A 72,089-nucleotide genomic window follows, 5' to 3' on the forward strand; every position below is an offset into this window, starting at 1 on the left:
TATTTCTGCCAGATACCTCACCAGGATCTTTTTTAATGAGTATCCTCCTACCAAAATTATTTTTAAGATGACCGAGGTTTTTGTAACATGCAACTCAAAACTCCTCAAGTCACATTACACAGTTTCAAAGTCACCTCCACACTTTTAAGTGTTTGTTAGAGTAACATTTCACTTCTCAGTGAGGATTCTGCATTAGATTTTTGAGTCTTCCATAATAAAATAAAACAGGCTTAGTAGCTTAAGCAATACAGTTTATTTTGTTACAATTTTTGTGGCTAGAATTATAAGTCCAAAGTGTTGACAAGTTTGCTTTTCCCTGAGACCTCTCATCTTCTGCCTTGTAGATAGGCATCTTCACCTTCTCTGTATCATCACATGGAATTTACTCTGTGCACATCTTTGGTATCTCATTCTTCTTAAGGACAGGAGTGATATTGGATTAGGGTCTCCACCTACTGGCCTCATTTTAACTCAATCAAATCTGAAAGCCCCATTTCCAAATACATTCACATTTAAAAAGGGCCACCCATATGGCTTCTTTTAAACAAATTACCCTTTTAAAGGTCTTTTCACCAAATATAATTACATTCTTAGGTACTATTGATTGGAAATTCCACATTAATTTTGAGAGGACACAATTCAGTAGATAACTACCACTTGCTTCAATAGAGTTAGAGAATGTTCTGACTCTACCATGTTTCATTTCTCCCCGCAAAACTACACAAGAGTCAAGTATTGGATGAATTGGAACAAATAAGAGGATTAGACGTTGCACAGGGAACCTGGAACAAAAGGCTCCCACTGCTTTAATGATGTTGAGGAGAGCAACAAAAGAGGGTTAGGTGCTGCTACCCATGTAGCACAAAATAGTTATCCAAAATGCTGTCAATGAGCAGATTGAAAATATAGTGAGAATAAAAATAAAGACAAAACACGAAAAGAGTGAAAGTGGGACTCAGTGGGCGAGCCAGCCCTGGTGGGGTCTGATCTCTAACAACTAGTGAGACTCTGCATGTTTTATTATGCAGGAAAAATCATCCAAAGGATTTATTATGAGAAAGCTTCTTCAAGGTAAACAGAAGCGAGGTTGAGTAGGAACAACCTAATTCTGTCTCATCTGCATGTGCCATATCTTCTCTAGCTCTGGGCAGCTAGAACATCAAGGATATTAAGCATGCCCATATTTCTTCTACCTCCCAGTAGCAGGCTTTTGAACTCAGAGTTATCAAACCCATAAATTCCATGCAAGGCATGGGATCTCCCATTAACAGTGGCCACTTGCAAACAGGTGTTTCTCTCAGGACCATCACACCGGAAGATTCCCAGAACTGGCATCTCTCTGTCCAGTGCTAGGGGTTAAAAGCAATTATTTATTTACCTCTTCTGACAGTTAAGAATGAAAAATACTAAGTACTGACTCAGAGAGAGCTAGTGTGTTCAAGGTTTTCCCCTTTTTCCTCAAATAAGAAAGTCGTTAAAGAAGTTCCTGAGGGATGTCTCCAACAGAGGAATTAGTGAAGAAATTTCACAAAGAAGGTGTCCAGCATAAGAAGTCAGACATGTATAAGAATATGGGTAGCCAAAGATGCTGAGTACCTGACTGCAACTCTTGCAGAAAATGCAATGCAGTAGCTATAAACCAAACCTGATATGGAGAAGATTTTCCCTGAGTCCTGTCAGCTAAAGTCATTCTAATTGCTCATGGTTAGGTGTCAAAATATACACAGAGGATTCTTGGACAGGAACTGCACTCCTTACTTGATGCATCATGTCTGACAGTCAACATATAAGGCAGAAAAAATATAATCTGAAGAGACAAAGCAAACTAGAATTAGGGATAACAAATATTTGGAGTTATGAAACAGGGAGTTTAAGATAACTAAAACCATATGCTAAGGATGCTAAAGGACTTGATAGAAAAAGCAAAAACAGAACCATAATTGAAGCAAAGAGAAAAAATTCTAAAATACAAAGTACAAGGCTAGAAATAAAAACACTGAAATAAAGAATGCCGTTTTTAGACTGATTAGTAGTCAGGATATTGTCAGGGAAAGAATCAGTGAACTTCAAAATATGTAATAAAAAATTCTCAAACTAAAATACTAAAATGGGAAATAAAAAAAGCAGAGATATGAAAAACAGTGGAGAATAACCATAAATTATGAGATAATTAGGAAAGCTATGAAGTACATAAAAAAATACACAAGAAAGACAAGAAAGAGAGAAGGAAAATTTGAAGCAATAGTGATAATTTTTTAAAATTGAAGATGGGCTTCAAACCAAAGACAAGAAAGAGAGAAGGAAAATTTGAAGCAATAGTGATATTTTTTTAAAATTAAAGATGGACTTCAAACCAAAACAGGAAGATTTGAGATTATTAAGTTGAAAAAATACTCGCCTCAAAATTACAAGAGGATGGAGTGCAATATTTTAAATGCTGAAAGAAATAAAAAGAATCTAGAAGTTGTTGTCTAGCAAAAATTATCCTTTAAAGTAAAGAAGATGCCAGGTGCCATGGCACACACTTGTAATCCCAGTGGCTTGACAGACTGAAGCAGGGGGATCACAAGTTCAAAGCCAGGCTCAGCAATGTTGTGAGGCCCTAAGCAACTCAGAGAGTGAGACACTGTCTCTAAAATAAAATATTAAAAATTGGGGTGGGGATGTTTCTCAGTGGTTAAGAGCCCCTGGGTTCAATCCCTGGTACAAAAAAAAAAAAAAATTAAATAATTTATAATAAAAACCAAAGCTGAGTGAACTTGTCATCAGTAGATCTACATTGCACCAAATAGCTAAAATCATTTTTTCAGAGAAATGAAAAATTATATAGTTCAGATATTTTGACATAAAGGAAGATAAGTAGAGAAGAACAAAATGAAATCAAATAAAAATTTTATTTTTTTATTCTTAATTGATGTAAGAGATAATAGTTTGAAATAAGTGCATTTGGTGGTTACATCATACATGTAAATTAATTCAATATTATAAGAAAAGGGGGGAAATTCAGACAGTGCTAGAAAAGGTCTATACTATTTGTGAAGCAGTAAAATGTCATCTCAGAATGGTCTTCATTTACTTGTACATATAACAATCTAGGCAAGAACTAAAAATGAACATAAAATGCATAATTGACCCACAATTAGAAATGTGGAATGGTATAAATGCTCAATGAAAAACACTGAAGGCAGAAAAAAAGGAGTGAATAAAATCATGAACAAGACTAATTTATAGAAAATTTATAAATAAGGCAGATTAGTAATCTAAATAATTGGTAATTATTTGATGAATTTTGCAAACAAATTAAATAAATAATAGGGTCTAAAGTGCTGGATAATGAAACAACATAAAAATATATATTGCTGAAAAGAAATCCATTTCAAATACAATATGACAAATGTATTAAATTTAAAGGAATTAAGTGTGGGGGTTTCCGGGACCCCCAGCCTTAGGCATGGTCAAGATGGGGCCTGACGCTGAGCCAAAAGCGGCCAGCTATACAGTAAACAACCAGCAAATTCCAATGATTGGCTAGTTAACGATGTGACTAGAGCATGCCCCCCTCGTGTACCCATCCTATGCCTGCAGCTGTCCGCGTTTATCTCGTGTACTCTCCCCTGATTGGTTGAAGTGTATATAAGCCTGGTGGGTGGGAGAGTAGAGGGAAAAGCTGAGGAAGAGGCAGAAGCGGCGGGGGCTGAAGAAGAGGGAGAAGCGGAAGAAGCGGCGAAGGCTGAGGTTGAAGCCAAGCTGGAAGCTGGGAGTACGCGGGAGCTGGAAGAAGCTGGGAGAAGGGAAGCTGGGAGTGCGCAGAAGCTAGGAGTAAGAGAAGTGTAGGAGAGGAACTGTGCACAATAAACTTCCAAAGCTTCAGACATTTATCGTGTCTCTCTCTGCGGCCAGAGGGGACGCGATAACTGGTGCCGAAACCCGGGAAGATGAAGGCCTTATAAAAGAAAACAAGGTAAGATATTTGAAAAAAAATTTTTTTTGTATACAAGTTAAACCAGTTATAAAAAAGTTAAAGGGTGTCAGGATGCGCCATCGGCGGTCCTGGGGACACGCGGAGTGCGGTCCGGTTGAAAGGTATCGGGATACTGACGCGTAGAACGCGGGTATCGGGACGCGCCATCAGCGGTCCTGATGCGTAGAACGCGGGTTGAAGTGTATCGGGGTCCTGACGCGTAGAACGCGGGTATCGGGACGCGCCATCAGCGGTCCTGACGCGTAGAACGCGGGTTGAAGGGTATCGGGATCCTGACGCGTAGAACGCGGGTCGGGGGGTATTGGGACACGCCATCAGCGGTCCTGACGCGTGGAACGCGGTCTAATTAAAGTGAAAGTAGAAACACGTTTGAAGCGGTCCAATTAGGTAGTACGTGAAAAGCCGCTATAAAAATTCTAATGCGCACTTGATAGTTTTCCCTTCAGTAATCTCATTGCTCCTGGCAGCTAGGCCACTGTTTGTTATTGTAATTGCCATAACTAAAGCTATTCAAATTAGTAACAATAGGGTCTGAATGCAGCAACCCCTCAGGGAGCTATTAAAAAACAATGGGACGCCATTAAAGGGAAAAAAACAGCTAAGAAAAGCTGCTCAGTGTGCCACAAGGGGGATCTTCATGAACAGGGTTTAATAGTAACAGAAAAGAACGCTTAAAAAGAATAAAGTGAGGAAAAATTGAGTGGTGGTGACCTAGAAAATAATTGCTCAAAAAATCTAAGAACAAGGGAAAAAGGGGAACTAAGTCTAACATAAAGAACCCCCAAAAGGAATAACCAAGTGGTAGTGAAAACTTAAGAACAAGGGAAAAAGGTAGGAGAAACCTAAGCCTAATAGAAAGAGCTTCAAAATCTGTAGAACCTGCCCGTATTTGAGGAGTAAATGGAGATACCATCAACCATTAGAAAAACTTTAAAGAGGCAGTTAAGACAATTGGAGACAGCTATGCAGAGCAGTGTTATCTGGAGGACAATGTCTAATTGGAGAAGCTCAGTGGCAAGAAATAGCTGTTGAAACTGCTTGCAGAAACATAGTGGCAAGGTTTTCCGATAGAAATGTTAATAGGAGAAGGCCAATACGTTTCAATAGATGCACAAAATCAGCAGCAAGAAGATAATACCCTAACAAAAGATAAGAGATAACTATAGTAAAATCTGTTACACCTTATGCCCCAGGGCTATGTCCAAGATGCAGAAGAGGAAGTCATTGGAATAGTGCCTGTCAGCCTATTAGAGATAGGGAGGATAATTTCCTAGGGTTGAATCCTGAACTTCAAAAAAACGGGAGACAGGGCCCTCCCCGGGGTCCCGCAACAAATATACGGGGTAATTCAACAAGTTCCCCGACGGTGGTATCCTCCCACAGAGAAGGGGAGCGCAGAGCCACCTCAGGAAGTGCTGGATTGGACATCTGTGCCACCTCCAGACTCATACTAACCCCAGATATGGGGGTGCAGATGATTGATACTGATTGGCATGAAAAAATCCCACAGAACAGTGTAGGACTATTACTAGGTAGAGGTTCCTCAACACTAAAAGGACTTATAGTACACCCAGGGGTTATTGATCCTGATTTCACTGGACAAATAAAAGCCTTGGTCTCTTCACCAAAAGGAATTATGGTCATCTCTCCAGGGGATCGCATTGCACAAATGCTTATATTGCCCAGTCGACATTCTTTGTGGCCCAGTAAAAATACAAATAAAAGACAAGGAGGTTTTGGATCAACAGGAACCACTTTAATAAACCTTACTATGGATATGGAACAGAGGCCCCTCCTAAAATTAAAAGTGGGAAATATGGAATTTACAGGTTTATTAGATACGGGGGCAGACAAAAGCATTATTAGCGCAATGGTCTGGCCAAAGCACTGGCCATTGATCACAGCAGCTCAGAGCTTGAGAGGCTTAGGAGTAGCAGAGAGCCCCAATCAAAGTGCTTCCTCATTATCGTGGAAAGATACAGAGGGACACACAGGATATTTCAGCCATATGTCTGTAATGTTCCTATTAGCCTATGGGGACGAGATGTCCTGCAGTAAATGGATATGAAACTCACCACTGATCAGACTTACCAAGGGACTCCTGTAAGAAATATGTTACAAAATATGAACTATGATGATAAAAAAGGATTAGGAAGACATAGTCAAGGATCTACCCAACCACTGCCTTTACTTCCACCAAAAAATGATTCTCATGGATTGGGTTTTTCCTAGGGGCCACTGATAAACCATTAATCCCTATAATATGGAAAGATGATAAGCCTCGCTGGATTCCACAGTGGCCCCTAACAAAAGAAAAGCTAGAGGCAGCTCATAAGTTAGTACAAGAGCAGGTATAAGCAGGTCATTTACAACATTCTACCTCTCCTTGGAATACTCCAATATTCTTAACAAAGAAAAAATCAGGAAAATGGAGGTTATTACATGATTTAAGAGCTATAAACGAACAAATGTACCCTATGGGACCCATCCAATGTGGACTCCCTCTTGTCACTGCACTACCAAAAAATTGGCCTACTATTATTCTGGATTTAAAAGATTGCTTTTTCTCTATACCCTTACACAAAAATGATTGTTGGAGATTTGCTTTTACTTTGCCCTCTCTTAATCACACTCAGCCTGACCAGAGATTCGAATGGACCGTGTTGCCTCAAGGTATGGCTAACAGTCCTACTATATGTCAAATATACGTAGATAAAGCGTTAACAACTACTAGACAAAAGTTTAAGAGATTGTTGATTTATCATTATATGGATGACATACTTATTTGCCATCCAGAAAAAGAAGTTTTGTTAGAAGCATTACAATTTATAACTCAAGCATTAGAAAAGAGAGGACTAACGATAGCCCCTGAAAAATTACAATTAGAGGAGATCCAAGAATATCTGGGTACAAGGCTCACTGCTACTACAGTCAGACCAACAAGGTTGACCATCAGGACAGATCAATTGAATACCTTGAACGATTTTCAGAAACTCTTAGGTGACATTAACTGGATCAGATCCTATTTAAAATTATCCACAGGGGAATTAAAACCTTTATTCGATATATTAAAAGGTAATCCTGACTTGAATTCCCCTAGGAAACTTACTTCCCGAAGCACGGATATCCTTACAGCTAGTAGAGAATAGACTTCAGCAGTGTTACGTTGATCGTTGTGATCCTACTCAACCATTAAGTTTAATCATAATCTCAGAAAAGCATACCCCTTTTGGCATAGTTTGGCAAGGAGGACCTCTGCAAAGTATAAATCTCCCTAGCTCTCCAGCTAAAACATTGCAATCATATCCCCAAGCTATTGCTCAGGTAATATTCAAGGGAATAGAATCTTGCATTACTGTTTTTGGAATCCATCCGTCTATTATTATAACTCCTTATTCCACTCAGCAAATTAAATGGCTAATTAATAATGATGATGATTGGTCAGTATTATATTGTTCCACTTCAGCTCAGTTCGATAACCATTATCCCCAACATCCCTGGATTCAATTCTGTAAAAATACTCCCATAGTTTTTCCAAAAGTGACTAGTGTCCAGCCTCTTAAAGACTGTGTAACCGTTTTTACTGATGGCTCCAAAAATGGAGTAGGTGCAGTACTTATCGGTAAACAACTTCACACCATAATAGTTCCACCCAACTCCGCACAGGTTACTGAACTTGCAGCTGTAATATTAGCCTTTAAATTAGCAGATAATCAGCCATTCAATCTTCTATCTGATAGCTTATATATCGTTAACGCTTTACAGATTCTTGAAACGGTACCCCATATTTCTTCCATGTCCACGGTAGCTTCTTATTTTACTACGCTACAAAACCTTATCCTACAGCGTAAACATCTATTCTATTTAGGACATATTAGAGCTCATTCTAATTTACCAGGACCTTTGGCCAATGCTAATGACTTGGTAGATATGGCCACCAAATCAATTTTTGTTTTTTCCATGGAGGAACAAGCAAAACTCTTTCATGAAAAATTTCATGTAAATTCCACTACTTTGAGCAGAAAATTTCCTATATCTAAATGTATGGCTCGACAAATAGTAAAAAATTGTCAACATTGTGCTCCTTTAATCCCAGTACAATCCTTTGGAGTTAACCCCAGGGGACTGCTGCCTGGTCATATTTGGCAGATGGATGTAACCCATATTTCTGAATTTGGTACTGTTAAGTATGTACATGTGTCAGTAGACACTGCTTCAGGGGTCATTATGGCTTCCGCTCATTCTGGAGAAAAGGTAAAAGATGTCATTCAACACTGCCTACAAGCATTTGCTGGCTGGGGCATACCTAAAGTTATTAAAACAGATAATGGTCCTGCTTATACTTCCAAAAGCTTCCGGTTGTTTTTACAAACATTTAACATCCAATCAGTCACTGGCATCCCCTATAATCCTCAGGGACAGGGCATTGTGGAAAGAGCACATCTTACTTTAAAAAATTGTCTAAATAAACAAAAAGGGGGAATAGGAGCCTCCTACAAGTCTCCTAAAGATAAACTTAATTTAGTTCTTTTCATTCTAAATTTCTTAACTCTGGATAGGGACGGCCATTCTGCAGCTGATCGACATTATAATCCCCATAATACTCCTCAAGTATGGGCAAAATGGAAAGATATCCTGACAGGTTGTTGGAAAGGACTGGATTCAGTCCTTCGTTGGGTCCGAGGGTCTGTTTGTATTTTCCCACAGGATCAACAGACTCCAGTCTGGATTCCAGAAAGGCTAATCAGAGTTTTACAGCATGCAAGTGATGCTGCTCCTCCTCGCAATGGCGAGTCTGAGCCTTCCTCCAATAACAAAAACTCAGACGGAAAGGCAAACCCGGAACCTACGGGCCATTGTTAGCCTGGCCATATTTTTCATTTCTAACTAACATATTTCTTATCCTTCCTTTTCTTGCTTTTCACCAATTCCTCTACAAGCCTGTCAATTCTACTGATGATTTTTTAGGTCGTGCTATTTTTGGTGACAAGGATATCTCTAGCCTTTCTTTGCTTTAACAGGAGGAATTTCTGCACTTTGCCGTTGGAATCATACTACAAATCAGACCCAGAGTAGAGCAACTCGTTCTGCTGACCCTAGCTGTAATATTGCTTTTCCTCCTACGTCAGCTTGTGTATTTCCTCCCTTTCTATGTTTCTACCAACTAACATTTCTAATAACACCTCTTAACTGTTCACTAACCGTGTGCTATCTCTCACAATACTGGAATGGTTCTTTTGCCACCCGTGCAATTTGCACATTTCTATCTTCCTACCAGTCCTAGTTTCTGTTGCAGATATAGAATTGCCAGTGCTATTATCAAGAACAGAAGAGGCTTTGACATTGCAACAGCCGTGATCATTGTCATCACAGTCCTTGCAGTAGCAGCATTGACACAACCATAACAACGATCATTTGGCCGAGAATGCAGCTGCAGCCTTGCAGACCATAGAGACTCTATCAGAGAGTGGACTCATTATAAGAACAAGTGGATACCTTGCAAGAACTTTTGGGACTGGGATGCGTTTATTCCCTGAGAGCTGTTTTGTGTTGCCCGTATTGTAACTCCATTGGGGTGTATATTGTTTCTGTATTTAATATGGCTATATGGTTTTTCTTCTGCTTATAGATTTGTCAAACAGCGGGCAGGCTTAGGAGCTATGGTGGTACTCTTCTGCCTTGGCCTCCTTCTCTTCATTCGTTTTGGCATGCATCTACGAGCTAGCCAATAGAGAGATCAAATTATCTTTCATCAGGCCATGACCGCCCTAAAGGCCGACAGCCCCCCATTAGTATGGCTCTTGATGCTGGACCGGTAGTCAAAGACGGGTAATGAAGGAGGTGGCTGTGTACCAACCTAAGACAGGAGCTGCAGCATGCTCTGCAGGCTCTGATGACGGGTAAGGACATATGCTGACCACTCAGCCTAAGACAGGCACGGTCCCGAGCCTTAGTTTAATAGTAAAGAAGGGGGATATGTCGGGGTTTCCGGGACCCCCAGCCTTGGTCACGGTCAAGATGGCGCCTGACGCTGAGCCAAAAGCGGCCAGCTATACAGTAAACAACCAGCAAATTCCAATGATTGGCTAGTTAACGATGTGACTAGAGCATGCCCCTCTCGTGTACCCATCCTATGCCTGCAGCTGTCCGCGTTTATCTCGTGTACTCTCCCCTGATTGGTTGAAGTGTATATAAGCCTGGTGGGTGGGAGAGTAGAGGGAGAAGCTGAGGAAGAGGCAGAAGCGGCGGGGGCTGAAGAAGAGGGAGAAGCGGAAGAAGCGGCGAAGGCGGAGTCGGAGGTTGAAGCCAAGCTGGAAGCAGGGAGTACGCGGGAGCTGGAAGAAGCTGGGAGAAGGGAAGCTGGGAGTGCGCAGAAGCTAGGAGTAAGAGAAGCGTAGGAGAGGGACTGTGCACAATAAACTTCCAAAGCTTCAGACATTTGTCGTGTCTCTCTCTGCGGCCAGAGGGGACGCGATAATTAAGATATATCATACTGCCATTAATCAAAAGAAAGATGGGGAATTGTCAATAAGATGAAAGTTTATGAAATTTGAGTCTCAGACTCCATGGAAATACCAAAGGAAATAAAACAAACCCTAGAAACATGTTGAAAAGGTGTAGGAACCAAATAAACACTTATCCAACAAGGATATGTGACTTTTATTTTTCCACCTCTCGTTTTTGGTTTATTTTTCAATTTAGTTATTATGCTTTTCAGGTCCAGAATTTCTTTTGCATGTTTGTAAAAATAATGTATATCTCTTTTTTGATATTTCCACTTTTATCATATATAATTTTCTTGATTTTTGTGAAGTAATCTGTGTTTTCATTTAGCTTATTGACCATATTTTTAAGATAGTTGTTTTAAAGTTAATCTTTAAATTTGAACAGAAATAATGCTGCATAATAACTAAAAGCCATGAAAATTTATCAAGTTTTCTAGTAAAGTTAATATGTGTATGGGTGCTTGCTTTGCAGCACTTATACTAAAAGTGGAATGATACCAAGAAGATTAGCATGGCTCCTGTGCAAGGATAATATGCAAATTCATGAAGCATTTCATAATTATTTTACTAATAAAAGCTAGTATTAAAAGATGTGTATGGATGTAAAATCCAACATAATTTTAATTTTGGTTTGTAACTTTACTTTTAGTCCTTTTATGAGATCTAAAATTAAAAAGCCTGAACTATCAATAAATCTACTAAAGAGTATCATATATGCATATATATGGTATGTTTTTTAATATGAATAACTTATTTATATATATGTATATGATAATTTGGTCAATTTTATTCTGCAGGGCTTTTGAGAATGTGAGTTAAGCACATTGCTGTTGAACTACAACCCAGCCCTAATTCATTCAGTTTTAAGGACATGAATTATTATTGTCATCCTTTTCATAATTTCTTCATGTCTTATATCATTTCTTTTATCTTTCATTTCCTCTCTCACTACTTATATTTAGTTTATTTTTAAAGTGACATATTTTAATTCTCATTTTTTTGTGTGTATTTTCTTTATGCATTTTCTTTGTTATTATTATGAGGTTATGTAACATATCGAAACATTATAACCATCTATTTCAAACTTTTAGCAATTTAATTGAACTGCCTACAACTTCCTTTTTACTATTGCAGTTCCTCTTTTTTCCCCTCACTCCTCCTTCCCCCTCAATCCCCTTCTTTTACTCCAGGGATCTTCCTTCTAATTTCATGGAAAACTTTCCCCTTTTTTGCCTTTTCTCTAACTTTCACATATGAGAGACTGAGACTGGCTGAACTCATTTAGTATACTGTTCTACAATTTTATCCACTTAAAAGCCAATGACATAATTTCATTCTTCTTTATGGCTGAGTGAAACTTGATTATGTATATATCTACCATATTTTCTTTATCTATTCATCTGGTGATGGGTATGTGGACTGGTTGTGAGTTGTGCTGCTATGACTGCTATTAACATTGATATACTTGAATCACTATAATATGCTGATGTTTCTTGGAAACATTTTAAGGAGTGGGATAGCTGGGTCATATGGTTATTCCTTATCTAGGCCCCTGAAGAATCCCCATACTGATTTCCATAGTAGTTGTACTAATTTTCAGTCCCACCAGTCATGTGTAACTACATTTTTACTGACATTTGGAGGGAAACATTTTTTTAAAATTATTTTTTAGTTGTAGATGGACACAACACCTTTATTTCATTTATTTATTTTTATGTGGTGCTGAGGATGGAAACCAGTGCCTCACACATGGTAGGCAAGAGCTTTACCACAGAGCTACAATCCTAGCCCCTGGAGGGAATCTTTAAGGAATACTATGCCAAGATTATGATGTCTGTGGATAGATATAATAATAATTCTTTCTTTCTGATTTGGATATATCTTATTTCTCTTACACATTTAATTGATTCATCTAAAATTCTAATGCTTTTTAAAATAGGTGGTGAATGAAGATATCCTTGTCTTAACCATGAGAAAAACTGGTAGTCTGTAACATTGAGTAAGATGTTAATGGCTTTTCATAAATGGCTTTATTTTGTTGAGGAAATTTGTTTCTATTCCTAGTTTGTGGATTGTTTTTAACATGAAGAGTTATTAAATTTTTGCAAATGGTTTTATATGCCTCAATTAAGACTATCATTTATTTATTTCTTCATTTTTTCAGTGTTACGCATTGCAATGATTGTTTTTCATATGTTAGACCATTATGCTTGCTAAAAATTATTCCATTTAGCTATGGTGGGTAGTCTTGTAAATGTTTCATTGAATTCTTTTTGATAGTATTTGGAGATTTTGCATAATTATTCATCATACATAATGTTTTGTGCTTTCTTTTCCAGTAGTGCATATTATTTTAGTATCAGGATAATGCTGAACCTACTTTTCATTACAAAATTTGTCCTTTCTCTCATAAAAGTTTTTACCTTACATATATTTTGTCTTGTATTAGTATAGCCATCCCTGCTTTCTATTAGTTACACTTTCCAGGGAATATCCCTTTCTTTCCTCTACTTTAACTCTATGTGTTTCCTTAACTCTAAAGTGAATCAAATGTTTCCTTAAATCTAAAGTGAATCACCATACATTTGATCTTAATTTTTTAATTTTATCAATCTATGACTTTTTAATGGGATTGTACTTCATTCATTTTATTTTAGTATAGTTTTTATTTTTTTGTCTTTTTTTGCTAACTGGGGTTTATCTGTAAAGCATCAAATTAGAAAAAATGATTAGTATACATAAGGAAGATCAGTAGAGTAAAAAAAAGAAAGGTAACTGGAGGAAGGAGGAGAAAATGGAAAGAAGAAGTAGTGGGGACTAAAATAGAACAGATTATATCCCTTGTATATATGATTATGTCAAAATTAAATCTAAAGTACAAAAATGGCTATACCTGACTGAACTGCTCTTTTCCAAGTGATAAATCAAGAGATATCTCCATTCTGTGGCTCTATAATATTCCCAGATTTTTGTTTGCTTTTTTGTTTGTGTGTGTGTGTGTGTGTGTGTGTGTGTGTGTGTGCAGTGCACCTTAACATGCATATCATACTCTGTTCCTCACCTTTGGATCTCTAGGGACCTCAGAGATTTGACTCTAGTAACAAAAGAGGTAACAGGATAGGATTTGAGAATTAGAAGTGCCTTGCAAGGCAAGTGAAAGGGGAGATGCTATCACATATGTGTCAGGCAAAGCAGTGTTAATCCTTTTCTTTCTTTTTTGTACTGAGGGATCAACTCATTGGTGATTATCACCACAGAGCTACATCCCCAGTCTTTTTCATTTTTTTATTTTGAGATAGGGTTTTGCTAAGTTGCTGGGGGCTCTCTAAATTATTGATGCTGGCCTCAAACTTGCAGTACTTCTGCCTCAACTTCCCAAGTCACTGGGATAATAGGTTTTCACTGTTGTGCCAAGCCAGGGTTAAACTATTTAAAGGAAGAAGAAGATGCTTCTACTGGTAAAGAATACTAGCAGAAGTTAAGTGGTTAAATGGCTCCAGATTCATCAAGATCTTTCCATACCACATTTTCCTTTCTCAAGTGCTCTTGCTACTTTTATAGAAGACACCCACACTCACATATGGTAATTTAATTTGCATGTAGATCAGCCACTTCGAGTATGATACTTTCAGTTGATATTTGGAAATTTAAGTACTGTGTAAAACATAAAAAAAAAATTAGGACAGACAAAATATTTATGTCATTTAAATAGATTATAATCTGAGAATATGAATAATTGTGCTCATCTTTCCACATTTTTTCAAGGGCATTGAGGAATAATCACCTAATCCTGTTATATTCCTTAATTTGACAGAAAGATAATGAGATATTGAATACATGACAGCTGTTTTAGTCAGTTTTTTCACTGTTGTGAATAAAGGACCCAACCAGAAAAATTGTAGAGGAGGAAAGGTTTATTTGAGGACTTGTAGTTTCAGAGGTCTTATTCCATAGAAGGCCTGCTCCATTCCTTGGGGCTCCAGGTAAGAAAGAACAACATGGAGGAAGAGTATGGCAGAGGAAGGCAGCTCACGTGGTGATCAAGAACCAGAGAGAGAGAATTCCACTTTCCAGATACAAATATACACTCCAAAGCCACGCCTAATTCCCACTTCCTCCATCCACACACTATCATTTCAGTTACCAGTTAATCCCTATCAGGGGATGAATTACGACCCAATAATTTCTCCTCTCTCTGAACCTTCTTGCATTGTCTCACACATGAGCTTTTGAGGGACACCTAATATCTAAAACATAACAACCATTTTACCTTTTCTAATAATTTAATTAAGAGTATCCAAGGATTATAGTTTACATGTCTCCATTTCCAACACCATTTCCAACATATATCGTGGACCACCAGTGTACACTTTGACACTAGAAATAGTATAAAGATATTTAAAATCTAATAAGTTTGATAACCAATCCTAGAAACCACAGTGCATATTTGGTTACTTCCTTTTCCTCCCCCTCTTTCTTTCTTTTCTTAAAATGAAACTTTGCTGTATTGCCCAGGCTTATCTTGAATTCCTGAGCTCAAGTGGCCTTCCTACCTCAGCCTCCAAAGAAGCTAGGACTGTAAGTATGTGCCACTACTCTTGGCTTCTTATTCTGTTTTGATATGATCATTCATGGTAACAAAGTGTTTAAGGGACAGAATTCCACTGGAGAACAAGATACAACAGGATACAGATACATAAATGTATTAAATTACATTCTCACTGACAGTGGATAAGGTCTCTCTTTTCTTCTTTGTCAGTACTTTTTAAAAATAACGGCCATGATAACTAGGGTGAAATGTTATCTAATTTAAATTTTGATTTGAATTTCCCTGATGGCTAATGATATTGAACATTTTCTCTAAGTTTGTTCGTCATTTGTATTCCTTCTTTTCAGAATTGTCTAGGCAATTAATTTACCCATTGTCTTTGAATTACTTTTTTTGTTGTTAAGGTTTTTAAGTTCTTTACATATGCTGTCATTTGAATACATGACACATATTCTTACATTTGGTAGGTTTTCCAACCAATCTTGATTTTTACTTTTGTTGTTCAGAGACTTTTTTTTGTTTTATGCAATTTATTTTTCAATTTTTTCTTTTGTTTCCTGTGCTTTTAAAGTCCTGTCCAGAAACTTATTACCTACACCACTATCTTGCAGTGTTTTCCCTATATTTTCCCTCTAGTAATTTCAGGGTTTTATGTTTTATGTTAAGGTCCTTGATGCATTTTGAGTAGATTTTTGTAGAAGAGATATAGGGTTCAAGTTTCAGTCTTCATGGGGATATAAGTTTCCCCAGTATCATTTGGTAAAAGAGACTGTCTTTGGTTCAATACATGTTTTTGACAGTTTTGTGGTAATAATTTTTCTTTAGCTGCATGGGATTAGTCCTGGGTTCTCTAATCTGTTCCATTGGTCCATGTGTCTAATTTTATCTCAACATTATTCTGTCATGGTTACTACAGCTCTGTAGTACATCTTGAAATCAGTTATTTCAATGCTTTCAGCTTTGCTATTTTTTATCAAGATCAATTTGTCTATGTGGGACCTTTTGTGTGGTCCCATAGGAATTTTAGATCTTATCTGTAGTTTTTTTTAAAAAATGATATTTGTAACTGCTGTAGATTCAAATATATTCAGCAGAATATTGTATTATTCAGCGTTCTCCAGAGAAATCGACCTAATTGGAGATATATATATATATGTATATATATATATATATATATAAATGATTCAGTAATGATTTATTATAAAGTGTTGGCTGATGCCTTTATGAAGTTAGCAAATCACAACGTATGGAAGATGCATCAGAAAGTAGAAGACCCAGGAAAGCTGATGATTTTGGTATAGTTCAAGTTGAAATGTCTGAGAACCAGGAGAGCTCATGGTATAGTTTACCTTCTAAAGACCAAAAGATTTAAGACTTAGGAAGAGCCAATATTTCTGTTTCAATCTGAAGACAAAAGAAACTATGTTTTCAAGTTTGAGAACAGGAGGACAAGAAACAGTTGTCTTTCATTCAGTGGAGGCTTAGATCTTTTACTTGATTCAGGTCTTTAAATAATTGAATGAGTGTGACACAAATTGGGATGGGTGATCTGCTTTACTAAGTCTACAGAATTAAATGTTAATTTAATCCAAAACTCCCTAATAGAAAAAGGACCATAATATATCAGGCAATCTATGACTATGTAATTTTGACTCATAAAATTATTCATCACAGGTTCAAAGCCTTGTGAATTTGTCACCTATATATACCTCCATAAACCATTTTAATTTCCAAATAAAAATGCTATAATTCCATATAACAGGTCATGTTTATTCTGTGAATAACCAAATTGTGTTAAACCCTTTCTTATAAGAGAAGATAAAGTCCATAAAACACATGAGAGATTTTTTACATTTCATATGTGTGTGCATTATAAATATATTTAGAAAATAGGAAGAAATACTACAGTTACAATGCTTATTTCTGCAACTTGTCACTTGGTCATATCTGCTATTTATAAATGTCTACTTCTACAGAGAAAAACCAAGTACAAGATGGATTCTTAGCTGAGTTCTACCAGACTCTTAAAGAAGAAATAATGCCAATCTTGCCAAACTAGTTCATGAAAGAGAAATGGAGTGAACACTCCCCCAATTCATTCTATAAATCCAGTATCACCCTGATACCTAAACCACATAAAGACATATCAAACAAAAAGGAAGAAAACTAGAGACCAATATCCCTGCTGAATATAGACACAGTAGTTCTTAAAATAATAGAAATCTACATTCAGAAACATATTAAGAATATTCTATACCCTAATAAAGCTGATTTCATCCAAGGGATACATGATTGGTTCAACATATGAAAATCAATAAATGCAATTCATTACATTAATAGAATTAAGGACAAAAGTCACATGATCATCACAGTAGATGTTGGAAAAGACTTTGACAAAATTCAGCAATCATTTTTGTTAACCAATGAAGAAACAAGGAATAAAAGAAACACCTCAAAATCGTAAAGGCTATATATGACCAAATTCAGTCAACATCAGACAGATGGGGAAAATCTGACAGAATTTCCTCTGAAAGAACAAGGATGCCCACTCTCAACTCTTATTTTCAACATAATTCTTGAAACTCTATTCAAAGCAATCAGGTAAGAGAAGGAGGCTACAGAGATACAAATCTTTCTGCTGGTGACAAGCTCCTGTACTTAGAAACCAAAAAAACTTCTTCCATAAGTATTTGTGAACTGACAAACAAATTCAACACATTAGCAGAATACAGGATCAATGTACATCCTAGTAGGGAGGCTGAGACAGGAGGATTGTGAATTCAAAGCCAGTCTCAGAAACTTAGAAAGGACCTAAGCAACTCAGTGAGACCCTGTCTCTAAATAAAATATGAAAAAGGACTAGGAGTATGGCTCTGTGGCAAAGCATCCCTGGCTTCAATCCCTGGTACCCCTCCTCCCATAAAAAAGATCAAGATGCAAAAGTCACTGTTTTTTCTATATTTCAATAATTAATATGCTGAGAAATAAATAAGTAAAACAATTCCATTGAAAATAGCTTAAAAATAAATATAACACTTGAGAATAAATCTAACCAAGTAAGTGAAATATCTCAACAGTGAAAATTGTAGAGCACTGAAAAAAGAAATTGAGACACACCCTAGAAGATAGAAAGACCCCCCTTGTTTCTGATAGATAGAATTAATATTTCAAAGTGGACATATTACCAAAAGAGATCTACAGACTCAACATAATCCTAATCAAAATACCAATGACATTATTTATACAACCAGAACAAAACAGTCCTAAAATTCATATGGAACAATAAAAGACCCAGAATAGCCAAAGCAGCACTGAGCAAGAACAAGATAGGATGCATTACAATATCTGATCTCAATCTCTACTACAGAATAATAGAAATAAAAACAGCACAGTATCAGCATGAAAACAAATATGAAGACCAATGGAATAGAGCAGAAATCACAGAGACAAACCCACATAGATACAATCATCTGATATTTGACAAAGCCAAAAACATACATTGGAGAAAAGATACTTTTTATCAAACAGTACTGGGATAACTGGATATCCATATGTCTAGATGCTTCTCAACCTGCACAAAAGTCATCTCATATCGGATCAAACACCTAGAAATTAGACTAGAAGAACTACAACTGCTAGAAGAAAACACAGGATCAACACTATAACATATTGGCACAGGCACCAATGTCCTTAGTTAAGACTGAAGCTCAAGAAAGAAAACCAGAAGTTAGTAATAGGAATGGCATCATGTTCAAAAGTTTTTCCACACCAAAGGAAACAAGAATGTGAAGAGAAAGCTCACAGGAAAAAATCTTTGCCAGTTATAGGAGATTAATATTCAAAATATATAAAGAACTCAAAAAAAAGCATAGAAAAGTTGAATAATCTGATCAATACATTGGCTAATAAACTAAGCAAATTATTCTCAAAAGAATAACTATAACCGTAGGCAGTGGTGCAGTACTTGCCTAGCATGCAAGAGGCCCTGGGTTCAATCCTTTGTACTGTAAAAATAAATACAAATGGCCAACAAATATGTGAAAAAGTATTCAATGTCTTTAACGATTAGGTAAATGCAAATGAAAACTGCACTGAGATTTTGAGATTCCATCTCATTTCAGTTAGAATTGAATTCATTAAGGATACAAAAAATTAATAAAGGCTGGTGAGGATACAGGTAAAATGGAACTCTTATACATTCTTGATGGATTGTAAATTTGTACAATCCTTATGGAGATTAATATTAATATGATGGTTCCTCAGAAGACTAGATATGCAAATACCATATGACCCAGATAGACCACTCCTCTATTAATCCAAAAGAAATAGTCAACATATTATACTGATACATGCATATTCATATTTATAGCAGCACTATTCATAATAGCCTAGCAATGGAAGCAAACTAAGTGCCCATCAACAGAAGAATGGATAAAGAAAATGTGGCATATATACAATGGAATTTTACACAGCAATAAAGGAAAACAAAATTGTGCCATTCACAGGAAGATGGGTAGAACAGGAAAATAACATACTGAGATAAGGCTGGCAAAGAAAGGAAGGGGATATATGATTTTTCTCATACATGAAAGATAGAAAAATGGAAAGAAAAGACATCTAATAAAAGTTGAAGAGAGAACAGTAGAGTGGTGGAAAGGAATAATAGAGGAAGGGAGAGAAAGGAAAGTTTGGGGGAAATGAAAGGAATCATGCTATGCACATCTATTAACATATTACAATGAATTCCACTATTATTTATAATTAGAATGCAACAATACAAATTTAATAAAATAAAAGTCAATGTCTCATCAAAGACAATTAGGCAGGAAATAAATGTCTCATTTAGGGGAGAGTCAGACATTTTTATTTTATTCAGGCCTTTACTTAATAGTATAAGACACACATATATTAATGAAGATAATCAGATTTATTTACTCTACTGATTAAAATATTAGCTTCATTCAAAAATACCTCATAGAAACTCCCTGAGTTAGTTATAACTGAATGTGTTCCCTTTCTCACTAAATTACATACAGTAAATTAACCATCACAAATGTGTAATATGATTTAGATGCCATCTCAGTTTTATTAGAGGAAAATGATAAACTGTAATGAATCTGGTGGATAGACTATACTAATTGGAATAAAAAATGCTTGTAAACATAAAATATAAGTTGATTTAAAATTTTTTGAAAACATAAGAAAAAGAAAGAAAAATATTTTGTGTAATTCCTTTATTCAAGTGCTACTACCACCAACTTACATAAGTGAATGGATACTTTGTATGTGTATGTGTATATATATATACATATAAGCATATGCATGTATGTATCAGTATTTGTGTGTGTTTATATATGTGTGTGTATGAGTGTATTTTAATTCCTGGTATTTGTAGTTACTTTTTGCAAAAAGGAATGATAAAGTGGTAAACAATGGTGAAATAAAAAGTACCAAGACAAAGTCATTGGTACTAAACCTGATCATTCTTTTTAACTCTTGTCAAATGAAATGATTCTGAAGGAGAATAATGCACTTTACCAGATTTTTTTTTACTTTTTAATAAAGTGCAGACATTTGCATTCTTCCCACCATTGAGAAAAATTTAATGTTTGCCAAGGCAATTAAATAGCCATAAGTATTCATTGCATGAAGGCATTATTGACTAATGCATTAGAGATGCTCTGAAAAGAGTACAGAGAACATAATTTAAGATTTATTTATTTTTCCAAGAAGTTTTTTCAAATAACTCAGTTTATTTTTCCAATTACAGGAGTAATATGTAAACAGGAGCACAAGTACTTGAAAATGCATTTATAAAAGTGTGTTGTAAATACCTGATCCCACTGTGTTTTCTAATTCCACTATACATAAAATAAGATTAAGTTGTTTTTTTGTACATTGGGAGGTACTCATCTTGGAAGTTGCTTGTTAAATAGCATACTATTGTACACTGCATTACTATATACAATGAAGCAGATGCTATCTACACATTTACCTACAAATTTAACAAGTTTTCTAAGTTTTATTTTTGCAAAATAATACAAAAATTTCAACATCTCCTTGGGAAAACCATTTTATTCTTTGGTTTTCATAAAGATTTAGAATTTATTAATTCTTAGTTGAATTAGTATATTATAGCCTTGATTGATAGTAAAGATGAAGGATTTTATTTTATTTTTCTTTTCTTTTTCCACCCTCCCTTACACCCTCTGTTTTTTCCTTCCTTTCTTGTTGCTTTCTAGTCAGTAACCTCTTTGGTTACTGTCAAGACTACTTTCGAGACTTGCTCAGGTATAGACTGTATGATTGTTGAGTTAAATATGAACAGATTGAATTAGAAAAGGTAATGTAAGCCTTTAATATAGACCACCAGGTGTTTTCTTTATTATATGTATGTGTTTGAACTTTGGGAATGATATTTGGATATCTTTGTATCTCCTCTGGTTCTAATAATCTCATGAAGATTATTAAGCTATTGAAATTTAATGAAAATAACATTCAATATTGTTCATAAATTTTTATTCCAGAATACCTGAGTTTGGATTTTAAACTACAATTAATTAGCTGTATTTTCAGTTTTTATTGGAGTTCTGTATTAATCTATGATAGAATGTCAGGGAATTATACCTAATTTTTCTAACAAAAAATTGCATTGACTTTAAGGAAGGTGCACAGCACATATAAAATTGTGATTTAATACTTCTCATGCTTTTAGGTCAAGAAACAATTGGGGTCATATATTCTGATTATACATTTAATTATTTATATTTTCACTTATATAATAGTGTTATTTATAAATATTTATGTTTTAATTCATTATGAGAAGTGAACTCACAGTAAGGTAATGATTTTGTGAAAAGTCTAATTAGATCTTCCTATTATTAAAGAAATGTGACTTCATTTTAATGATATATTTTACTTTAACAAATACAAATTATTATTTAACATGCAATTAATATAAAATTAGTAATGAGATATTTAAGTTTTTCATATTAAGCTTACAAAACCCCACATATATTTTATACTTACAGCACATTTCAATTTGGGCTAGTGCTCAAAAATCACATGTGCATAGTTAGATACCACATTGAAAAGTATAGGTGTATATAGTGCATAGGGTAGGGGAACAAAAAGTGGAAAGGAAGTTTCATAGAATTTATATATTTCAAAAGCTATAATTCTCAGAATTATAAAAATAAATCATTTCATATATTTATTTTAAAAATATAGACATCTCATGAGAAAGGCCAAACTTTAAGTGAAAATTTCTTGTGCCCAATACTTTTAACAAACACAATATTTTTGGGAGCTTTTGAGTTATTCCAAACTTCTGGGCAATATAGTATCTATCTGGTAACTATGACCTCAATTTTGCAATTTTCTTTCTTCCATTTCTTAGTTTGGATTTTCCCTAAAAGTGATCATGAGTTGAATATTTGCATACAAATCATTTATCTGGGAGATGATCTCCTAAACCACCAATAAGGGACTAAGTGAGATAAGGAAGGAAAGACAGATCATATCAAGAGTGTTATGACTGTTGATGGTGAGAAGTTTAATGATTGTCAACATGATATACACACTACGATGCTTTCTCATGGAAGAGATGAATGAATGATGAGGATTCTGGGCTGTTTATACATTCATCTCAGTCTTTGAATGATGGCTATTCCTACAGGGTATCAAAGTTTTAGCACTTCCAGTTTATTAAGGTTCTTCCTAGAACAGCCGTGTTGCTACAGAGAGAACTAAACATTTAGATAACTGCTATTTAATACCTTTGTCAGAGGCAAAAACAATGAGACATTTGGTTCTACATCTCAAGAGGTATTGTTGGTAGTCATGTTTTAGTTTAACATGCCATTTAATTTAACAAAAAATAATATCTACCATTCTAACATGTAATTATAAGAACACTGATTTGGAATTATTGCTAGGTCAAATACAAATCCACATGATTTACAGTACATTCATCCTTTAACATATGCCTTATTATTCCTTAAATTTCCTTTTATCTATCACCATAACCATATACTATTTATTTTCTACTGGAAAGGAAGTATCCATTAAACCTGAATTTAAGAATTTTCATTGAGAATAAATGATGAATTTCAGGAATATTGGCCTGTAACCGTTGTCCTATTCTCCAAAAACTTTTAATAAATTTGTTAATATGAAACTTTACTCTTGAAATTGTTTTCCCTTGAAAAAAACAGGTGCTATCAGTTGACATTTGATTACTTAAAATCTATTTCACAGCACTCTTCTACATGGTTGCAGTAGTTGCTTGTGGCATCTCTAGTTGCTCTGATGATCCAGTTGTGATTCCTGGGATGTTTTGCCATCTGTCTGTGCCAAATTCATTTGCCCTCACTCCATGCAAAATGATCTCTTTGGCTCTGGGCAAATTTAACTAAGTCAGTGACTCTCCTCTGAATTCAGAAGGATTATAATAGTGATTGTCAAAACTCCACTACTGAGAGCCCTCCTACGTGAGTCTAAAGCTGTTGAATTTTTAAAAAGAACTCTCAATAACATGAAAATTAGGGTTCCAGTGATGCCTCCAGTGTATGCACTTTATAATTAGGAATTTTCCTTGACACAATATGTAACCTTGGTGTTGAAGAACCAACACAGAGAGATTTGCTGGTTTCTACTCTAAGTACTCCCAGTGAATGAAAATTATGGAGTACACTGGCCTTTTTTATATCTCTCTGTATTTCCTCAAAGGTGAATTGTATAAGCACAGTGGAATTTGATACTCTTACTTATCAATAAATCAATAGCTCATTGTTATTTCTGTTTAAACATCATTATTTTATCTCCCAAATGAGTAACTGTGAAGCCTCATTTATGATTGAGGTGTTAGATTTATCTGATTTGCTTTTTCAAATAAAAATATAACTTCAAAAATAGGATTTACATAAAAATGTTTGAGAGATTATTAAAACCCTGCTTGTCAACTATCTAATAACCTGCTTAGCAAGGATTTATTTAATCCAATATAATTAAGTATTTATGCTAGAATTATTTTCTCTTTCATTCTAGGATAGGTATATGATCTAGTAGCATATCACTAAACCTGTCCTAATTTCCTCCCTCTCCCATATAAGATTTATAGGCTATAGGATCTAAATTATATTACTTAATTGAATTACATATTATATATATGCATACACACACATATGTGATATATATGAAATTGTTGGAGCTCCATTTAACTTTCTCATATTTCTAATAAAATTTAAGCCTCACTGATTAGGAAATATTTTATGTTGTTTGTCCATTTGACTGAGGAAAATCCCAAATCCTTGTGATGGCATACAAAACCAATGATGGCCTCTCTTTCTTTTATGCCTTACTGTTTTTCCTTGGACAGTTTGCTCTACCGAGTTCTCTGCACTTTTTCTTACATGTCATGACTACTATATCTCAGGACTTTAACAATTCCCCTTTCCTAAGCCTTCTTCAAACAGCTATGAATATTTACTTTAAATCTTTGCCCATGTTTCCTCAGTCAGGCCTACCTGAATCTTATATCCTGGGCCTATACTCTCCATATCCTTTATCTTGTTTTTCTTTCTTCTTGACCTTGTGATCTGTTATATTCTATGTAACTGACATATTTAATATTTTTTTATTATTGTCAGTCTTTCCCGTATTGAATATAAACTCCACAAAGAGGTGTCTTCTCTGGTTCTATATGCTGATGTACCTCAACCCTAAATACAATTTGTCACATAGGCAGGAAAGAAGATCATCCATAGGCAGATTGGACAAGGACCTCAGAGAAGGGAAAGAGGTCATGTCATCTGGAAGATGATATCCACTCTGGAGAACATCATGTCACTACCCTTGACAACTTCAAACACAAGGAGTTCTTCTTAGTTAGAACATCTGCTACTGTTTCTGACAGCTTCAACTGCAATGGCTCTTCCTCAGCTAACCCTACCAATACCCCTATCAACAGCCAACCACAAAATCTACCCTCACCTAAAGAGCTTCCTCTCCCCAAAAGATGTGTAAAGCCATACGTTTGGACTGGTCCTCTCTACTATGTAAATGAGGACTTCTATTTATGCAATTTTTTTCTTGATACTAGGGATTGAACCCTGGAGAGTTTAACCACTGAGTCATGCTCCCAGACCTTATTTTTTACTTATTCAGGGACAGGATCTAAGTTGCTTAGGGCCTCACTAAATTTCTGAGGCTAGCTTTAAACTTGCAATCCTCCTGCCTCAGCCTCCCTAGCCTCTGGGATTACAGATGTGAGACACCACCCCCCAAAATTTTATGCACTTTTAATTGGCTTATTAAACTCAGAACTTGAAGAGCTTGATTGGTCCATGCTGACATCCCTCATTAACATAGTCCTCAATAATCACCTACCCTGGGCCATCAGATAAGACTTTAAAAATCCCTAGGTAAAAAGCAGCCACAGTACCCTCTCATGGGTCCCTCCATAATTGGGAGATCCTTTCTCTACTTAAATAAATTTTACTACCCTACCCTCAGCTTGACTATAGGTCTCATTCTTTGAATTAACACAGGACCTACCCAGCTTCTCCATGTTACCATAGCAGGAACTAAAATACATTTTGAATTAATAAATAATCAAATAAATTAATGCATGTTCTTGAGGAAACTTGAATAAGAGGTAAAGTGGGACTACAGGAATGGGAAGTTATACTCCATGTATATATAATATGTCAAATACACTCTAATGTCTTCTATATCTAAAAAAAAAAGAAAAAAAAGAAAAAAGAAAAAAAAAAAGAAGTGGGAAATTATTTCCCAGTAGTTGGTACTTGTTTGTATGATTCTATTTTCTTGCTAACCAAAGAGTTACTTCTGAAATTTTACCAAAATATTAAATTTCACTACATTACACAGGCTGAATAATCTTTAATAATGTGATCTATATTAGTTGATTAATTCATTATGACTAAGAAAATAGCTTCTGTAGATTCAATTGAACAAGTGTTTGCTGAGTCTTTGAAAGCTAAGCACTGTGTTAAATGCTGGGTTGAAAAGAACAGGGCAGATTATGAGGATGAATTAGGTAATGTTGCTCTTAAAGACTTATTTTTGTTAAATAGAAAAGGGGGGATGGGAAGTGTAATGATCTTATCCATTTTATATCTCTGTTAATGTTTGTTACCTCTGTTTTCCCATTCCTCTTTGGGCATAAGTTAAAAAACATTTAGTTCAGGGGTAGCAAAAATAATACAGAACATGCAAAGCATATACAGGAATCACAGTCACATAATTTCATTAATTGGAAGTAATAAAGAAGTAAGAAACTCAGAGACTTCCAGAAGTGATTCAAAATACAAGTGCTCAAACATAGATATGCAAATGGAAAAATATTATTCTGACTTTATTTCCACTTTTACTTATGTGATGTTTATGTGATTCTCCATTTTTCTTTCAGGGAATATAAACAATTTTCATTTAAAAGTTAATTTAGTTGACATTTTAATAAGAATACCATGTGAATTTGAATTTTGTGCTAGGTGCACAACCTAAGTTAAATTAATGAGGTAATATTCAACTCTAAAACTGACTTCAACTATCTTCCTTTTAGATTAATTATTTTACATTTTAAATTCAGGAGTTGGTGTGTAGTCAAGCTAAATAGTCAGAAATGTCTCTAGTGCACTAAGTGCACAGATTATTTTTACCTTATTGTAATTACAAAATAATGTTGAAACTTGTTTCAAACATGAGCGAGTAATGTTCATGCAAAGAACATAACAAAAGTGATTTAGTAAAAATTAGTATGTATCTTTATAATGCTTGCAATTTGCATTATATTTTTTCTTATTTTGCTCAATCAACTTTACTCAAGCTGATCAACATTGTTTTGAGGAATAATGTTGCTATATATCATAAAAGGAAAATGTGAACATACATTCTACACATTGTAAATTATGAGTAATGATTTTGCTTCAGAATTTTAAAAGAACAATTTTAAGGTTTTAGATCCAAATGTTGACTTGTTCTGACATTGTCTTTTCCTATATTTACTTTACAAGCAATTTCATGACTTTAAATCATATAGTAGGGCCATTTCCAGAAGGAAATGATGCCTGGGGCAACTAAACCAGGACAACTATCCACTGAAATCACACTTGAAGACAGATTATGCATTTGGAACATTTCAGAGGATTCTTGTGATATAATTAAATACTGAAAATTCAAATTTGGATTTTAAGCATGTTGAGAAAAGAGAAGTAAGTTTCAAAGCTGCTTGACCTGCTCTCCAGATCTCACAAGCAGAAGATATAAGGCAATAATTTTAGCTACATTATCCCAGTAATTCACTTGGTGTATAGCTTCTTCATCATACAGCAACCATTTTAATATGGTTGCACAGTGCAGGAGTAATTAATATTTACCTGAAACTCCTTATTTTCCATGAAAAAAATACTGTTCCTTTCTTTTAAAAAGTATTTTTTAGTTGTTGATGGACCTTCTTTTTATTCATTTATATGTGGTGCCAAGAATCGAACCCAGTACCTCACACATGCTTGGCAAGTGCTCTACCACTGAGCTACAACCCCAGCCCCTGTCTCTATCTTTTGATAATAGTAGTCTTAAGGGGCTGGGGATGTAGCTCAGTTGGTAGAGTACTTGCCTCGCATGCACAAGGCCCTGGGTTCAATCCCCAGCACTCCCCCCCAAAAAATAGTAGTCTTAAGGATCATGAAGTAGTTATAGTATTTGTATCTTTTCAAACAGAAAACTAGTTGACTTGCTTAAAGTCATACAAGTAGTTTCAAGTTGAGCATTCCTTTTCTGATATACTTGGGACCAAATGTATTTTTTGATTTCAAACTATTTTGGATTTTGGATCATTTGCACATATATAAAATGAGATCTTTTGAAAGGCATCCAAATGTAAACCCAAAATTCATTCATGTTTCACACATATTCTGAAAAAACATTTTTATAGTTTCAGTGCATCTGAGTTTTGATTGTGACCTGTCATATGAGGTCAGATATGGGACTTTTCACTTGTGGAGTTATGTTGAAGCTCAAAATGTTTCATATTTTGAAACATTTTACAGATTAGAGAACTCAAGTCATAGTAAGTGACAATACCAAACTTATTGCATACCTCTTCTTCTTGTGACCTTTTCACTAAAATGCACTCCCCAGTATGTCCAAAAAACAGAAAGTATAAACTTAAATATTATAAAATTTATGTTAAAATATAACTAACTGATGTTTCTGCATGGATTAATGATTTGTCTTCCTAAAATGCTTGGTTTTCCTAGTTTTACTAAGAGCACAAAGAAGAAGTAATAAATACAAAATGCTGTGTTAACATGATGCTATTGTTACCATTAATATGAGAGAATAATTACAAATAGGTACTAATTACATGTAAAATTTTATTTTATACCACTTTGACCTTTGTTACCATGCTCTATATGACCTTTTCCAAAAAGAAATTTTGTAATATATATTTTAAAATATACCAAAGAAACATAATTAAAAACAATGACATTTCAGGCAAAGACTAGAAGATTTACATATGTTAGGACTCATTATGTACATGACTTATTTTTCCATGCATCTGTTTACCTGACATGGAGAAGGTACATGTATGTGATAGTTTTACAAATTCCCATAATACTAATCTTGATATATTCAAACTAACTTTCTAACTGTATTCTACAGAAAAAAAATGGGGAAAATTAGGTAGTTTACCTGCATGCTATTTACTATTTTCTTGATCTAATCCAATCAAAGGAAATGAAAATTGTATCCATTAAAAAAAATAATGATCTGTGGAGATATCAGTTGTGACATTTGTGATATGACAAGCACCAATATTCAAAACAAGGAAATAGTTCATACTGGTTTGGCATTATTTCTGGATATTTTAAAATTGAAATTTTAGATATGAAAATTGATCTGTATAAGTACTCAAACAAGCATTAACAATGCAATTATTCTTTTATATCATGAAAAATACTCAGATATTTTTGTATGTTAATAGATTTTATTTGGTTTAGAAATCATTTAATGTCATTGTTTTACTCAACTTAGGTAAATTCAGCACTGTAATTATTAGAAAACTGAATCACAGAAATGGTTGACATTCAGATCACAAAAATCAAGGACACTTTTCCAGATCAAATATTAGTCTTCTATAAAAAACATGGGGTCAGGGATAGCTTTTATAAAATCTGTGAGATAATTAAAGTTTATATTTTGAGCTTGCCACTTCAAAATTTCTTTGTCCTTTTCATACACTGAAGTTCAATATAAGTTCAAGATTAAATAAAATCTTCTGACTTAAAGAATTCCAAAATAGAGTTTATTAGAATGGCAAAAAGGCTTGCAGGGGAATTCATAGCAAAGGCAGAAACTGAAATAATAGTCTAAACTAAAAAGGATAAGTTATTGCACTTCATATATGAACCATATTTTGCCATTTTAATTGGCTACTATGAATGAGAGAGAATAAAAAAAATGTTGGGTAGGTATTTTCAATAGAAATACATTAAATGCTCTTGAAAATCATGCTTGCCATAATTGAAACTGTGAAATGAGGACATTCAATGTATTTATCAAACATCTACTATAGGCAGTTCAGTATGTTAAATACCAATGATGAAAAAATAAAAGCAGCATTTGTCCACATCTGAGGATTTCTCAATATAGTAGAAATAAAAACCCTATGAAAGTAATGTGAAAAAAGAGACTAAGTTGCTAATTATAAAATAGAGTGAAAGCAAATAAGGAGTAAGCGAAGGATTTATTTCAAATAAGAGAATCTGTATAAAGCATTCTGGTGATGTGTAATTTAAACTGAGTTTAGGTAATCACTCATCCAAATATAACAAAAACATTATTTCTTCCCTTGAGTGAAAATATGGTTTTGCATACTAGAGTGAAGATGAAAAATGGTAAATTTGGAAATATATGCCAGGGAAAAAATATTGCACAGATATTTTTGGAAAAAATGTTCAAAGTCTTGATGATTACTATGAGGAGTTTTATCATTTTTTTCTTTTTTACTTATTTTTTAGATATACACAATAGTCCAGTGTACTTTGACATATTATACATACATGGAATATAACTTATTCTAATTAGGATCCCATTCTTGTGGTTGAATATGATGAGTTACACTGGTCCTGTATTCATACACGAACATAGAAAAGTTCTGTTCGATTTATTCTATTCTTTCCTATTCCCATACCCTCACCCTTCCCTTTATTCCTCTTTATCTAATGCAATGAACTTCTGTTTCACTTCCCACCCATTGTGTTGGCATCTGCATATCAGAGAGAATATTCAGCTTTCAGATTTGGAATTGGTTTATTTCACTTAGAATGATAGTATCCAGTTCCATCTATTTACTGGCAAATGCCATAACTTCATTCTTCCTTATGACTAAGTAATATTCCATTGTGTCTATATGTCATATTTTCTTTTTTTTATTGTAAACAAATGGGATACATGTTGTTTCTCTGTTTCTACATGGAGTAAAGGCATACCATTTATGTAATCATAAATTTACATAGGGTAATGTTGGTTGATTCATTCTGTTATTTTTTTCCTTCCCCCACACCTCCCACCTCTCCTTTCCCTCTATACAGTCCTTCCTTCCTCCATTCTTGCCCCCCTCCCGAACCCTAACTCTAACCCTAAAACTAACCCCTGCCACGCCCCTATGTGACATCATCCACTTATCAGCGAGATCATTCTTCCTTTGGTTTTTTGAGATTGGTTTATCTCACTTAGCATGATACTCTCCAACTTCCTCCATTTGCCTGCAAATGGCATAATTTTATCATTTTTTATGGCTGAGTAATATTCCATTGTATATATATACCACACATTCTTTATCCATTCATCAATTGAAGGACATCTAGGTTGGTTCCACAATCTGGCTATTGTGAACTGAGCAGCTATGAACATTGATACGGCTGTATCTCTGTAGTATGCTGATTGTAAGTCCTTTGGGTATAGGCCAAGGAGTGGGATAGCTGGGTCAAATGGTGGTTCCGTTCCAAGTTTTCTAAGGAATCTCCACACTGCTTTCCAGAGTGGCTGCACTAATTTGCAGCCCCACCAGCAATGTATGAGTGTACCTTTCTCCCCACATCCTCGCCAACACCTGTTGTTGCTTGTATTCTTGATAATCGCCATTCTAATTGGAGTGAGATGGAATCTTAGGGTGGTTTTAATTTGCAATTCTCTTATTACTAGAGATGTTGAACATTTTTCCATATGTTTGTTGATTGCTTGTAGATCTTCTTCTGTGAAGTGTCTGTTCACTTCCTTAGCCCATTTGTTGATTGGGTTATTTGTATTCTTGGTGTTGAGTTTTGTGAGTTCTTTATAGATTCTGGAGATTAGTTCTCTATCTGAAGTATGACTGGCAAAGATTTTCTCCCACTCTGTAGGCTCTTTCTTTGCATTGCTGATAGTTTCCTTTGCTGAGAGAAAGCTTTTTAATTTGAATCTATCCCAGTTATTGATTCTTGCTTTTATTTCTTGTGCTATAGGAGTCCTGTTGAGGAAGTCTGGTCCTAAGCCGACATGTTGAAGATCTGGACCTACTTTTTCTTCTATAAGGTGCAAGGTCTCTGGTCTGATTCCAAGGTCCTTAATTTATTTTGAGTTTAGTTTCGTACACAGTGAGAGATATGGGTTTAGTTTCATTCTGTTGCATATGGATTTCCAATTTTCCCAGCACCATTTGTTGAAGAGGCTATCTTTTCTCCATTGCATGTTTTTGGCACCTGTGTCTAGTATGAGAAAATTGTATTTCTTTGGGTTTGTGTCCGTGTCCTCTATTCTGTACCATTGATCTACCTGTCGATTTTGGTACCAATATCATGCCGTTTTTGTTACTGTTGCTTTGTAGTAGAGTTGAAGTTCTGGTATTGCAATACCCCCAGTTTCATTTTTCCTGTGAAGGATTGCTTTAGCTATTCTGGGTTTCTTATTCTTCCAGATGAATTTCATGATTACTTGTTCTATTTCTGTAAGTTACATCATTGGGATTTTAATTGGAATTGCATTGAATCTGTATAGCACTTTTGTAGTATGGCCATTTTGACAATATTAATTCTGCCTATTCAAGAACATGGGAGATCTTTCCATCTTCTAAGATTTTCTTTAATTTCTTTCTTTAGTGTTCTGTAGTTCTCATTGTAGAGGTCTTTCACCTCTTTTGTGAGATTGATTCCCAAGTATTTTATTTTTTTTGAGGCTATTGTGAATGGGGTAGTTTTCCTAACTTCTCTTTCTGAAGATTCATCACTTATGTATAAAAATGAATTAGATTTATGAGCATTGGTCTTATAACCCGCTACTTTAATAAATTCGCTCATGAGTTCTAAAAGTTTTCTGGTGGAATTTCGTGGTTCCTCTAAGTATATAATCATATCATCAGCAAATAGGGATAGATTGAGTTCTCCTTTTCCTATTCGTATCCCTTTAATTTCTTTGGTCTGTCTAATTGCTCTGGCTAGAGGTTCAAGGATGATATTGAATAGAAGTGGTGAAAGAGGGCATCCCTGCCTTGTTCCAGTTTTAGGGGGAATGCTTTCAGTTTTTCACCATTTAGAATGATATTAGCCATGGGCTTAGCATAGATGGCCTTGACAATGTTAAGGAATGTTCCCACTATCCCTATTTTTTCTAGTGTTTTGGGCATGAAGGGATGCTGTGTTTCATCAAATGCTTTTTCTGCATCTATTGAAATAATCATGTGATTCTTGACTTTAAGTCTATTGATATGGTGAATTACATTTATCGATTTCCTGATGTTGAACCAACCTTGCATCCCTGGGATGAAACCCACTTGATCATGGTGCACTATCTTTTTAATATGTTTTTGTATGCGATTTCCTAAAATTTTGTTGAGAATTTTTGCATCAATGTTCATTAAGGATATTGGTCTGAAATTTTCTTTCCTTGATGTATCTCTGTCTGGTTTACGCATCAGCATGATATTGGCTTCATACAATGAGTTTGGGAGGGTTCCCTCCTCTTCTATTTCATGGAATACTTTGAAAAGTATTGGAATGAGCTCTTCTTTAAAGGTTTTGTATTACTCGGCTGAGAACCCATCTGATCCTGGACTTTTCTTTGTTGGTAGTTTTTTGATGACTTCTTCTATCTCATTACTTGAAATTGGTCTATTTAAATTGTGTATGTCTTCCTCGTTTAGTTTAGGCAATTCATATGTCTCTAGCAACTTGTTGATATGTTCAAAATTTTCTATTTTGTTGGAGTATAGATTTTCAAAATAGCTTGTACTTATGTTTTGTATTTCAATCGTGTCTGTTGTGATATTTCCTTGTTCATTCCGAATTTTAGTGATTTGGGTTTTCTCTCATCTTCTCTTTGTTAGTGTGGCCAAAGGCTTATCAATTTTCTTTATTTTTTCGAAGAACCAACTATTTATTTTGTCAATTTTTTGTATTGTTATTTTGTTTCAATTTCGTTGATTTCAGCTCTGAGTTTAACTATTTCCTGTCTTCTACTACTTTTGGTGTTGGTCTGTTCTTCTTTTTCTAGGGCTGTGAGCTGTAGTGTTAGGTCATTGATTTGTTGAGTTTTACTTCTTTTATTGAAATAAAATTCCATGAAATAAATTTTCTTCTAAGTACTGCTTTCATAGTGTCCCAGAGATTTTGATATGATGTTTCTTTGTTCTCATTTACCTCTAAGAATTTTTTAATTTCCTTCCTAATATCTTCTGTTATCCTTTCATCATATAATAGCATAATGTTTAATCTCCAGGTGTTGGAGTAATTTCTGTTTTTTACTCTTTCATTTATTTCTAATTTCAATCCATTATGATCTGATAGAATATAAGGTAGTGTCTCTATCTTCTTGTATTTGCTAACATTAGCTTTGTGGCATAATATATGGTCTATTTTAGGGAAGGATCCATGTGTTGCTGAGAAGAAAGTGTATTCACTCTTCGTTTGATGGTATATTCTATAAATGTCCTTTAAGTCTAAATTATTGATTGTGTTATTGAGTTCTATGGTTTCTTTGTTCAATTTTTGTGTGGAAGATCTGTCCAGTGGTGAGAGAGGCATGTTAAAATCACCTAGTATTATTGTATTATGATCTATTTGGTTTCTGAGTTTGAGAAGGATTTGTTTGACATACATGGATGAGCCAATGTTCGGGGCATAGACATTTATGATTGTTATGTTTTGCTGATTTATGGTTCCCTTAAGCAATATGAAATGTCCTTCTTTATCCCTTCTGACTAACATTGGCTTGAAGTCCACATTATCTGAAATGAGTATGGATAGTCTAGCTTTTTTGCTGAGTCCATGTGCATGGTATGTTTTTCCCCATCCTTTCACCTTTAGTCTATGGGTATCTCATTTTATGAGGTGAGTCTCTTGTAGGCAACATATTGTCAGATCTTTCTTTTTAATCCAATCTGCCAGTCTATGTCTCTTGATTGATGAATTCAGGCCATTAATATTCAGGGTTATTATTGAGATATGATTTGTATTCCCAGTCATTTGACTCATTTTATTCATTTATTTGTTTAGTTTTGAGCGACTTGGTTCCTCTTTATTTGAGAGTTCCTTTAGGATAGCTCCTCCCTTTGCTGATTTGTTTTTTGTTTTTCATCTCTTCCTCATGGAATATTTTGCTGAGAATGTTCTGTAATGCTGGCTTTCTTTTTGTAAATTCTTTTAGCTTTTGTTTATCATGGAAGGATTTTATTTCATCGTCAAATCTGAAGGTAAGTTTTTCTGGGTATAAGATTCTTGGTTGGCATACATTTTCTTTCAGAGCTTGAAAAATGTTGTTCCAGGCCCTTCTAGCTTTTAAGGTCTCGATTGAAAAATCTGTTGATATCCGTATTGGTTTCCTCCTGAATGTAATTTGGTTCTTTTCTGTCACTGCCTTTAAAATTCTGTCTTTATTTTGTATGCTAGGTATTTTCATTATAATGTGCCTTGGTGTGGGTCTGTTTTAATTTTGTGTATTTGGAGTCCTATAAGCCTCTTGAACTTCATTTTCCATTTCATTTTTCACATTTGGGAAATTTTCTGATATTATTTCATTGAATAGTTTGTTCATTCTTTTGGTTTGTTTCTCTAAGCCTTCCTCAGTCCCAATTATTCTTAAATTTGGCCTTTTCATGATATCCCATAGTTCTTGGAGTTTCTGTTCATGATTTCTTACCATCTTCTCTGTTTGGTCAACTTTGGTTTCAAGGTTAAATATTTTGTCTTCAATATCTGAGGTTCTGTCTTCCAGGTGTTCTATCCTATTGGTTATGCTTTCTATGGAGTTCTTAATTTGGTTTATTGTTTCCTTCATTTCAAGGATTTCTGTTTGGTTTTTTTTCAATATCTCTAACTCTTTATTGAAATGATCTTTTGCTTCCTGTATTTGCTCTTTTAACTGTCGATTGGTGCGATCATTCAATGCCTACATTTGCTCTTTCATTTCATTGTTTGCTTCCCTTATCATGTTAATTATGTACATTCTGAACTCCCTTTCTGTCATTTCTTCTGCCATGCTGTCATTGGATTTTATTGATGTAACATCTAGATTTGTTTGGATCATTTTCTTCCCTTGTTTTCTCATATTGTTCAGGTATCAGTGGACCGCTAAGATATTGCAGATTTCCTCTATTGACTTATAATGTCCCTGAAGATTTCTAGTATATCCCCTCTTATCCTTCAGTAGCCTGAAGTCTTGGAGGTAGTTGATAATGCGGTGCTGCACAAGGAAGCTGCCGCTCTAGGGATGGTGGACTTCAGGTGGGGTATATTCCCTGCTAGTGGGCAGAGGTGCCTGCACTTGTTGACCAATGGTCAACCAAAGGGGAACTAGGCTGTGGGCTGAAGCAAGGCCTGTTTGTGCCTGTGTCTCTGGTTTTACTGTCCTTGTGGGAAAACCTCACCTGTCGGGGAAAACTCACTGGGTGGGGAGGTCTTGCTGGTCAGTTCCCCTCTTGGAGGTTCCCCTCAATTCACAACTACTGCCTGGGCAGGGCAGCCTTCCTAGGCAACGTTCCCAGGGGCCCTGTCCTACCTCCTGGACATGGGAGCCTTGCCCTTCGCACACGTGTCTCCTTAGGTAGCCCCTCCTCAGAGAAGCTGCCCGCAGTCCTGGAACCTTTGCTCCGCCCCTCAGCTTATCTCTGTGCAGCTCTTCCACTGAGAAGCTGCCTAGGTCCTGGGACCGTGCTTTGTACCTAATTGCCTGTCTATGCGGCCCCTCCTCTGAGCAGCCACCTGGAGCCTCATACAGATACTCTGAGCCCCAGCGACCCGCTGCATGCCTCTTCCTCCAGGCAGCCACCCAGTGTTCTGTGTGGTCGCTTCGAGACCAAGCAACTCACTGCGCACCTCCTCCTCCTCAGGGTACCCCCTCCCTCCATTGTTCGGGAGGTTGCTCTGAGTCCAAACAGCTCACCGCGCAGCTCTCCTCTGGGCAGCTTCCAGAGCCCCGGCGGGTTGCTCCGAAACCAAGCGTTGTGCTGATCAGCCTCCTCTACGATGCTCCCAGTTGTCCGAGTTCACTGCTCCAGCGGGGGGAGGGTTGTCTCGTTGGGCAACTCTACTTCACAAAGTTCCCTGTGTTCCGGGACTACCGCCCCATCCGGGACGCCTCCCCAACAGGAGAGACTCACCCAGCTGCTTTGAGTTTGTCCCAAGTCTCTCAATATCTCCTCTTTTGAATCCTGAGTCCTGGAGCAACATGAAATGCAGCCACCCTCTAGTCCACCATCTTGAAAACCTTCATGCCATATTTTCTTTATTCATTCATCTGTTGAAGTGTTTCATAGCTTAGTTATTGTTAATTGAGCTGCTATAAACATTGATGTGGCTTTGTCTCCATATTATGATGATTTTAAGTCCTTTGGGTATATACCGAGGAACAGGAAAACTGTTTCAAATGGTGGTTCAATTCCAAGTTTTCTGAAGAATCTCTAAAATGCTTTCAAGTGTGTTTGCAACAATTTTCAGTCCCACCAACAATGTATATAAGAACATTTATCCCCACATCCTCACCACCATTTATTTTTACTTCTATTCTTAATAATTGCCATTTGACTGAAGTGAGATGGAATCTCAGTGTAATTTTAGTTTTCAATTCTCTAATTGCTAAAAATGTTGAACAACTTTTCATATATTTGTTGACTGCATTTTTTCTTCTGTGATGTACCTATTCAGTTCCTTTGTCCATTTATTAACTGGGTTATTTGAGTTTTTTGGTTTTAGTTTTTTGAGTTCCTTATTTATCCTGGACATTAATATTCTACTTGAGATGCATGTGGCAAAGATTTTTCTCCTGCTCTGTGGGCTCTCTCTTCATATTCTTGAATGTTTGCTATGCTGTGAAGAATTCTGTAGTTTGATACCATCTCATTTATTGATCCTTGATTTTACTTCTTGCACTTTAGGAGTCTTATTGAGGAAGTCAGCTCCTAAGCTGATGCAATGGAAAGTTGGTCCTATATTTACTTTAATTAGGTGCATGATATCTGGTCTAATACCTAGGTCCTTCATCCACTTTGAGTTGAATTTTTTACAGGGTGAGAGATAGAAGTTCAATTTCATTCAGTGACATATTGATTTCTAGTTTTCCCAGCAACATTTGTGGAAGTGGCTATCTTTTCTCCAATGTTTGTTTATGGCACCAATGTCTAGTATGAGATAACTGTATTTATGTGGGTTTTTTTTTTTTTTTTGCATGTATCTTTTCTTATGTTCTATTGGTCTTCATGTCTGCTTTTGTTCCAAATTGATTTTTTTCAGTTGTTTTAGTAATTTGGTTTATTTTGGGTCTGACTTTAATTATTTCCTGTCTTCTACTTTTACTATTGATTTGTTTCTCTTTTTCTAGGGCTTTGAGATATAATATTAGGGTATTTATTTGGTGACTTCCTATTCTTTTAATGAATGAGTTCAATGTAATGAACTTTCCTCTTAGAACTGCCTAGAACTCATAAATGAATTCAGCAAAGTAGCAGGATATTTAATCAATACCCATAAATCTAACATTTTCCTATACATCAGTGATGAATTCACTGAACAAGAAATTAGGAAAACTATCCTATTCAAAATAGCCTCAAAAAAATAAGATACTTGGGAATCAATCTAACAAAAGAGGTGAAAGCTCTCTACAATGAAAACTACAGAACACTAAGGAAAGAAATTGAAGAAAACCTTTGAAGATGGAAAGATCTCCCATGTTCTTGGATCGGCAGAATTAATATTGTCAAAATGGCCATACTACCAAAAGTGCTATACAGATTAAATGCAATTCCAATTAAAATCCCAATGACATACCTTACAGAAATAGAGCAAGCAATCTCAAAATTCATTTGGAAAAATAAGAGACCCCAAGTAGCCAAAGCAATCCTTAGCAGGAAGAATGAAGCAGAAGGCATCACAATACTGGTCCTTACACTATACTAGACTCATAGAAACAAAAATGGCATGGTATTGGCACCAAAATAGACAGGTAGATCAATGGTACAGAATAGAGGACACAGAGACAAACCCAAATAAATACAGTCATCGTGTACTAGACAAAGACACCAAAAACATACATTGGAGAAATGATAGCCTATTCAACAAACGGTGCTGGGAAAACTTGAAATCCGTATGCAGCAAAATGAAATTAAACCTCTATCTCTTACCCTGCACAAAAATCAACCTAACGTGGATCAAAGACTTAGGCACTAGAACAGAGACCCAGTGCCTAATAGAAGAAAATGGAAGCCCAAATTTTCATCATGGCAGCTTAGGACCTGACTTCCCTAACAGAACTCCTAAAGCACAAGAAGTAAAATTGAGAATCAACTAAAGGGATGAATTCAAACTATAAAGCTTCTCAGCAAAGGAAACAATTAATAATGTAAAGAGAGAGCCTATAGAATGGGAGAAAATCTTTATCACACGTGCCTCAGATAGAGCACTAATTTCCAGGATATATAAAGAACTCAAAAAACTTAACACCAAATAACAAAGAACCCAATCAGTAAATGGGCAAAGGAACTGAACAGTAAAGAAAAAGAAATACAATTGATCAGCAAACATGAAAAACTGTTCATCATCTCTAGCAGTTAGAGAAATGCAAATCAAAACTTCTCTAAGATTTCTTCTCTCTCCAGTGAGAATGGCAATTATGAAGAATACTAGCAACAATAAGAGTTGGTGAGGATGTGGGGGAAAAGGTACACTCATACATTGCTGGTAGGACTGCAAATTGGTACAACCACTATGGAATGTGAGATGGAGATTCCTCAGAAAACTTGGAATGGAAACACCATTTTACCTAGCTACCCCACTCCTCAGTTTATACACAAAGGACTTAAAATCACCATAATACATTGATGCAGTCACATCAATGTTTATAGCAGCTCAATTCACAATAGCTTAACTATGGAACTAACCTAGATCCCCTTCAACAGATTAATGTATAAAGAAGATGCTGTATATATATATTACTCAGCCTTAAAGATGAATGAAGTTATGGCATTTGCCAGTTAATGGATGGAGCTAGAGAATATAATGCTGAAAGACAAGCCAATCACCTCAAACCAAAGACCAAATGTTTTCTCTGATAAGCAGATGCATTGATAATTGGGGGTGGTAAGGAAGAATGAAGTAACTTGGAATTGGGCAGAAGGGAGCAAGGGGAGGGAATGGTGTGTAGAGGTGAGAAGGATGGTGGAATGAGACAGACATTACTACCCTATATACATGTATGATTTCACTACTGGTGTAATTGTGCACCATGTACAGCCAGAAGAATGAGAAGTTTAAAATGCATTCTACTTTCATGTACAACTAATTAGAACAAATTTAAAAATAAAAAAAAAATTTCTGTAAAAGGAGACAGACATTTTGAAAATACCTCCATCATGTTACAATGTGCCTAGAAAGGCATCAAATATTTTTCAATCTCGATTTAGGGGGGGAAAATGATTACCCAACTCATATTATGTCTATGTACTCTTGTTAAGGTGGGAGAAATGAGGGGAAGGGAGGGGGATGAGAATAGGAAAGACAGAATGAATCAGACATAACTTTCCTATGTTTATATATGTGTATATGTATACATATGTATATGCTACATGTGTAAGTCCACATCATGTACAACCACAAGAATGGGAAGTTCTATCCCATGTATGTATGATAAGTCAAAATACATTCTACTGTCATCTATAAGTAGAAAGAACAAATAAAAAGAATTTTAAAAATGTTTCATTTGTGGGAAAATTTATGCAAAGCAGGTAGGCTTGAAAGTCACTGCCCTTGCAAGTTATGCTCAGAATTCTCTATCCCCAGTAGCTGGTGTCTGAGCTCAACATCAAGACTGCAAAGGTGAAGGATGAGATTGCACAAGAGCTACAGAAATGCCCTGTCTGAGGAAGTTCTGCACAAAGGAACAGAACAAGCATCACTTGACAATACTTGCCAATAAATAGAGTGAAAAATTAGTTATTTTGGTGTTGCATTTTCTGTATTTTCTTAATAGTGATCTCACATAGTTTTAGATGCTCAATTGGGAATACTGTGGTATGAAATTCCATCAGTGGAGTGGCAATATCATTTGACTGTGTATAAAAATGTGTACAGAGTATGTTAAAAATTATATTTTCTTTACTGATATCCAGAAATTCTGATTGAGTACTTAATACTAAAGAATGAAGTCCAAGAATCTATAATTTAAAAATTCCTGAAAATTTTCATATAGATAAACTTTGGAATTTATTTTGCACAAGTAATTTACATTGGGGTACAGCTTGTATGTAACGTAGACATCTGGGGCGGGTATTTAACCCAGGGGTGTTTAACCACTGAGCAACATTCCCACTTCTTTTCATTTTTTGTTTTGACACATGATCTCACTAAGTTGCTTAGGGTCTCATTAAATTGATGAGGCTGGCCTTAAACTTCTGATCCTCCTACCTCAGCCTCCTGAATCACTGAGATTACAGGCATGCACCACCATACCTGGAAATCAAATTTCCTTTTTTAATCCTCAGATACCTGTTATTTCAAGATTCAATGCTGTAATTCTGTTATTTCAATCCAATGGGAAATTGCTGTTTACTTTTTTTCATATCAACCTTAAATTTATTTATTTGTTTACTTATTTATTTGATAACCTTTCAAATTCCATCATTTTTTAAGTGGTTTAAGAGAATAGACTTTGGAGCCTGTCTCAGTTGGAATTTGGTCTCTGTTAGCTAGTTGTTCAACCATGGGCAATATTTTTTAACCTCTGTGTGCTTGTGTTTTATCATTTCTAAACTGGAGACAATAACAATACTTAACTTACACTTTTCTTTGGACATTAAATGATATAATATTTTTTCAATTAGAATTCCCTGTATATCCCAGAAAATATTATCTTTTACCTGGTTCCTATCAATATCATCATCTTCATTATCACAGTATAATTTCCTATTATTGCTGCGACCTGCATGGCAAGTGAACAGTTCTCAGAGTGCAGGCAGTGGGTGGATTTGGAAAATAAAATCTTATTTTAATTAAAGACAAAAACCTAATTATAGGTGAAAAGTGAAACTCAGTGGGTAAGTCAGACTGATGGGGTCTGAGTCAACAATGAGCAAGGTTCCGCGTGTTTCTTATACAGGTTTTAAACATCAGAAGGATTCACTGTGAAAAGGCTTGTTGAGGTATACAGGAGGAAGTTGTGAGCCAAACAGTTTAGTTGTGGGCTTATCAAATTACCCTCATCTCTTCTACTTCCAGGAAACTGGAATTTGAATTCAAGGCTTTTGAACTAGTAAATTCCATGACAAGCATGGAATTCTTCTCCCTATCAACAAGAGTCACCTGCAAATAGGCATTTCCCTTGGCACCCTCACACCAAAATATTCCCAGGAGAGGTGTCTCACTGTCCAGGGTCACAGAGATCAAAGCAATGATTCATTCAAAGCTCCTAAAACCCTACCAGATCTGCTTCTTGTCTCTTCATTCTAAGGTATCTCATTCCTCTTTCTCAAACTCAAATCAATGAATCTGGAAGTTACACAGTCCAATATTCAAACTAATTATATTGTCCATTAAGATTTTATATAAAAGAGTATGAAATATTTTTGTGGTTTGGCAAATAAATATTATATATTAAACACTCAAGTAGCAATAACCCGCATAGTTCTTTTGAGTATATACCTTTCCCCTATGATCTCTATCTTGATTAATTTTCCCTTACTTTTTGTGATCTACCTATTTATCTCTGCAAAAAATATATTGTAAGCTTTTCTGTGCCTTTGAACATTATAAAAATTTAACTATTTTGCATACGTTTTTCTGTGACTTGCTTCCTTTATCAAATATTGTTGGTAAAATGCATCCATGTTAAGGGATGTAGTAGCACTCTATATTCCTTTTCACTACTATGCAATGACTACATTATTTTGTATTCTGATGTTCACTGATACATGTGCCCTTCTTAAATGTTTTCTGGTATGAGTATTGCTTCCATGACTGTGCTTGGGTAAGATTCCTGTTTATATATTCAAGAGTTATCTGTACTATATATAATTAGTAATGAAACTGTTGAGTGATAAGTTACAAAGATGTTTATATTCAATGTTTATCAACATTTTTAATTAAAACTATTATAATTTTTATGAGTTTTACTGAGTTTAATCTTCTACCAGCAGAGTAGAATGTCCTGTTGTTCCACATTCCTACCATCGTTTAGTTGTCTCTTTGGACAAAATATTATCTAAGTACTATTTCTTGACTCTGGTTCCCTTCAATCTGTTCTCATTACTAATGAGGTTTTGTATCTTCTTGTATGTTATTTGTTATTTAGATATGACCATTTTAAAGTATCCGTACCAGAAATTATTCATTTTAACAAAAGTATATCTATCCTTAAGAAGGAGGGTATACATTGTATGTGTTTGAACATGTCATGCACAAATCTTATTTAGCAAATATTTCCTTATACTAAAGTTACAAAAATGTTTCCTTATATTATCTTCTGAAAACATTATAATTTACCTTTTTCTCTATAACTGTCAAATGTACTTTTAGTTAAATTTTTGTATGATGTGAAGAAAGGGTCTAATTTTCTCCCACTACCTCCTTATGGATAACTAACTGTCCACACAAGATTTCATAAGTAATTCATCCTCTTCTTGTCTGATCTTTGATGTCAATATTATTGAACTGAACATTCATAAAAATACATGTCTGTTTTATTAGCCCTCAATCTAGTGTATTGGTTCATAATTCTACCCCTACAACATCTTTTATATTTTCTTAGTGTTCTAGATTTTTAAATATTGTTCCAATAAATTTAGACTTCTTTAAATTTTCTCAAAAAATCTGTTCTATGATAGCAATGAATGAATTTCATTAGATTTATTCCAAAGCATATCATATTTTTAAGTTGTTGAGAATAAAAATAATATTTTTGATATTATAAAGCAATGCAATTTATATGTAGAAATGAGATTATCTAGAAAAATTTGTTTAATTAATTCCATAATTTGTCAGTTCATTATTACTAATGTCTATATAAACAATATGTTTAAATATATCATTATATTTCCAGCCTTTTATTTCTTAATTTTATTTATGTTTCCTATATTGTTATGTTGGCTATGATAAACTTAAGATACGTTATAGATAATAGATGTGGAAGTAATGGATAAATTTTTCTATGCCTTGATCTTGTAGAGAATACCATCAATATTCACTATTAATACATTTTCTGTAAAAATCTTGTTTGCTAAACTTTTATTATTATTATTGCCATTATATGTTGAATTTTATAAAAGATTTCCTATATCTAGTGAAATGGTTGAATTTTTCTTCTTTAATATTTTAATGGTATGAGAATACTATGAAGACTTATAATGCTACAGCATCATTCCATTTTTTTTTTTTTTGATGGTGCTGGGGATTGAACCCAGGGTGTTGTGCATATGAGGCAAACACTCTACCAACTGAGCTATATCCCCAGTTCTCATTCCATTCTTGATATAAGCCAGACTTGGTGACGATGTATAACCTTCTTTTTTATTTGGATTGCTGAATTTTGTTTCAATACTTTTTAGACATTTTGCTTTACATTCATGTGAATTCATACGATATAATAATTGTTCATTTTCTTAATGTCATTGCTAGTTTAGGTATTAAAGAAATGTTAAGGAAGTTAGGTCCTAGGCTGACATGTTGAAGATTTGGGTCTACTTTTTTTTCCTAGTAGTTGCAGGTTCTCTGTTCTGGTGTCTAAGTCTTTGATCCACAGTGAGTTATAAATGCATTCTACTGTCATATACAACTAATTTGAACAAATAAAATTTTAAAAACTGTAAAAAAAATAGAAATGTTAACCTCATGAAAATAAGTTGGTAAATACTTTTTTAAATTCCAAGTTAGAATCACTGTATGATTTTTATTAGTATTGTTAGAATCAATTTAAGATTAGAATTGTTTGCTTATCACAAGTAGAACTATCTGACTTTAAAGATTTTTTATGTGGAAGATTTTTTTCAGTGCTTTATTTTGTTTTTATTGACAGTTTGATTACTTCTAACTTATTCTTAAGCAAGTTTTAGTAACTCATATTTCTAGCTATTTTGTTTTGATTTTTAGATGTTTTTAAATAAGTTAACCTATGTGATAATTTGTTATGCATATAAAGTTAGAGGCATCTGCTGTAACTCACTCTTTTTCAAAGTTGTGAATATTAGTGGGATACTACATAATAGATAATATATGTATTCACTGTATAATGTTGAAATCAAATGAAACATTCATCTCTTCAAACATTTATTATTTCTTTATGGTGAAAACTTTCAAAATCCTTGCTTTTACCTTTTTCAATTGTACAGTACATTAATATTTATAGTAACCATACTATGCAATAATACCCCAGAGCTTCTCAGTTTCTATCTAATTATAACTTAGCACACATTGATTGACTTTTTAAATATAATTTATTTTTATTGCCTTTTCTTAGTTTCACATGAAATTAGAATTCATTTTGATAAAATTATACAAGCATGGAATATATCTTATTGAAATTGTTATGAGGTGCAACTTAAGAACAGACCGATCACCACTGAGAAGTCCAAATTTGAGAGTCTTTATTAAGCTGGCCAGTTGACTCTCTCACACAATGCCCCAAAAAATGGCTATTGGGAGAACAGCCCCGACCACAGGGTTGTAGGGGTTCTTATACCAAAAATCACAGTAATCATAAGTGTCTGTTGCTATGATTCGAAATTACACATTAACATCATGAGATCATCGATAGAGGGGGAAGTGGGTCAAAATGACCCTTACCTAGGTACAAACTAAAGAATGGTTACTAATATCCACACAATCACTGTTCACATGGTACATTGTTTAGGAGCAATAGGAATCAAAAGAGAGCAATTCTTTACTACATAGGAGTTGCCATTGTATATTATTGAACATGTCACACTAAGTAACTGATGAGGGAATTCCATACTATTTTTTATAATGGCTGTACAAACTAACATTACAGAGGCGGGGTGTTCCCATGGGAGAAACTTATTTCCTACATAACATGGAGTCTCAGAGCAAAATGGAGTCTGTTTAGTCATTTCCCTTAGAGTCTGGCCTATAACATTCTCATGGAGCCAGATCTGTCAGCCCATCACAAAATTAGGACCCTATTCTTGTGGGTAGGCAAAATGTTGGTATTCACTTAGGTATTTGAATATGCATACATAGAAAACTTATGTTAGCTTTATTCTACTGTCTTTCCTATTTCTATCCCCCTCCCTTCCTTTCATTCTCCTTGATCCACTTTTTTCCATTCCTTCCACCCCCTCATAGTCCCTGGTCTCTGGTAAACATCATTCTACTCACACGTTCTAAGAGATCAGCATTTTTAAGTTTCAGGTTTCATATATTAGTGCAATCACATGGTCCTTATATTTCTGTGCCTGAATTATTTCAGGTAATGTAAGGATTTCTAGTTTAAATTTCATATTGCAAATGACAAGCTTTCACTCTTTTTGTTGGCTGCATAATATTCCATCATATATTTGTACTACATTTTCTTTATCCATTAAGGTGTTGATGGGCCCATTGGTTATTTCCATTTCTGAGTTATTGTTAATGGTGCTGCAATGAACATGATTATGTGTAGGTCTCTTCTGTCCAATGATATCATTTCCTTGAATACATACCCAGGGTTGGAATTAGTTAATGATGTGGTATTTCTATTTTCAATCTTTCTGAGGGAATTCCATACTATTTTTTATAATGGCTGTACAAACTAACATTAGAACCAACCTTGTGCAAGAGTTCACTTTTTTCCACATCCTCACCAACACGTATTTAGATTTTTAATATTAACCATTCATATTGGAGTGAGGTGATATCCCATTGTGGATTGATTAGCACATCCCTGATGATTGATGTAGAACATTTTCTTTCATGTACCTTTTGGACATTTGTAAGTTTATTTAGATGTATTGCTGATTTTTAATTGGGTTATTTGTTGTTTTGCCATTGAGTTTTTGGTGTTTCTTATGTATTTTTATTACCAATCCCTTGTCAGATGTACATATTGAAGAATATTTTCTCTCATTTATGCAAGTTGCCTATGCACACTTCTTAATGTTTTCTTCCCTTTGATTCTAAGTTTTGTGTAATCTTATTTCTCAATTTTTTTTGTTTGTTTGTTTCCTGCCCGTTTGAGGTCTTGACCCTGTGATTATTGCCTATTCCAATATCATTAAGCATTTCCCCTCTTTCATTCTATTAGTGACATAGTTTCATCTCAGATATTTAGGTCTTTCATTCTTTTGAGTTTTTCTTTCTTACTACCAAGGGAGAGGTGTGAAATTTCATTTTTCTGCATCTGGATATTCAAATTTCCCAACACCATTTACTGAAAAGATGTTTCTTTCTCCAATACATGTTCATAGCATCTTTGTCAAAAATCAGTTGCTTACAAATGAATGTTCCCCCAACCCATGGGGATTTTATTCATTCTCATTCCATTATGTTTTTATACCAATGCCATGATGCCTTGAGTACTAATGTAATACCTCCTTTTTTAATTTTAATTTTTATTTTTATTCATTTTTTTGGATCATGATGGTTTGGTTATTTGGTGTTTCTTTTCCTGTGGTCCCATATAAAGATTTGAGATTTTTTTCTAATTCTCTGAAAAATGTCATTGCTATGTTTACATAGATTGAAATGAGTCTGTGAATCACTTTGGATTATGTGGATATTTTTAAAAATATTGGTTCTTCCTATAAATGAACATAGGATATATTTCTACTTTTTTGCATCTTTGATTTATTGCATCAATGTTTTTAAAACTCTAACTATTGAGATTTTCCACCTTTAGACTTAAATTTATTCCTAGGCATGACTCCCTTTATGTTATTTATTTGTCGCCTTCTCACGTTTTAGAAGTATTTCATTAGCTTTAACTTTATTAGGTTTTCAAAGGACAATCTTCAAAAGAAATACCACTCTAATATATATTTGTCTTTGTTTTTTTTTTTTAAATTGTAATTGCATATGGACACAATACCTTTGTTTTCTCTCTTTATTTTTTTTATGGTGCTGAGGATAAAACCCAGTGCCTCACATTTGCCAGGCAAGTGCTCTACCACTGAGCTACAATCACAGTCCTTTATTTGTTTTTCTTATTGTTATTTTATATTCTTACAGTTTTTTCTACAACTTTTGGGAATTTTATGATAATGTATACTTTTAAAATTGTTATAGTTGTTTAACTCATTTTCTGTCTTTTTATTATTTTCTACTATAAACTTTTAAGGCTATAACATACCTGCTGATCACTATTTTATGTGCCAACCACAAACTTTTTGTGTAGAAAGGTTTTATTTCATTCCATATAAAACATATATTTGTTTTTATCATGATTACAAAGTATAAATTCCATTATCAGATGTACCTATATCATATATAGTCATATATGTATTTGTGTTTATATATGTATAGATGTGTATATATATGTGTGTGTGTGTGTGTGTATATATATATATATGTAATATATATATATAGTTACATTCTTCCTTATTGCTGAATAATCTTCCATTGTGTGTACATATCACAGTTTCTTCATCCATTCTTCTATTGAAGGGCATCTAGGTTGATTCCACAATCTAGCTATTGTGAATTGAGCAGCTATAAACATTGATGTAGCTGTGTCACTGTACTATGCTGATTTTAAGTCCTTTGGGTATAGGCCAAGGAGTGGGATAGCTGGGTCCAATGGTGGTTCCATTCCAAGTCTCCTAAGGAATCTCCACACTGCTTTCCAGAGTGGCTCCACCAATTTGCAATCCCACCAGCAATGTATGAAAGGTACACTCATTTGTTGATAATTTTACTTCTTATGCTTTAGGGGTCTTATTAAGAAAGACAGTTCCTAAGCCGACATGGTGGAGATGTGGGCCGACATTTTCTTCTATTAAGCATAGGGACTCTATTCTAGTGCCTGAGTCCTTGATTCACTTTGAGTTGAGTTTTGGGAAGGGTGAGAGATAGGGGTTTATTTTCATTTTGCTGCATATGGATTTCCAGTTTTTCCAAAACTATTTGTTGAAGAAGCCATCTTTTCTCCATTGTTTGTTTTTAGCACTTTTGTCTAGTATGGGATAAGTATATTTATGTGGGTTTGTCTCTGTGTCTTCTATTCTGTTTCATTGGTCTACCTATTTTGAAACTGTGCCATTTTTGTTATTATAACTCTGTAGTATAGTTCTGTCTTATTTGCCTCAAGCATTTTAAAACTCTATTGTCTGCTGCATATATGTTAAAAGATATTGTCTTCTTAGAGAATTGATGATTTTGCCAATTTTACCATTAATGTATTGACATGATTATATCTGAAAATTTTGCTTGCTCTGAATGAATTCTGAATTTTCTGAAATTAATAAATACTAACACACTCTTGTGATTACTATGAGTCTGGTGTATCTTCTTCTTCCCTTTACATTTAATATATATGTGTTTTTATATATAAAGTGAGTTTCATGTAGAACATACATGATTCTTTTATTTATTCTAAAAAAATCAGTCTTCTAATTGATGCATTTAGGCTGCTGATGTTTGAAGAGACTATTGATATATTAGGTCAGTATCTACCATATCATTACTGTCTTTTATTTATTGTTGTTGTTTACCTTAATTTTTGCCTTCTATTTTCTGGTTAGTTTATTTTTCATAGAAATGATATATATTTAAGAAAAATGCTACTATGTATTGAAATATGTATACCTTATGGAATTTTAAGTTGAGTTATATAACATATCCCTTGCTTCATATATTTACTTTTTATCCGTTTTGCGTGAAAATCCTTAAAACCTACTTTCAGCAATTTTCAAGTTTACAATAAACAGTTACAAACTCAAATTTGCTTGTTTTTTAATGTGTTTATCTAATTCAATTTTTCATCTTTTCCTTAGTCTATCATTATATACTATTCTTTGTGTTTGCTTGCTATTAATTGCTTTAGAGTTTTAAATACACATTTGCACTCAATTTAAGAACATTTTCCCTTAACTATATTCTAAAGTTGTACAAGTTCCTTAAAACAAACTTCTTTTTTCCTCTGTCTTGTCTCTGATATTATTGCTGTTTTCTGTTTCCTTTACTCATATTCATAAGCTAAAATCACTCAGTACATTATCATTTTATAATTTTAAGGAAGTTTTAAATGTCAAATAAATTAAATAAATTTTGAAATAAATTAAATAAAATGTAATTTTATTTTTCTATCTAATGTTCTTTTTATATCTTTATTAGCACATTATTATTATATAAATTACTGGGGTTCATTTTGACATAGTCACACAAGCAAAGAATATAATTTTCTGTACTTCAGTGCCCCCCTCACACTTTCCTTTCTATCAAACCTCCCCCTGCTCACTTTTCTCCACTCTGCTGGTCTTTGTCTCTTTATTAATAGAATGTTTTAAAAAAATGCTTTATAGATATACATAAATTGACTCTTGCATATGTACACATCATATTTGGTAAATTTCATTCTATCATTCCTCTTTTTACACATCCTCTGCCACTCAATGTGCTTCCTCTTCTTCACTGACCTCCTTTATATTCTTATGGAGTAACTTACCCTTCTTTTTATCTCTTATTTTGGTCTAACTTTCACATATGAGAGAAAACCTTGGACCCTTGATTTTGAATATGGTTTATTTCACTTAGTATGATACTTTCCAGTTCCATCCATTTACCAGCAAGTACCATAATTTCATACATTTTTATGACTTAGCAAAACACAATTGTATATAGATGCCACATTTTCTTTATCATTCATCTATTGATGGGCATCTGGGCTTATTCCATTACTTGATAACCGGGAGTTATGCTTCTATAAACATTGATGTTCCTATATCAGGATAGTGTGCTGATTTTGTTTCTTTTGGACAAATCCTGAAGGGTGAGAACAGTGAATCATATGGTGGTTCCCTTCCAAGATTGTTGAGCAATCTCCATGCTGCTTTCCAGAGTGGTTATACTAATTTGCAGTCCAACAAAAATGTATCAGTGTACATTTTCCACCATATCCTCACCAGCATTTATTATTATTTGTATTCTGACTGGAGTTGAAATCTTAGTATAATTTTTTTTTAGGTGTTGCTCAAGGTCACCTAGTTTTGAATTTATTTCCACATTGCATTCCAAAACCTCACAGTTTGTTATCTTTGCAAGTGATTCTCAATCTGTAACCACACCAAGAGCTCCTGAAGAGTTCTAAATTATTATAATTTCCTTGAAAGGGAGCATAGCATATTGCACTCTCTTATCAAGATATAAAAGATAGCTAGCATGGTGGTACATGACTACAATCCCAGCAAAATGGGAGGCTAAAGCAGGAGGATCACAAAGTTGAGGCTGGCCTTAACAAATTAGGGAGATCAAAAATAAATAAGATAAAAGCAGTGAGGGGGTGCTGGGAATATAGCTCCATTGGTAAAGTGCTTGCCTTGTAAGCACTGTTCAATTCCCAGCACTGAAAAAAAAAAAAAAAAAAAAGAAAAGAAAAAGAAAAAAAAAAAGCAGTGGGTTGTAGGGGAGTGTACCACAGTGGTAGACAGTACGAAGATAATCACAGATATTTCCTCTGTGCCTCAGGTAGACAAGTACTTATCCTCAGAAAGAAAAAGGAGAGAATGCTTGGGTTCCATTCTGGTCAAAAGGGGAAGGTAAAATTGAGATGGAAAAGGAGGATCTCATTACTCAAATGTCCTTTGATGTAGTTCAGGGTACAATTATTTCATGTAATTTTTTTCTTTCATTTTCCTTGCAGTCCTAATGATTGAACCCTGGGGCACTCTACCATTGAGCTACATTCCCAGTCCTTTTTATTTTTTTTATTTTGAGATGGAGTCTCACTAAGTTGCCCAGGCTGACCTGGAACATGCCATCCTCCTGTCTCAGCATCCAGAGTTGCTGGGATTACAGGTGTGGGCCACCATATCTAGTTTCCTTAGAGTCTCAATCCCAGTTTTTTAAAATTTATTTTTCATTAAAATCTTTTTTTTATTTTTACAGACTGCATTTTGACTCATTGTACACAAATGGGGCAAAATTTTCATTTCTATGGTTGTACACGATGTAGATTCACACTATTCATGTAATCATACATATACATAGGGTAATACTGTCTCTTTCATTCTACTATCTTTCTGTCCCCCACACCGTCCCCACCCCATTTTCCTCTATACCATTCAAATTTCCTTCATTCTTCTCTTTCCTCTGCCACCACCCTCTCATTATATATTGTCATGCACTTATCAGAGACAACATTCAGCCTTTGGGTTTCTGGGCTTGTCCTACATCACTTAGCATGATATTTTCCAACTTCATCCATTTACCAGCAAATGCCATAATTTAATTCTTCTTTATGGCTGAGTAATATTCCATTGTGTATATATACCACTGTTTCTTTATCCATTCGTCAATTGAAGGCCATCTAGGTTGGTTCCACAATCTAGCTATTCTGAATTAAGCTGCTATGAACGTTGATGTGGCTCAGTCACTGTCTTATGCTGATTTTAAGTCCTTAGGGTATAAACCGAGGAGTGGGATAGTTGGGTCAAATGCTGGGTCCATTCCAAATTTTCTGAGGAATCTCCACACTGCTTTCCAGAGTGGTTGCACCAATTTGCAACTCCACCAGCAATGTATGAGTGTGCCTTTTTCCCTACATCAATGCCAACACATATTATTGCTTCTGTTCATGATAATAGCCATTCTAATTGGAGTTAGATGAAATCTTAAGGTGGTTTTAATTAGCATTTCTCTAATTACTAGGGACGATGAGCACTTTTTCCTATATTTATTGATCACCTGTATATCTTCTTCTGTGAAGTGTCTGCCCATTTCCTTAGCCCATTTATTGATTGAATCCTTTGTATTTTTGGTGTAAAGTTTTTTAAGTTCTTTATAAACTTTGGAGATGAGTGCTTTGTCTGAAGCGTGTGAGGAAAAGATTTTCTCCTACTCTGTAGGCTCTCTTTTCACATTACTGCTTGTTTTCTGTGCTGAGAAAAAACTTTTTAGTTTGAATCTATCCCATTTGTTGATTCTTGCTTTTATTTCTTGTGCTATGGGAGTCCTGTTAAGAAAGTCTGGTCCTAAACCAACATGATGGAGATTCATACCTAATTTTTCTTCTCTTAGGTGAAGGGTCTCAGCCCATTTCCTAGATCCTTGATTCATTTTGAGTTGAGTTTTGTACAGGGTGAGAGATAGGGGTTTAATTTCATTTGACTTCATATGGATTCCAGTTTTCCCAGCACGATTTGTTGAAGAGGCTATCTTTTCTCCATTGTAAGTTTTTTGCACCTTTGTCTAGTATGATATAACTGTACATATGTAGGTATGTCTCCGTGTCTACTATCCTGTACCATTGGTCTACCTGTCTATTTTGTGCCAATACCTTGCCATTTTTTGTTATTATTGCTCTGTAGTAGAGTTTAAGGTTTGGTATAGTGATACCACTCCTGCATCACTCTTCCTGCCCAGGATTGCTTTGGCTATTCTGGGTCTTTTGTCCTTCCAGATGAATTTCATGATTGCTTCTTCTGTTTCTATGAGAAATGTAGTTGGTATTGTGTTAAATCTGTATAGCACCTTTGGAACTATGGCCATTTTCATAATATTAATTTTGCCTATCCAAGAACATGGGAGATCTTTCCATCTTCTAAGGTCTTCTTTGATTTCTTTCTTTAGTGTTCTGTAGTTTTCATTGTAAGAGATCTTTCACCTCTTTGGTTAGACTGACTCACAAGTTTTTTTTTTGAGGTTATTGCAAATGGAGTTGTTTTACTCATTTCTCTTTCAGATGTTTCATCGCTTATGAGCAAAACCGTTTAGATTTATGTGTGTTGATATTATGTTTTGCTATTTTGCTGAATTCATTTATGAGATCTAGAAGTTTTCTGGAGGAGATTTTGGATCCTCTAAATATAGAATCATGTCATCAGCAAATAGTGACAGCATAAGTTCCTCTTTTCCTATTCATATCCCTTTAATTTCTTTAGTCCGTCCAATTGCTCAGGCTAGTATTTCAAGAACAATGTTGAATACAAGTGGTGAAAGAGGTCATCCCTGTCTTGTTCCAGTTTTTAAAGGGAATGCTTTCAGTTTTTCTCCATTAAGAATGATGTTGGATGAAAATACCTAACATTTAAAATAAGATAGGATTTTGAAGGCCACAAGAGAAAAGCATCAGATTACATATAGGGGGAGAACAATACGGATAGCAGCCGACTTCTCAACCCAGACTCTAAAAGCTAGAAGGGCCTGGAACAACATATTTCAAGCTCTGAAAGAACATGGTTGCCAACCAAGAATCCTATATCCAGCAAAACTAAACTTCAGATTTGAAGATGAAATAAAACCCTTCCACGATAAACAAAACTTAAAAGAATTTACAAGTAGAAAGCCTGCACTACAGAATGTTCTCAACAAAATATTCCATGAGGAAGAAATGAAAAACAACAATGTAGGTAGGCAAAGGGAGGAACTACCTTAGAGAAAAACCACTCAAAAGAGAAACCAAGTCAACTTAAATCCAAAAATAAGCCAAATGACTGGGAATACAAATCATTTCTCAATAATAACCCTGAACGTTAATGGACTGAACTCATCAATCAAAAGACATAGACTGGCAGAATGGATTAAAAAGAGAGACCCAACAATATGCTGCCTGCAAGAGACTCATCGCAAAGAAAAAGACATCCACAGACTAAAGGTGAAAGGATGGGAAAAAACCTACCATGCACATGGACTCAGTAAAAAAGTGGGGGTTTCCATCCTTATATCAGATAAAGTGGACTTCAAGCCAAAGTTAGTCAGAAGGGATAAAGAAGGACATTTCATACTGCTTAAGGGAACCATAAACCAGGAAGACATAACGATAGTAAATATTTATGCCCCAAACAATGATGCATCCCTGTACATCAAACAAATCCTTCTCAAATTCAGGAATCACATAGACCACACCACAATAATTCTGGGAGACTTTAACTCACCACTGTCACCATAGATAGATCTTCCAAACTAAAACTGAACAAAGAAACCACAGAACTCAATAACACAATCAATAACCTAGACTTAATAGACATATATAGATTATTCCATCCATCAACAAGCAGATTCACAATCTTCTCAGCAGCACATGGAACCTTCTGGAAAATAGACCATATGTTATGCCACAATGCAGCCCTTAGGCAATGCAAAAAAAATAGAGATACAGCCTTGTGTTCTATCAGATCATAATGGACTAAGAGTAGAAATCAATGACAAAATAAAAAACAGAAATCATTCCAACACCTGGAGACTAAATAATGTGCTATTGAATGAAACATGGATAACAGAAAACATCAGGGAGGAGATTAAAAAATTCTTAGAGGTTAATGAGAACGATGATACAACATATCAAAATCTCTGGGACACTATGAAAGCAGTACTAAGAGAAAAATTCATTGCATGGAGCGCATTCCAGAAAAGAATGAAAAGTCAACAACTAAATGACTGAACATTACAGCTCAAAGCCCTAGAAAAAGAAGAACAGAATAACAGCAAAAGTAGTAGAAGACAGGAAATAATTAAAGTCAAAGCTGAAATCAATGAAATTGAAACAAAAGAAACTTTTCAAAAAATTGACAAAACAAAAAGTTGGTTCTTTGAGAAAGTAAACAAAATAGACAAACTATTTTGTCTATTTTGTTTAGCCACACTAACAAAGAGGAGAGAGAAAACTCAAATTACTAAAATTCATGATGAAAAAGGAAATATCACAACAGAGACCACTGAGATATATAAGATAATTAGAAGCAACTTCAAAAATCTGTATTCCAACAAAATAGAAACTACCGAAGACATTGACAAATTTCTAGAGACATATGCTCCTCCCAAACTGAACTGGGAGGACACACACAATTTAAAAAGATCAATATCAAGCAATGAAATAGAAGAAGCCATTAAAACCTTCCATCCAAGAAAAGCCCAGGACCACATGGATTCTCAGTCGAGTTCTACAAGACCTTCAAAGAAGATCTCATTCCAATTCTTCTCAAAGTATTCCAGGAAATAGAAAAGGAGGGTACCCTACCAAACTCATTCAATGAAGCTAATATCACCCTCATACCCAAACCAGGCAAAGACACATCAAGGAAAGAAAATTTTAGACTAATAACCTTGATGAATATAGATGCAAAGATCCTTAACGAAATATTGGCAAACCGTATCCAAAAGCATATTAAGAAAATCGTGCACCACGATCAAGTGGGGTTCATCCCTGGAATGCAAGGATGGTTTAACATCCGTAAATCAATAAACGTAATCCATCATGTCAATAGACTTAAGGATAAGAATCATATGGTTATTTCAATTGATGCAGAAAAAGCATATGACAAAATACAACACCCCCTTCATGCTCAAAACACTAGAAAAAATAGGGATAGTAGGAACATACCTGAACATTGTAAAGGCTATTTATGCTAAGCCCATGGCCAACAACATTCTTAATGGAGAAAAACTGAAACCTCCCTTTAAAGATGGGAATAAGTCAGGGATGTCCTCTTTCTCCACTGCTATTCAACATTGTCCTTGAAACTCTAGCCAAAACAATTAGGCAGACTAAAGAAATTAAAGGGATACGAATAGGAAAAGAGGAATTTAAGCTGTCACTGTTTGCTGATGACATGATTCTATATTTAGAGGATCCAAAAAACTCCTCCAGAAAACTTCTAGACCTCATCAATGAATTCAGCAAAATAGCAGGCTATAAAATCAACACGCATAAATCCAAAGCATTTTTATATGCAAGCGACGAAACAACTGAAAGGGAAATGAGGAAAACAACTCCATTTGCAATAACCTCAAAAAAATTAAAATACTTGGGAATCAATCTAACCAAAGAGGTAAAAGATTTCTGCAATGAAAACTACAAAACCTTGAAGAAAGAAATTGAGGAAGACCTTAGAAGATGGAAAGATCTCCCATGTTCTTGGATGGGCAAAATTAATATTGCCGAAACGGCCACACTACCAAAAGTGCTATACAGATTCAATGCAATTCCAATTAAAATCCCAATGATGTACCTTACAGAAATAGAGCAAGCAATTATGAAATTCATCTGGAATAATAAGAAACCCAGAAGCTAAAACAATCCTTAGCAGGAAGAATGAAGCAGGGGGTATTGCAATACCAGAACTTCACCTATACTACAAAGAAATAGTAACAAAAACAGCATGGTATTGGCACCAAAATAGACAGGTACATCAATGGTACAGAATAGAGGACACGGACACAAATCCAAATAAACGCAATTTTCTCATACTAGACAAAGGTGCCAAAAATATGCAATGGGGAAAAGATAGCCTCTTCAACAAATGGTGCTGGGAAAACTGGAAATCCATATGCAACAGAATGAAAATAAATCCCTATCTCTCACCCTGCACAAAAATCAACTCACAATGGATCAAGGACCTCGAAATCAGACCAGAGACCTTGCATCTTACAGAAGAAAAAGTAGGTCCAAATTTCCACCTTATTGGCTTAGGATCAGACTTCCTTAGTAGGACTCCCATAGCAGAAGAAATAAAAGCAAGAATCAACAACTGGGATAGATTCAAACTAAATAGCTTTCTCTCAGCAAAGAAAATTATCAGCAATGCAAACAGAGAGCCTACAGAGTGGGAGAATATCTTTGCCACTCATACTTCAGATAGAGCACTAATTTCCAGAATCTATAAAGAACTCAAAAAACTCTACACCAAGAATACAAATAACCCAATCAACAAATGGGCTAAGGATATGAACAGACGCTTCACAGAAGAAGATCTACAAGCAATCAACAAACATATGAAAAAATGTTCACCATCTTTAGTAATAAGAGAAATGCAAATCAAAACTACACTAAGATTCCATCTCACCCCAATTAGAATGGCAATTATCAAGAACACAAGCAACAATAGGTGTTGGAGAGGATGTGGAGAAAAAGGTAAACTCATACATTGCTGGTGGGGTTGCAAATTAGTGCAGTCACTCTGGAAAGCAGTGTGGAGATTCCTTTGAAAACTTGGTATGGAACCACCATTTGATCCAGCTATCCCACTCCTTGGCCTATACCCAAAGAACTTAAAATCAGCATACTACAGAGATACAGCCACATCAATGTTCATAGCTGCTCAATTCACAATAGCCACACTGTGGAACCAACCTAGATGTCCTTCAATTGATGAATGGATAAATAAACTATGGTATATATATATATATATATATATATATATATATATATATATACACAATGGAATATTACTCAGCTATAAAGAATAATAAAATTATGGCATTTGCAGGCAAATGGATGAAATTGGAGAATATCATGCTAAGTGAGATAAACCAATCTCAAAAATCCAAAAGGCAACTGATCTCAGTGATAAGCGGATGATGACACATAATGGGGGGTGGAAGGGGGGCAAGAATGGAGGAAGGAGTGACTATATAGAGGGAAAAGAGGGCTGGGAGGGGTGGAGGGGAAGGAAAAAATAACAGAATGAATCAAACATCATTACCCTATATAAATGTATGATTACGCAAGTGGTATACTGTTACTCCATGTACAAACAGAAACAACATGTATCCCATTTGTTTACAATAAAAATAAATTTTAAAAAACTTAAAAAAAAATGATGTTGGTCATTGGCTTAGCATAGATAGCCTTTATAATGTTGAGGTATGTTCCTACTATCCCTATTTTTTCTACTGTTTTGAGCATGAAGGGGTGTTGTATTGTGTCAAAAGCTTTCTCTGCATCAATTGAAATAACCATGTGATTCTTAACCTTAAGTCTATTGATGTGATGAATTACTTTTATTGATTTCCAGATGTTGAACCAACCTTGCATTCCCAAGATGAACCCCACTTGATCGTGGTGCACTATCTTCTTAATATGCTTTTGAATGTGATTTGCCAGGATTTTGTTAAGGATTTTTGTGTCTATATTCATCAGAGATATTGGTCTTAAGTTTTCTTTCCTTGATGTATATTTGTCTGGTTTGGGTATGAGGGTGATATTAGCTTCATAGAATAAGTTTGGTAGGGTTCCTTCCATTTCCATTTCCTGGAATACTTTGAGAAGTATTGGAATGAGTTCTTCTTTGAAGGTCTTGTAGAACTCGGCTGAAAATTTATCTGTTCCTACGCTTTTCTTGGTTGGTAGACTTTTGATGGCTTCTTCTATTTCATTGCTTGAAATTGATCTGTTTAAATTCTGTGTGTCCTCCTAGTTCAGTTTGGGAGGATCATATGTCTCTAGAAATTTGTTGATGTCTTTGAGATTTTTTATTTTGTTGGAGTATAGATTTTCAAAGTAGTTTCTCATTATGTTATGTTTTTCTGTGGTGTCTGTCATGATATTTCCTTTTTCATTATGAATTTTAGTAATTTGAGTTTTCTGTCTCCTTATCTTTGTTAGTGTGCCTAAGGCCCTTCTAGTTTACATTTTCAAAGAAAAACTTTCTGTTTTGTCAAATTTTTGAATTGTTACTTTGTTTCAATTTTATTGATTTCAGTTTTGATTTTAATTATTTCCTATCTTCTACTACTTTTAGTGTTGTTCTGTTTTTGTTTTTCTAGGGCTTAGAGCTGTAATGTTAGGTCATTTAGTTGTCGACTTTTCTTGAATGTGCAGTTGTCGACTTTTCTTGAATGTGCTCCATGCAATGAATCTTCCTATTAGTACTGCTTTCGTAGTGTCCCAGAGATTTTGATATGTTGTATCCTCATTCTCATTTACCTATAACAATTTTTTAAATCACCTCCCTGATGTTTTCTGTTATCCATGTTTCATTAAATAGCATATTATTTAGTCTCCAGGTGTTGGTATAATTTCTGTATTTTATTTCGTCTTTGATGTCTAATTTCATTCCATTATGATCTGATAGAATACAAGACAGTATCTCTATTTTTTTGCATTTCCTAAGGGCTGCTTTGTGGCATAACATATGGTCTTTTTTCGAGAAGGTTCCATGTGCGACTGAGAAGAAAGTGTATCCACTCGCTGATAGATGGAATATTCTATGTATGTCTGTTAAGTCTAAGCTATTGATTGCGTTATTGAGTTCTATGGTTTCTTTGTTTAGTTTTTGTTTGGAAGATCTATCCAGTGGTGATAGCAGTGTGTTAAAGTCACCCAGAATTATTGTGTTGTGATCTATTGATTCCTGAAATAGAGAAGGATTTGATTGATGTAAATGGATGCTCCTTTTTTGGGGGCATAAATATTATTATCATAATGTCTTCCTGATTTATGGTTCCCTTAAGCAGTATGAAATGTCCTCCTTTATCCCTTCTGACTAACTTTGGCTTGAAGTTTACTTTATCTGAAATAAGAATGGAAATTCCCGCTTTTTTACAGAGTCCGTATGCGTGGTATGTTTTTTCCCATTCTTTCACCTTTACTCTGTGGATGTCCTTATCTGTGAGATGAGTCTCTTGAAGGCAGCATATTTTTGGTTCTTTCTTTTTAATACAATCTGCCAGTCTGTGTCTTTTGATTGATGAGTTTAGGTCATTAACATTTGGGGTTATTATTGAGATATGATTTGTATTCCCAGTCATTTGGGCTTATTTTTGGTTTTTAACTTGACTTGGTTTCTCCTCTGATTGATTTTTCCTTTAAGGTAGTTCCTCCCCTTGCTTACCTACATTGTTGTTTTTCATTTTCTCCTCATGGAATATTTTGTTGAGAATATTCTATAGCACAGGCTTTCTATTTGTAAATTCTTTTAACTTTTGTTTATCATGGAAGGATTTTATTTCATCTTCAAATCTGAAGGTTAGTTTTGCTGAGTATAGGATTCTTCCTTGGCAATCTTGTTCTTTCAGAGCTTGAAATATGTTGTTCCAGGCCCTTCTAGTTTTTATGGTCTGGGGTGAGAAATCTGCTCCTATCCATATTGGTTTCCCCCTACATGTAATCATATGCTTTTCTCTCACAGTCTTCAAAATCCCATCTTTAATATGTATGTTAGTCATTTTCATTATAATGTGCCTTCGTGTGTATCTGTTGTGATATTGTGCATTTGGTGTTCTGTATTCCTCTTGTATTTGACTTTCCATATCAGTATTTAGGTTTGAGAAATTTTGTGATATCATTTCATTGAATAGGTTGCTCATTCTTTGGCTTTTTTCTCTGTGCCTTCCTGGATCCCAATAATTCTTAAATTTGGTCTTTTCATGATGTCCCGTAGTTCTTGGAGGTTTCATTCATAATTTCTTATCATCTTCTCAGTTTGGTCAACTTTATTTTCAAGATTAAATATTTTGTCTTCATTGTCTGAGGTTTTGTATTCCAAGTGATCAAGTCTGTTGGTGATGCTTTCTATTGAGTTTTTTATTTGGTTTATTTTTTCCTTCATTTCAAGAATTTTTTTTCAGAATCTATATCTCTAAATTGAAATGATCTTTTGCTTCCTGCAGTTGCTCCTTAGCTGTTTATTGGAGTGATCATTCATTACCTGCATTTGCTCTCTTATATCATACTTTTCTTCATGGATCATTTTAATCATGTGTATTCTGAACTCCTTTTCTGACATTTCTTCTACCATGCTGTCATTGGATTCTATTAATACAGAATCTTTTTTTGTTTGGAACACTTTCTTCCTTTTTTTTTCATGTTGTTCGCGTATCTTCCCCTCTGCAGTGTGGATCTGGGGTATGGGAATTTCCTCCTATAGGCTTATAGTGATCCTGCAGGTTTCCAAAGCCTCTCCTGTAAGTGGGAGATCAATATTAGCAGCATCCAGTACAGAAAATATGCAACCCTATTCCCAATAACCCCTATGAAGACATTAACAGTATTGTCATAATAAACAAAGAAGATGAGTTCAATTATGATCTACATAACTGTAGACATTATGGTCTACAGTTTCTAATGGTGGACAAAGAGGATGGGAAGGGGTGTAGGATATAACTGTTAATGGGATAAGAAAATAGTATATAGAAGTACTAGATCATTGGCTGTTAGCATGAGAAAAGGGAGAAAGAGACTGAGGAAACAGGTAAACAAAAGGAAAATGGAGCGAGAAAAGTAAAGAAATAAAAACTTAAATATTTTCAAAAAGGATAAAAAGAAAGAAAAAAGAAAAAAAAAACTACACTATAACAGTCATATAGTATTCAAACCTCCCAGTCTTCAGTAGTCTGATGTATGAGAGGAACCAGACAATGAGCTTTCAGTCTTCAGCAGGCATCTCAGGATGATATTTGCCCCTCCTAAAGATGGGAGCTACTGCTTTCAGGATAATCCACGATGGCCACTCTGGCTTCCAAATGTGTTGGCAAACGGGAAACTGCAGCTCGGTGTGTGGTCGGTCTGGTTGAGGGATCCTGGAGACAAGGTGTAGTCAGTTGATCTGGGGGTCCTGACAATGGTTTGCAGTCAGTCTGGGGATCCTGGAGGGAGGGAGTTGTTGGTTGGTCTAAGAGGTCCTGAAGGTTCTGTGACGGTGGACTTCCAGGCAACAGCAGGGACTGGTGATCCACTGGTGGTCTTTGATCAGTCTGCTGGCTGCTGGCAGATGATTGTCAGGTGAAGCTTAGGAGGTGGGTGATGGGTAGGTAAAAGCAGGCAATGGGCAGGCAAGAGGCAGGCAAATGGAGGATGATAGGTGCCAGTTGATGAGCAATCTGCACTCAAAAAATAGTTGATATGCTGGCAGACTGCAGGTGATTGTAGTAGACAAATGGGGTAAGCAGCATGGGATCGATAAGCAGCAAAAACTGCCTTACCGAGAAACAGATATCCTCTACTTGAAACTCAAGTTATCTCAATCCCAGTTCTAAATATACCTCCTGAGTTACTTTGAGATCAAGGCCCAAAATCTTAGTATAATTTTGATTTTCATTTCCCTGATTGCTATAGCTATTGAATATACATTCATATATTTGTTGTCTCTTTGTGTTTTTGGTTTTTTTTTTTGAGACATGTCTATTTATTTTGTCCATTTATTGATTGGGTTATTTGGTTTTTATGGTGTTAAAGTTTTTGAGTTCTTTATGTATTTTAGATTTTAGTCTTCTATCAGAGAAGCAGCTGGTAACGATTCTCTCCCAAAGTGTAAGCTCTCTCTTCATGTTCTTAATCATTTGTTTTGTTGTGCAGAAGCTTTTAAATTTGAATCATTCCATTTATTGTTTCTTGCTTTTATTTCTTGAACTTTAGTGGTCTTGTAAAGAAAGTTATTTTCTCTAACTTTCACATACAAAAAAAAAAAAATTCAGTCCTTGAATTTCTGAGCCTGAATTATTCCACTTAACATAATGTTCTCCATTTCCATCCATATAAAGGCAAATGCCACTATTTCCTTCTTCTTTATGGATGAATAAAACTCCATTTTATAAATATATACTACATTGGTATGTATACATACCACCTTCATATGAATACTGATGAATTGTTGGAATGCTGACTCTATGTTTTCTTCTAGCAGTTACCAGGTTTGTAGTCTAATTTAGCATCATTGATCCATTTTGAATGGACTTTTGTTCAGGGTGAAATAAGGTACTAATTTAATTAGTTCACTTATGGATATTCAGTTTTCCTTTCACCATGTGTTTAAAAAGCTGTCTTTTATCAACATATATTTTTGGCACCTTTGTCAAGTATCAGATTGTTGTAAGTATGTGGGTTTGTCTGTGTGTCTTCTATTCCATTTGTCTTCTGTGTCTTCTGTTCCATTTTTCTTATTTAGATGTCTATTTAGATGTCAATTACATGTTTTGTTACTACATCTCTATAATATAATTTGAGATCAGGTACTGTGATGCCTCTTGTATCTCTCTTCTTACTAAATATTTGCTTTGACTGGTCTGGCTCTCTCATACTTCAAAATAATTTTTAGAGCTTTTTTCTTCTACTTCAGTGAAGAATGTCATTAGTATTTTGATGGGAATTACATTGGTAGTACGGTTATTTTGGCAATATTATTTCTGTCTATTCATAACGTGAGGTCTTTCAATGAAGGTCTTCCACTTCTTTCTTCAGCGTTCTATAATTTTCATTGTGGAGGTATTTATCTTCCTTGGTTAAATTAATTTTTAAGTATTTTTTGAGATTATTATGAATGGAGTGGTTTTCCTGATTTATTTCTCAGTAGAATCACTGTTGGAGTATAGGAAAGCTGCTGATTTTTGAGTGTTGATGTTTTATGCTTCTATTTTGCTGAATTCATTTTTCAGTTCTAGAAGCTTTCTGGTGGAGTATTTTGGATCTCTAGAATTATGATCATGCCATCAGCAAAAAGAAATAGCTTGATTTATTTTTTTCCTATCTGTATTACTTCAATCTCCTGCTCTTGCCTGATTGCTGTGGCTAGATTTTTGAGAATTATATTGAAATAAAGTGGTGAAAGTGGATATCCTTTACTTGTTCCTGATTTTAGACAAAAAGATTTCATTTTTCTTCATTCAGTGTGATGTTGGATTTGGCTTTGTCATATAAAGACTTTATAATATTAAGGTAAGTCCTTCTATCCCTAACCTCTAAAGAATTTTTAACATGGATGAGTGTGGAATTTTTAAAGTTTTTTTTCTGCCTCTCTTGGGATGATCATATTATTCTTGTCCTTAATTCTATTTAATTGGTGAATTACTTGTATTGATTTATGCATGTGTACCAAACTTCCATTGCTGGGATGAAATCCACTTGACAATGGTGTATTATCTTCATGATGTGTTTTTGAATGCAGTTTGATAATATTTTATTAAGAATTTTGGCATCCGTGTTTATCAAGAATATTGGTCTGTAGTTTTCATTCCTTGATATTTCTTTCTCTGGTTTTTGTATCAGGGCAATACTGACTTCATAGAATATTCTTGAGATTGTTTCCTTCTTTTGAATTTTATAGAATAATTTGAGAAAGACTGGTGTTTTTTCTTCTTTAAAAGTCTCGTAGAACTCAGCTGATAATTGATCCTGTCTTGGGTTTTTCTTTGCTGCAATGCTTTTAATAGATATTTCAATTTAATTACTTAATATTGGTCTATTTATGTTTTTATGCCTTGATATTTCAATTTGATATTTCAATCTGACAAAAGAGATGAAAGATCTCTACAATGAAAACTACAGAACACTAAAGAAAGAACTTGAAGAAAACCTTAGATGACGGAAATATCTCCCATGTTCTTGGATATACAGAATTAATAGTGTCAAAATGGCCATACTACCAAAAGTGCTATACAGATTCCATGCAATTAAAATCCCAATGACATTCCTCATAGAAATAGAGAAAGCAATCATGAAATTTATCTGGAAGAAGATGAGATCTTGAATAGCCAAAACAATCCTGGACAGAAAGAATGAAGCAGGAGGTATCATAATTTTGATTTTTGTTTATTCACTGTCTTCCACAAATTTTGGAAATAGTTATTTTTCTAGTGACTTGAAGTGTAGCATTAGGTTATTTATTTAGGATAATTCTATTTTTTTAATGTAGGAACTCAATGTTATAAGCTTCCCTCTTAGAAGTGCCTTCATACTTTCCCAGATATTTTGATATGTTATAACTCTATTCTCATTTATTTCTAAGAAAAAAATATTTATCTTCTGATTTCTATGACTCATCATTCACTCAAAATGTATTAATTAATTGCTGTAGGTTTTAAAATGGTTCCTGGTTTTTATATTGTTGAACTCTAATTTCATTCCATTGTGATCTAAATGGTTGAAAGGAATTTTCTTTATATTTTTTTATTTGCTAAGACTTTCTTTGTGCTGTAAAATGTGATATACTTCAAAGAAGGTTCCATGTGTCACTGAGGAGAAAGTGAATTCACTTGTCAACACATGAAATATTCTATAGATATCTGTTAGGTACATTTGATTAATATTATTTGTTAGTACTGAAAGGTCATTATTGAGTTTATGTCTGGGTGATCTATCTAATGGTAAGACAAGTGTGTTGAAATCACCCATTATTATATTGCTCTTTGTATTGAGAATTGGTTTTGTTTTATGTATATAGGTATACCAATATATGGAGCATAAATATTTGCAATCCTTATATCCTGTTTTTTTATTCACTTTTTAATTTTTTATTTTTTTTAATTTTGATTCATTGTACACAAATGGGGTACAACTATTGTTTCTCTGGTTGTACATGAAGTAGATTCCCACTGTTTGCATAATCACGAATGTACATAGGGTAATGATGTTTGTCTCATTCTGCTACTTTTCCTGCCCCCCACCCCCTCCTACCCCTCATTTTCCTCTATACAATCCATCCTTCCTCCATTCTTGCCTCCCTCCCACCCCCCTTATATATCATCATGCTCTTATCAGAGAAATCATTTGACCTTTTTTGGGGGGTATTGGCTTATCTCAGTTACCATGATATTTTCTAACTCCATCCATTTACCTGCAAATGCCATAATTTTATTCTTGTTTATGACTGAATAATATTCCATTGTGTATATATACCACAGTTTCTTTATCAATTCATCTATTGAAGGTCATCCAGGTTGGTTTCTATCCTGTTGTTTAATGATGCCCTTATTTGGCATGAAATTACCTTCTTTGTCTGTTATGATTAGTTTTGGCTTGAAGCCTACCTTTTCTGATCTGAAAGTAACTACTCCATCTTGCTTTTTATTTCCATTTATGTAGTATATATGTTTCCATTATTTATCCTTTATCCCATATGTCTTTACCTACAAGGTGAGTCTCTTATAAACAACATGTAGTTGGATCTTATTTCTTAATCTATTCTGCCCATCATTGTCTTCTGATTGGAGAGTTTATGCCATTTACATTCATCGTTATACCATTATTATACAATTGATTTTTATTTCCTGCCATTTTGATTTGCTTTTAATGTTAGATTCAGCCTTAATTCTCCTTTAATTGACTATTCTTCTAATATGAGTTATCTCTATTCTGGCTCTCATTGGTGTGGTTTGGGAAATCAGTTGAAATCCAAATTTACTAACCAGTAATGTGACCTGCAACATTACCTTGCAGCCTTTAAAATTTTATTTTTATTCTTATTTTATTCTCTATATTCAGAATTTTAATTATAATATGCTTTGGAGACTGATTTTTTATCTTGCCTATTTGAGGATTTAAATGACTCTTGCTTCTGAATTTTCATTTTATTTGTAAGATTTGGAAATTTTGTGATATTTATTGAAAACTTTGTGCAATTCTTCAGTTGGTATTTCAGTGCCTTCATCTATGCCAATGATTCCTACATTTGGTCTCTTATTATCATCCTAGGTTTTTTAAAATATTTTGGTTAAGGTCTTAATATCCTTCTTTTTAATTTTTGAATTTGTTTTCAATATTATATAGTTTGCTTTAAAGGCCTAATAATATTTATTCAATGTTATCTAAACCATATGTGATGATTTTCTGTGAATTTTTTATTTGATTTATTGGCTTTTTTCTTTCCAGAATTTCTCTTTGGTTCTATGTCAGAATATCTATCTCTTTATTGACATGATCCTTCACTTACTGCATTTTCTCTCAATATTCATTTTTTACATCTTCTTTAGCTCATTGAACATTTTAACAGTGAATTTTCTTAATCTTTCTCCAGCATACTCCCCACTGTGTTGTTAATGGGATTAGTTGTTAAAGTTTTATGGGTTGTTTGGGTAATTTATTCCTTTGATTTTTCCTACAGTATGTATGTATGAACATCTACAGTGATGATTATCACTTCTACTTTTATGCAAGTTACTATTTAGTGAGACCCTTTCTCAGGTATTAATATTCTCACTCATTGCATGTCCTCTGCTCTTTGACAGCAGATATCAAACCTTAACTGCAATCACTTCAGAACAAAGCCACATACTAATATAGCATTGGATAAACAAAATCTTGTTGAAAATATTCTCCATAGTTCTTCTAATCCAGATATAAAACTGTGGTAATATTCTAGAATAGGTTGAGAAATTCATTATTAAAAATATAAAATTACTATTGCATTATATGCAGGGTGGAAAAAGGGAGGAGAGAGAAATTTGGCAAGGTAAAAAAGAGAAAAGATAAGAAAGTGAAGAATAATACAACACAAGTTAAAAAAGAATGAAAATATGGATGGGTTATTTATGGAAATAGAAGGTAATTCAAGAGGGAAAAGAGGGCTAATAATACAAAGTACAAACCTGAGCTATGAAAAAAAAGATAGAGAATGATTTCTGTTAATGCTTTAAAAAATTAGAAGTTATAGACTCAAATGGATTGATTACACAAATGAATTGTGGGAAATAACTCATGGTTTAAAATTAAAAGCAGTACATTTAAAATCAAAATTAACATTAGATCTGTTTATTATAGTCTATGCCAAAGTGGAGAAATTCTTATTGAGTCTTCCTGGTTTGTATTTCATCAGGTTTTGGAACCTTTACAAGAGGTCCTTGATCTTTTAGCTTTGTATTTATGTTTCCCTGGATACTGAGGTAGTGATCACACCAGTTCACCTCTAATACAATTTTAGGAGATCCCCTCCAATCTTTGGTGTGTCTAGGTACCAATTAAATATCTTTGGGGTCAGAGATCTTTGGGGTCTGTGACTTAGCAAACTATTTATTCCCTGTTAGGTATAGTCCCCTATACCTTTATAAAAGCTCTGTACATCTAGCACTGCCAAATCCAGTATGAACTACCCCATGTATATTTCTGAGTGTGTCAGGTAGGAACATCTAAGGTAGATGTATTGCAGTCTGTTTGATGTGGTACTGGGTGGCCCATGACAGGTGTGAGGCTGGTTTCCTCTCTGAAGTGCACAGGTCACAGTTCAGTGGGCTTATACCTGAGCACACTGGGACGTGATTTGTGTCTTCTGTAAGCTCATTTGTAGGGTGTAGTATTATTGTGCGTGTGGATGGTTCTCTTCTGGCTGCTTGGGGTTATGCCCAGGAATTGTCTTGTGTTTTTACATGCATCTGAATGACAACTGTTTTAACTGACAACTCTGGGATTTGCAGCTGTGGGTCCACCTGGAGGAGCTTCTTTCCTGGTTGCTATTGTTTTCTCACCACACAATTCTTGTTCATCCATCCAGAGACCTGAACTTGCATTCTTGGAGGGTGCTGTTCTGCATCTACTGGCTACTTCTATTGGGTATGGAAATACTGGACACAGGACTCAGAATTGTGCTGACTGCTAAGGGATGCTATGCTTTTCTCCCCTCCATAGAGCCTTTCTTAAAGTGTCATAGGACTTGATGTCTCTCTGCTAGTGTGTTACCTGTGATTGTGGAGTCTCTCTGGGCATTCTGTGGTATAAATACCTCTCCCTGGCTGATGTAGATCACCATGGTACTATGCTCATAACCAGAATACAGAGTTGGTTAGCCCACCTCTGTCTTAGCCCTTATTCCCTACAGTTAATTGTGGTTACCCTTTCCCTTCTGCTGGCACTTCTTAGGGACCATGCTATCTAAAAACTTTGTGGTTGTCTGCAACTGTGAAATCTGTAGGTATAGGTTCTGTGTACCACCTGTGGCACAGAAGTCTACATCTTGACTGACATTGCTCATCATGGTTTTATCTATCACCATCATGAGCAGAGAATGACAGTTGACCTATCTTTTTCTGAGATCCTGTGGAGGCTGTCTAAAGTGCTGGATTAGGGTTAGAATTCCTTGGAAGTGATTAGCTCTTGGATCAGCTCCACTCTACCCTTTTTGTCTGTGATGAGGAGGAGAGGGTCTCAGTAACTTTCAGGAAGCTGTGGTTCTTCTACAAGTTCCTTCTAAACAGATTACTGGGATAATCCATTTCAGAGAAATCCCCTCTGTTTTTATTTGTTACTATCTGAAGATAGGGAGTGTAGGGACTAATGACACGTTAACTAACTCAGGCTGACTCCTTACTCCCTGGCGAGTGAGCAAGATCAAGGCCTCAAAAGCGGTTTCAATAGTTAATGCGATAAATCGGACCACCGTGATCAGCTCGTGTTTGCCATACCCATCCCCCCCCTTGCTGACCTTTAAGCTGATTGGTTCCTGCCTAGCCCCCACCCTACATAAAAGCTGTGCAACTTCCTCAATAAATGAGTTCCTGCTGTGACAGGTCTCCCTGAGGTGTCTGATTGTCCTCCACCCAGAGGACTGGGAGTGAGGTCAGTGGGCCCTACCTTTCCCTTTCTGACCTTGTTGGGGAGTGTCCCCTTCCCTTGTCGCTGGTCGAGAAGAGCAAGGGGGCTTAAGACCCCAACAGGGGAGAAGTTGTGTTGATTATTTTCTTCTAGGAACGTTGGCTAACTGTGAGCTCTACAAAATGACTGACCTGCCTACACAGTTTTCAGCCCACAATTCAGGTTTAATTGCTTGATCTCCTTCACTCTCTTTGCTGTTCTTGTCCCATTTTAACTTTGTCTATGTTTTATTTCAGCTTTTGTTAAGGAATTAAATTTATGGACTTTTTCTCTCCTTATTTCTCTATTTGTTACCCCTCTCCACTTATCCTACCTTGATCAGGGTTCAGTGTCAAGTTATTCTGTCTTTGTTTTCTGCTCCAGCAACTAAACTCCACGTCTCTTCAAGGTTCAATCTGTCCAGTTTTGAGTTTTAGTGTGTTTAATGTATCATTCACCTCTCTTGTCAGCTGTTCTTTTACTGAATCCTTTCTGGGCTGTGGAAGGGTTAAGGGTTGTTTCCTAAATCTGCTCCACCATCTTCTTTCTAATGCTCTTTTAAAAATACAAACCCAAGTTTAAAACCCAAATAATTTTTTCTCTTTCAAAGAGAAAATTTAAACACTTCTTTGAAAACAGGTCTTTTGGAGACAAATTTTCTTAAATTGTGATTGAGAACATATTTTCCTTCAATTTTGAATATTTTGAAGGGTGTATTTTCTGGGATACATAATACTAGGTTATTGTGATTTTTTTAATACTTTACATATTTCACTGCACTCTTTGTTTACAGGACTTCTAAAGGAAGTCTAATTCTTTGCATTAATCCACCAGATTATATGTCCTTTTACCCTCTTTCAAGATTAATTCTTTGTTCTTGATTTTCTCAAGTTGGAAAAATGATATGGCTAGATGTATATATATATATATATATATATATATATATATATATATATATTTTTTTTTTTTTTTTTGTCATTTATTCCACTTAGTGTTCTCTAAGTTTCCTGCTTACCTAGATTGGTGTCTGATATTAATTTTGCAAATTCTCACGTGTCATTGCTTCAAACTTCTCTTCCTTTCTTTCTTTCCCCTTCATTATTGTTATTATATGTTATGACTGTAATTGATGTCCCATATTTATTAGATATTCTGCTCAAAGGTTTTCAACCTTTGAACTTGCATTCAGTTTTGGTGGTTTCAATTGACATCCTCAAGCTCATCTATTATGTTCTCAACTATATTCAGTTTCCTAATAAACACAACAAACATCCATACCACAGTAATGTTCTTTATCCCTGAACATTTTCTTTGATCTAAAGTACGATTTGTCTGAAAATATATTCATAACACATGACTTTTATTGGCGTTAGAATGACAAATCAAAGAAAGAAATACAAAGGGATGCTAGAAATAAAAAAATACTGTAGATCTTGCAAATTTTTAAATATTTCTCTTTTTTCTTTCAGGTAACATGTCTGAAGAGAAGTATAAGATAATTGCTATCCTTATTCCTTCATGTGTAAACTATCATTTTCTTCTAGGATTTTTTCAAATTTCTCTTTGTCTTTGATTTTTTTCATTCTGAATATAATATGCCTGTGTATAGATACTTTGTATTTATACTGATTAGTGCTTTCTGAACTCCTTGATATTTTTAAAAGACATTCTTAGTCATTATGTTTTCCAATATTTCTTCTATTCCTTATTTTTTCACCTTCGCAGTCTCATTGTGGATAAATTTCACCTAGTTTAATTGCTTCACAGTTTTTGGATAATCAGTACAAATTTTTCATTCTTTTTTCACATTACTTTTCAGTTTGGAGGAGTTTCAGTGATATGCTTTAAATTCCACTGATTCTTTCCTAGGTTGAATCCAGTCTACTAATGTGTCCATCAAATATTTGTTTCCCTCCCTGAAACTGTCACATTGTTTTCATTCGTAGTTATTTCCTTTATTTCTTAGTGTTTATATCACTCCATTTTCAATACCAGTCTGTTTTTCATTTTTCACTTTTTATATTATAGCCTTAGCATATTAATCATAAATATCCTGTATTTCCTTTCTGATAATTTCCAAAACTGCTGTGCCTATGTCTGCTTCTAGTGCATTTGTCTCCGAGGTTTTTTGTTTTCATCTTAGCATGTCTTGACATTTTTGTTGAAAAGGGGCCATGATATGTTGAGTTAAAGGAACATAGATAAATTGGTCTTTAGTGCAAGGTTTTGTTTTTCTTTTAAAGAGGTTATGTTTATTTTTACTCTAGCTCTAGGTGTCAGAGGCTAAATTTTCCTTTAGTATCTTTATTTTTGTATTCTTTGTTTCCTTTGTTTTTCCCTAAAGACTATTCCTTCACAATTGTCTGAATCTTGCGGT

At 34.7% G+C, this 72,089-nt stretch overlaps 3 non-coding genes across 3 annotated transcripts; 2 read left to right on the forward strand and 1 right to left on the reverse strand.

The window, feature by feature from the left end:
* Nucleotides 1-10,945: 10,945 nt before the first annotated feature.
* LOC124972698 (U6 spliceosomal RNA) lies at nucleotides 10,946-11,051 on the forward strand. Its single transcript, XR_007106494.1, has one exon. It is a non-coding gene; the product is annotated as a U6 spliceosomal RNA (small nuclear RNA).
* Nucleotides 11,052-27,646: 16,595 nt separating this feature from the next.
* Trnaa-cgc (transfer RNA alanine (anticodon CGC)) lies at nucleotides 27,647-27,719 on the forward strand. Its single transcript has one exon. It is a non-coding gene; the product is annotated as a tRNA-Ala (tRNA).
* Nucleotides 27,720-43,954: 16,235 nt separating this feature from the next.
* On the reverse strand, nucleotides 43,955-44,027 carry Trnam-cau (transfer RNA methionine (anticodon CAU)). Its single transcript has one exon. It is a non-coding gene; the product is annotated as a tRNA-Met (tRNA).
* Between the last annotated feature and the right edge of the window lie 28,062 nt (nucleotides 44,028-72,089).

This window comes from Sciurus carolinensis, chromosome X (genome assembly GCF_902686445.1).
Source record: "Sciurus carolinensis chromosome X, mSciCar1.2, whole genome shotgun sequence".
NCBI classification, from domain to species: Eukaryota; Metazoa; Chordata; class Mammalia; order Rodentia; family Sciuridae; genus Sciurus; species Sciurus carolinensis.